Consider the following 55867-nt stretch of genomic DNA (forward strand, 5'->3'; position numbering starts at 1 on the left):
TCCCAGGCTGTTTGCAGACCTGCGGTGTCAGTTTCTGTCCTTTCTCTGTGAAACCCATACCTTCCTCACACGCTGTTGAGCAGAGACCAGCAGGGATCTTGAATTTGGGCCCATCGACTCAGTAAAGGATTTAGAAATAGAAGGAAGAGCTGAGGTACTGCAGCCCCAAAAGCCGAATGTTGTGAGTCGTGAACACAGGGTTCTGCCGAGAGCAGCGGGTGGCCAGTGACCGCACTGTCCCTCCCTGCGGCCACGCAGTGTCCATCCTGACCTCCCCGTGAGGCAGTGACTCCCATGATGTCATGACCCCTCCTCCACGCGCTCGCTTCACTTCCGAAAAAGTGGGGTCCCACCGCTTCTGCTTAGTTCTAGTGCCAGTGGACATCGGATGCTCTGTCACGTGGGAAACTAAGTGGTGAAGTTCCCACTCAACACCACTGCTGTTCCGACTGTAAAGCAAGAGGGGGTGTGTGTGCATACACGCACGCACACACACTTATACATGCATGCACATGTGTACACACAGGCACACGTACACAGATGCAGGTACATGTGTGCATGTGCACATACACATGTACACAGGTATGTGCACATGCATACACATCCATGCACATGCATACACAGGTGCGTGCGTGCATACGCGTACATGTGTGCACACATGGACATGCACGTGTACACACATGCACGTGTACATGCATATGCATACATGTGTGCACGGGGACACGTGCACATACACCTTGCACACGTGCACATGCATGTACGCACACTTATGTCCACACGTGTGCACATGTGCATACACACATGCATGCACTTGTGCACACGTGCACGTGCATGCATACGTGTGTGTGCCCACATGCATGTGCATACATGTGTACATATAGGCACACAAACATACATACACACATGCCAGTCAGGAAGGCAGTCGCTAGGGCACTGCAGTCCTGCCTCCCGGGGCTGGTGTGCGGCTGAGGCTGGTATTCTCTGCTTCCTTCCCCTCCTCCCCACCCCCAGGCCATAGTCCCCACATACCTTGACCAGTCAGGTCTTTCCCAAGAGAAAGGAGTCACATTTTGTCTCCAAAGCACCTGGAGCCTTTGTGGTCTTGCCTCCACTGGTCACAGGATCAGCTGGGAAAGAGCCGAGAGGCACCCAGAGGGTCCCCTGCCCCCCCTCTGCTGTCATTAGCATCTGTAACAGCGCCCCATCCTGCTGCCGCACTGGCAGGAGGACCCCTAACAGCTGTGACCACCTAAGCTTGCAGAGCAGTGGCTCCACCATGTCCCTAAGTAGGAGCATCCCATCCGGGGGAACTGAGCCCTGAAGACAGAAGCCTGGAGCAGCAGAGAAGTTTCAGGGCAGTGACAGGTGACCCCACTCACTGTCCCCAGGCACCCCACACACACATCCGACGTGCCACGGGCACCCCGTTAGGACCGACCCTGGCACTGAGGCGGCAGACACTGACCCTCCATCTGTCAGGCCAGTGCTTCTGGTGGGGACTTGCTCAGAGTGCCAGGCTTCCCTTGCAGTGAACCAAACCCCTTCTTGACGTAACACGAGGTGGGCGGTCAGCAGTGGTGAGCTCTGCCCTCGGTGCTGGTGGAGACTCGGAGACAGGGCAGGGTCGGGGGGGTGGGGGGTGGACAGGGACTGCATTACGACAGAACAAGCCCTTCCCCTCCAGGACGGGAGGGGCCGGGGGGGGGGGGCAGGCGGGGTCTGGCCACAGCCACGCCAGCCTTGGCTGCTCCTGGCTCGGCTCTGGTTGTGTCCCCCTAATCCTTCTGTCCCTTGTCACCCTGTACTCGCTGGGTTGGCTGGAAAGAGAGGCCACAGCCACCACCCAGGTCCCACCCCGGATGGGGTACCTGAGATGCACGCTGCAGAGCAAACACCACGAGCCCCCCGTGTAGCCACGTGTGTGTGCGACGGAGCACACACAGAGGCGGAGGCCAACCCAGAGTGGCACTAAGGGTCCCATCACGGAGATGCCACTCCCAGAGGGGAGCACAGGACAGAAAAGACACCAAACAGACGTTAGCCAGACTTCTCCCCAATCTCTTGGCTCAGATCGGGGAGCACAGGACAGAAAAGACACCGAACAGATGTTAGCCAGACTTTTCCCAAATCTATCAGCTCAGACAGCCAAGAAGCTGCATTAGCCACAAACAGAAGAAACATAACAAAAATACCATAAGGCTCATCACAAAATGTTCTGGAAGCTGGTAAAGAGAACCTTAAAGGCAGCCAGAGAAAAAGAAAATACTGCTGTGGAAAAAGGTAAGAGCGCGATGCATGTGGGAACCTGACTGCAGAAAAGTGTTATCTGAAAACTAGTGTTATCTGAAGGGAGGTTGTGAAAACTTAAAAATGTATGGTAAGCCTCCAGAGAAAACAGAATAAAAACACAGAGGTAAGACTTCCCTGGTGGTCCAGTGATTAAGAATCCGTCTGCCATTGTAGGGGACATGGGTTCAATCCCTGATCCGGGAAGATCCCACAAGCTCTGGGCAGCTTCGCCCGTGCACCAGGAATACTGAAGCCCGTGCTCTAGAGCAGGCTCGCAACGAGGGAAGCCACTGCAGTGAGAAGCCTGCACACCCGACTCGAGGGCGGATCCGCTCCCCCTGACTCGAGGGCGGACCGCTCCCCCCGACTCGAGACCAGACCGCCTGCCCCAACTCGAGGGCGGACCCGCTCGCCCGGACTCGAGACCAGACTGCTCGCCCAGATTTGAGGGCGGACCCGCTCACCCTGACTCAAGAAAAGCCCGTGTAGCAACAAGAGACCTAGCACAGCCAAAACTAAATAAACAAAAAATAAATAATTTTTTAAAAACATAGAGGTATAACTAACAAGCCTATAGTAGCAATAAAATGGAATGTTTTGGGATAATAATTTCATCCAAACTAAGCAGGACAGTGGAGAACAAAGAACAGATAATACAAATAGAAGACGAACAGCAAACGGTAAAATTAAATCCAACGATACTAGTGATTACATCAAATACGGACCCAGAACTCCTAAAGGACAGTCGCTCGGCCAAACGAAAGAACAAACAAAAGATTCTAACTATATGCTGTTTAAACACATGCTGAAAGTTAAAAAACAGGAAATATATGTAATATGCAAACAAACTCTGAGACAGTGGATACGGCAGGATTAATGCCGCACTGTGACCTTTAAGACGAGGAGGATTACATGTCAGGCAAACACTGCGGCTGACGCGGGGTTCAGCCCCCAAGGACCAGTCATCTCCCGTTAGCCCCCCGACACGCAGCTCAGAACGTGCTAAGCAAACACTGACAGAACGAACAGGGGAAACAAACAGATCAGCAAAGAGAGCTGGAGATTTTTCACACAACTCTCTCAGTAATCGATGGACCCACCAAGGGAAGAAGCGCAATCATGCAGATAATGTGAACAACCTTTTTTACCAAACTGACTTAACTGCCATTAAAAATGCACACAAAGCAGTTGACAAAACAGACTCTTTGCCCGGCTCAGGGTAACTCTCAATAAACCTCAAGACGTTTACGTCCAACGGTGTCTGTCCTCTGATGCGGAGGAAGCCTCCTGTTCCAGGGGCAGAGCCCAGCTCCACGCTCCGACTGCACGAGGGTCTGGCCGGGTCTGCCAGCCGAGGGTCGGTCTCTGTCACAGGGTCATCAAGAGCTGCTCAGGCTCTGATTAGTTCTTTTCAACTTAACAAAAGTTAATGAGTACATAGTTTCGCTTCAGGTCAAGATGGAGGCATAGTGGCTGGTTTCACCTCTGTCCTGGAAGGAAGGGGTGATCAGTGCAAACTCAGGTGGGCTTTGCCTGAACCATGAAGAAATCATGGCCCCTCGGCCAAACACAACACTGGCCCCAGTACACAGAGCTCACAAGCAAGACCTGAAAGAATGACCAAACTCTTTGCAAGGAGCTTGCCTGCAGCCCAAAGTTCCAGAATATTCAAAGGGATATAAAACTACCCAGCACCCAAAGGGTCAAGTTCACAACACTCTGCCTCCCATCAGAGGTCACGTAGGTGCAAAACTCCAGGAAAGATGACCAGTCATCAACAGAAACAGACCCAGAAGTGACTCGGGTGATGGAATTAGCAGATGAGAGCATTGACGATCACTACGCAAAATCGCTGGACTCCGTGTTCAAATGCCGGCGGGAGCAAGGCTGGCCATTAATGGTGGAGATGCAAAAGGTGTCTTTTAAAAGACACAAATCTGGACTTCCCTGGCAGCTCAGCGGTAAAGACTCCACCTGCCAACACAGAAGATATGGGTTCCTTCCCTGGTCCGGGAAGATCCCAGAGGCCACGGAGCAACTGAGCCTTTGCACAGCTATTGAGCCAGTGTGCTCTAGAACCCAGGAGCTGCAAGCACTGAAGCCCTACAGCCCACGCTCCAGAACAACAGACGCTCCACAAAGAGAAGCCTGAGCACCGCAGAGGGGAAAACCCGCGCGGCAACAGGACCAACACAGCCCAATGTGAACACAGAAACAAAATCTATAAAGACGCAAATCTGAGTCCTGCAGACAGGAGCCACAGCATCTTCAGTGCAAGACACCCCGGCTGGGATGCAGGGAGACTGACATCACAGAAGAAATGGCAAGTGAACTCGAAGGGCAGCAGCAGGAACTACCCAAAACAAAACAGAGACAAGAGACAAGTAACAGGGTGGGACTTCAAGTCACCCGCTACATCTGCCGCTGGAGTCCCCACAGGAGAAGGGCGGACTGAAAAATATTTGAAGAAATACTTTCCCAAGTTGGATACAAACTATAAACCCCTGGGTCCAAGAAGCATAAGGATTCCAAGCAGGAGTGCCACGGAGGAGTCACACCAGGAGCATCGTAATCAAATGTTTAGACCAGACGAGGAACAGAATCAGCAGAGCAAAGGGCTCAGGGCAGCAGGGTGAGCAGAGGGCAGAGCTGCACCCTGCAGGGTCCACGGAACAGAGGACGCTTCATGCAGCAAAAACATCTCTTTTGCAGTGTGTATTTTCTTTTAATTTTAATTTTTTTAACCCAAAAAAAAAAAAACCCCAAAGGGAAACAAAAGTGTTTCTAAACTCCGAAGCTGAAGGACTTCATCGCCAGCCGGCCGGCACACCTCACAGCACAGTGAGAATGCAGGTCCTTAAGCCTGAAAGGGGCTCCGCTCTGGACTCGGGCCTGCGGGGGCTCAGCCGGAACCACGTGGGGGAACAGAAACACTGCTCCTCGTTGTTTAGATCTCTGTCCAGGATGATTTTCTGAAGAAAAGCGACGACGCCTCCTGGGATTCATGACACAGAGGTGACGACGGTGGCCGGGAGGGGTGACGAGCAGCGGCCCCAGGTCGGTGCAGAGGCAGCGGGCAGCGGTGTGCGTCATGCAAAGGAGACACCAGAACAGCACAGCAAAGGGACACGGCTCAGAGTCCAGCAGAGGAGGCAGATGTGGACTCAGAAACAAAACCCCCTGGCCTGCAGGTCAGCAGAAACGTCGCTAAGGGGGTGGAAGGCACGGTGTGGTGCCTGGGGGACTGAACCCAGGCGTTTCAGCACCACACTGAACGACCTGCAGAAACCGTCAAGACAGGACCTAAAAGTGAGACCTGACCACAGGACGCCAGCAAGCACACCAAACACGGATACCAACAGGCCAAAGGGAAAGGGCAGTGCCGACTCCATCAAGAGAAGGTGGGGTGGACGTCAGCCTCAGAGCCCAGCTGGCCAGCGGGTTTAAGCGAGGTCATGCACCATGAGGATGTCGCTCCCGGGAGGACATGGTGACCCTAAGGCGTGCGGCTGACTAGAGGGCTTCCCCGTGAACAACACACGTCAGCAGGACCCCAGGGACGCAGGGGCCGCCACACGGCTGCGCCCCGAGTTCTCAGCATGTCTCTCTGCGTGACCCACAGGACAAGGGAACGAAACCGTCCTACACTTTACACCACGGGAGTGTAAAATGGGTCCCACACACAAGGTGCAACCTAAAACTTAAAACTCTTAGAGAAAAACTTTAGGAGAAAAATTTTTGCGATCTTGGGTGAAGTAAAAATTTCTCAGATACAGCACTAAAAGCAGGATTCATTTAAAAAACTGGTAAGTTGGGCTTCATCAAAAGTAATAACTTCTGTTTTTCAGAAGACTCAATTAAGAGAATGAAAAGACAATCCAAGATTGCAAAAGATATTTGCAAGTCGTCTATCTGATGAAGGACTTGTATCCAGAATATACAAAGAACTCTCAAAACTCAACAGTTGTGTAAGAATCTAACACAATAAGTGGGTTTCCCTGGTGGCTCAGATGGTAAAGATTCTGTCTGCAATGCGGGAGACCTAGGTTCAATCCCTGAGTTGGGAAGATTCCCCTGGAGAAAGGAATGGCTATCCACTCCAGTATTCCTGTCTGGAGAATCCCATGGACACAGGAGGAGCCTGGCGGGCTACAGTCCATGAGGTCACAAAGAGTCAGACATGAATGAGTGACTAACACTTTCTCATAACATAACAAACAACCCGAATGTGCAGAAGATTTAAACAGCCACTTGACAAGAAGTGATGAGGATGGCAAGCACACACAAGGACTGCAGAACACTTCAGTCACCAGAGAAATGCCATTTAATCTGTCACCAGATTCTACCACACTTACCACAATGGCTAGAATGTAAACATTGAAATCAAGTGGCCATTCTAAGTGTTGACAAGGACACAGAGCAAGAGAAATGCTCACACACACTGCCCATGGAAATGTCAAATGGCATCACCACTCTGCAAAACAGTTAGTTTTAAAAAGCAGTTAAGCACACATCAGCACAAATGCCCCAGCCATCCCACAGCTAAGCTCTTAGTCAAGAGAGGTGGAAGCGCATGTCCACACAGAGACTTGTGTGCAAGTGTTCACAGGGGTTTTATTTGTAAGATCCAAACGTCCATCAACCGGTGAAGGGGTGAATAGATGATGCTCTATCTATACGTGAAAAAATAAAGTGAAGTCGCTCAGTCATGTCCGACTCCTAGTGACCCCATTGACTGCAGCCCACCAGGCCCCTCCATCCATGGGGCTTTCCAGGCGAGGGTGCTGGAGTGGGTGCCATCGCCTTCTCCACTGATGGGAACACGAGTGCAACGGCACAGATTCAGCTCCAATATGCCGCTTACGGTGTGGTGCCATTAATGTACAACTCTAGGAAGAACGAAGGGGCCTGTGGCTGGCAGACAGGCCACAGGCCAGTGGGGCGGGATAGAGAAGGGCCTGCAGGGGCATGAGGAGGGTCTGAACACAAGGAATGTTATCCTCACGGGGCGCATGTTCTGTGACCACAGAAACCTCCTAAACAGTGCTCTTCACATCCGTGCAGTTTATGGTTCATCGATTAAATACCAATAAAGCTGTTTGTAAAGCAAGGACACAAATGGCAAGATAATGACAGAAAATAAGATCAGCTTTATGTGGGTGGCGGGGTCACAAAGTGTCCTGCAATCTTGTTTTTTCCAGCAGTGTTTGGCTATCCTGGGTCCCTATACATTTAGGATCCAACTGGTTGAGGTCTTCAAAAAAGCCAGTTAGAATTTCAGTTTGAGAAGCGCTGGCATCTTCATGACACTAAGACTTAAGATTGGCCACGGTCTCTCCACGTCCCTCAACCTTTCAGTTCTTCAGCGACGTTTTCAACATTTGTGTCTTGCACACACATGGCAGCTTGTTTTGGAGCCTATTCTAAGTGAAATCACTATGAGTTTTATCTTAAGGTAGCTTGCTGCCGGCACACAGGAGCACAGCCGATGTTTGTACACCCGGCGCCCTCTGACTTCCCTCGTTAATGCTAGCGCTTGTCTTCTACATTCACTCAGACTGTCTGCATAGGTGATTATGTCATCTGCAGGTAAAGCTCTTATCATTAATTTCTCAAGTTTCTGTGACATCTCCACGATACACTAGCCAATGGGCAAGAATCACCGAGGCCCGCACCTCTGACCCTCCCTGCTTCTCAGCTCAGGGTGCCCTGCTGGGGCGTCTGCCCCCCAGGAAGATTTCCCTCCCTTCTGAGTGTAGCTGCTTTGATGGCAGGGTCGGTACACCGTGGTATCCATATGCTTCTGCGGTCATATGGTCGTGGGACGTGCCTGTGACGCCCAGGAATGGGCTAAGGGAGTGCCACGGATGGGGGCGGGGGGCACTTGATCCTCAGCTCACAGAGAGTCTCTGTAGGAGCTGGACAGGTGGGCGAGCATTATAACCGATGGGGCTCAGCTCCTGGGGTCAGGGCTGCAGCTCGGAACATACTCACCCCAAAGGAGAACATTGGTTTTCTCAAGAATGTTCGGTTATTCTCCAAAACCCCCCAAGGTCTGCACTGAGTCCCTCAGGGCTGCCAGAGGCTCCACGCAGCACCCCTGTCTTCCAGAACCTTCCACACCCCATGGGCCCAGCCAGGTCTGTGCTTCTCGGAGTGTGGTCTGGGGACCAGCTGCAGCTCATCCCCCAGGAAGTTGTTAGGAAGGCAGGCCACCACCCAGGTCTCCCCAGCCCAGCTGACGGGTTCTCAGGGTGAGCCCCGGCTCTGCGCTCAAGGTGTGGCTGGGGTTCACACAGCCCCCCTCGGGGCGAGGGGGGTGCTGCTCTAGACCACGGTGCCCTCTGGGGGAGCTGCTGGCTCCGGGATCCCCTCAACACTCAACCTTGGGAATAACTCGGGCGTGTACCCGCCCACCCGCCTCCTGTGCGGTCTCCGCAGCTGCCCGCATGCACTTGGCCAACTCTCCACCACAGACTCCGAGCTGGGCCTCCTCGAGCCCTCAGGAAGCGTGGTCCTGGGCTCCCAGCCTCCTGCTGGGGGCGCCCGGGGTGTGGGGGGCAGGGTGCTCCCAGGGGTGGGGCCAGGGGAGTCCGGGGGTGTGGCCGGAGGGGTGCTCCCGGGGGTGTGGGGGGGTGGGGGCGCCCGGGGATGTGAGGGGGGGCCAGGTACGGGCACTGGGTGCTGTGGCTGGAGGGGGGCTCTGGGGGAGGCAGGGGCGCCCCGGGGGTGTGGGCGCCAGTCCCGAGAAACCCAGGGCAGGGGACCGGGCGGCAACTTCTCACTCTGGCAGACCCACGCAGAGCCCCCGGGCTACGGCGTGGCTCTTCCTTCTTTGCTCACATCCCTCCGTCCCCACACGAGGGGCAGGTGGGCCTGGGCGTCCGGGAGCCTCCGAGGGCGGAAGGCTGCTGAGCAGAGAACCCCGCGGCACCCTGAGGGTCGGCGCCTGAAGCCGTGGCTCTGTGGGTCCTCTTTGCACCGTGTCAGGGTGGTTGGTGAGCAGGGGGGCAGACAGAGGCCAGGACACTTCATGAAGGCCGTGCGACCCCGTGAACCTGGGGTCGGGCCTCAGGCGGGCACCCAGAGTCCTGCCAGCCCCATGGGCACCGACTCTCGGGGCAAAGGGTCAGGAGGGGCGGGGGAGCCGCGCACAGATGACCCAAGGGCTCCGGGCCACAAGGAAGGTGCAGCCACAGAGCTGCTGGCCCCTTACATCTAAAGCGAGGCTGGAGGGAAGGAGGCCTGAGCTAGGGTCCTCAGGTCCTGCCAGCGCCTTGGGAGGGGGAATCCTCTTCCGCCCTCCACAGGCAGCACCCCTGAGAGTCCTTTCTTCCCTGAGAACATCGGCTCACCAGAGGCCAGCTCTCCTGCACCGGCTGTCTGCCTCCAAGTCTGCACGTCCTGGCCTGAGCTGCAGGACCACACGTCCTGTGTGTGTGTGTGTGTGTGTGTGTGTGCGCGCGCGCGCACGCGCGCGTGCGTGCACTTAGTCGTTCAGTCAAGTCCGATCTTTGCAACCCCACAGAACGTAGGAGGCTCTGACGAGTTCTGAGCTGCTTCCCTGGAGAATGGGCTTCTTCTTTTTCTTGTTCAGTCGCTAAGTTGTGTCTGACTCTTTGCAACCCCATGGGCTGCAGCACGCCAGGGCCTGGTTAAGGTTCCTCTTTGTTGTGGGTTGAACTGTGCCTCCAAATTCAGATGTCAAAATTCTAAGCCCCAAGACTTCAGAATGTGGCCTTAATTGGAGATGAGTTCTTTACAGGGGTTGTCAAGGTAAAAGGAGGCATTAGGGGAGCTCTGATCCAACATCACACACACACATGCACACACACACGAACACACAGACATATGGACACACACACGCACACACGCACACGCACACATTATACCTTGTGAGAACACAAGCAGAGATGGGGTGATGCTTCTACAAGCCCGGGATACCAGCAAACCCTCAGAAGCTGCAGGGGTCTGGACCAGACTCCCCCTCAACCCTCGGAAGGACGCAGCCCCTCCAGGACCTTGATCTCAGACTTCTGGCTCCAGAGTCAGCCCTGGCGGCCGGAACAACCCCGTCACCTGCGTGGTGACTCCTGAGCCCTCCAGCTCTTCCTACCGAGCTTGAGGATCGCCCCGCGCTGCTGACCTGCTCTGCTCCATCCCGCCCCACTCCACCAGCCTCCCCTGCAGGCGGCCTTCTGACGCTCAGATAGAATCCTACATTCACCCACCAAGGCTCCAGCCTCTCGGGAACCTCAAAGGCACGACCCTGATGTCAGCGCGTGGCCTTCGTCCTCTTGTGGGTGGGGCAGCTGTGGGGGACACGCTCGCAGCCCCCTGAAGTCGGGGTGCTGAGACAGGGCCACACACAGCGGCAACCTCCAGTGGGGCAGAGCTGCAGTGGGGACAGCGGCCTGGCCACAGGCTCCCCCCCAACCCCGCCCCGGGCCTGCGGCAGCAGCTGGTCCACAGCAGACGGTGAGCAACTGCTCGAGGTCAGCAGGACGGGACTCAGTCACCATCACCCATGGAGGCCTCCGAACCAACAGCAGCCACTCTGAAGATAAACCCTGGGCCGAATTCCAAGCCCGTGAAGGCTGGCTGTTTAATCAGCTCTGAACCCCATAGGTCCGACCTGCACAGGTGCGGGCCGGGGGGAACCCCGCCCAGGATGATGCAGGCACACTAGCATCAGGCAGCCGGCTTTCTCGGGCTTCTGAGGCCAGGCCACGGGTCCAACTCCCTCGGTCTCTGCTCTCCGGCAACCCTGGGCCCCTCATCTTGAGGCCGGGCGGGCGGCAGCACCCCTGGACGCCCACAGCACCCTTCTCTTTGTGCAGGTTAGCGACGCCGTGATGGGCCGCTCCTGTCTGGGTCTGTCTGGCACGGAGGCAGCAGCCCCGTCGGGGTGGGCTCGGGCCATGGATGGCCCCTGCGGGGACCACCCGCCTTCCCAGGCCTTTCCATCTGGTGTGTGTGCTTGCAGACATACACATCTGAGTTGGCTGGTTCCACCCCGTGTTCCTATGACCCCGTGCATCAAGCCCCAACCTAGTATGCCTCTTCTTTCTCGAAACTCACAACGTGGAGCGTCTGTGGGCAGACAGCTTGCTGGGATGGCCACTGGTCCTCATGGGTTCAAGGTGGCACGTCACCATCTCATGAAATCCCTGTCACCTCCCTGCGTGCACATCCCCAAATCCATGCTGATGCCCTCACCCCCCCCCCCCCCGGGATGGTCCTGGAGGGTCTGGCAGGTGATGAGGCCCCGGTGGGGGGCTGAGCCCTCAGGAATAGGGCCGGTGCTCTTTTAAAGGCGGCTCCAGAGCGCTTCTGGGCTCTTCTGTCCTGTGGGCACTCGAGTTTGTATGCCACCCAGCCTGAAACATCTTTGTTACAGCAGCAGAGAGGCTGGGATATTGAGTGCTGGGTTCTTCCCTGGACCCCAGTCCTGCCTGGGACGGTGGTTCCTGCCGGACACCAGGTACCAGCCCCTGGTGGGGAGGCTGTGAGACAGGCAGGGAGGTGTGGTCTCCGGAATGAAACTGGAGCCCTGGGCACGGTGGTATTGAGGATCCAGGGTGGTCTGCAGGCCCTGGCAGAGGGACACTGCCAAGCATGTGGCTCAGAGCAGAGAGCGCGGTGTGGACACCCCCCTTCAAGGGACGCAAAGTGGGAAAATCAAAGCTTACACGGAGGGGGAGGGGAGGGCTGCCATCCGGGCTCCTCCTTGCGCAGAGCCAGGGTGCCACCTACCTGTGTGCCGTCCTGCACCTGAGGGTCCTGGGTCTGCTTGGTGGCTTGGGAACTGCATCCCTCTGCGTCCCGAATGTACAGTCTTGCGAGGGGTCATCTCGCCAAAGATCCCAGTCCGCCTGGTCAGGGAGCCGGTATTGACCGCTGTGGTTTCCGGCCATCCGGGGAAATCGTTTTCCAATGCGAGCGAGATTCAAGCCCTTTGGTTCCAATCGATTCGCGCTCCAGGTCGGCAAAGCGCAGGGACGCTTCGCTCCTTGCCCGACGCTCGGACCCTGGGTCCTGCACAGGCGTCTCTCGGGCCACAGAAGGACGCGCGTCTCCGCAGCCCGGACCCGAGCGAGGATCGGGTACCTCGCCGCCGCCCGGGCGCACAGCCGGAGGAGAGAGGACGGAGACCGGGCGGGGTCTGAAACTGCCCACCAGGGCGAGGCCGGGGTCGCGGCAGGACCCCCGCTCCCAAGTCGCCCCAGCTCCTGGTCAGGGAGATGTCCCCAGAGCCCCCAGAGAGACCTCGGGAGGGGCGGCTGCGGGGGGAGGAGGCGACGGAACCGACGAGAGAGTTCCAGACGACTGGTCTGGGGAGCGGGGTGGGTACAGCGTCAGGGTGGAGGTGGCGTGGAGGAGAGGAAGCGGAGGGAGGCAAGACCCGCCTCGATCCCCGCCCGCCGCGCACCTTCTTCCCCTCGCGACTGCCCTTCCCGGGCTTCACTGGGGCGGAGCAGTGGGTGGGCCGAGGGAACCCCAAGCTCCAAGCAGATGCCGGTGCGCGGGGCAGCTCTGGGGTGCAAGCTGGGGTGGGAAGGACACGGAAAAGAGCCCTTCCTGGAGAAGGAAACGGCCACCCACTCCAGTATTCTGGTCTGGAGAATTCCAAGGACTGTATAGTCCGTGGGGTCGCAAAGAGTCGGACACACTGAGCGACTTTCACACTTGGTCTTGCGAGGCCTGGGACCAGAGGCGTCCCGGGTCCCACGCGCCCCAGGCCCCAGGAGCGCGGGCACAACGCGCTGCGGGCGGGGGACTGGCGCCGCAGCCCCGACTCGGCGGGGGTTCCCGGGGGCGGGGTGCCGGGGCGCGGGGCGCGGCCCCGCTCACCCTCCGCCCACCCGGGGCAGCACGGAGGCGGAGCCAGGGTGGGCGGGCGCCCCCGTCGGCCGGCGGGGCGGGTCCCGGCGACAAGATAAGAGCCCTGAGCGCCGCGGGCCGAAGCTGGAGCTTTCGCAGACGCCGGGTGGCGGGTCTCCAGCGGCGCAGAGGCCGGGCGCGCAGGTGAGTCCGGGCCACCCCCGTGGCCCGCGCCGCGCACCGGCGTCCCCTGAAATCTGAGGCCGAGGGCGCGGGGCCTGGGCAGGAACTGTCGGGGCGGGGTGCGGGGGAGGCCACAGGTAACAGTAGCCGACAGTTGGGATGCACAGCGCTCTGCAACAGGGCAACTGCCCATCTGAAGGTGAGGTGGCCGAGAGGTGTGAGCCTGAGACGGGGCGCGGGGCTTGTGTGTGCGTCCCCGTGTCCCCTGCCCCTGCCCTGCCCCAGGCTAGGAGAGGGCGCTGGGCAGGGGGCTGCTGGCCCTGGCTTCCCTGCCCAGCTTGCCCCGTGAGGCCGGGGGCTGCTTGCTCCCTGTTGAACTAGATCTGTGCCTGGTGGGGACCACTTGGGCAAGCGGCCCCCAGATCCAACCCGGGTCATTTTCTCAGTGTGGCTTCTTCTCACAGGGCTTAGTCTTTGCTGTCTAAGATGGGGCAGGGATGCCCGGGAAGGCGGGGGTGTGTGCAGGCTCTGGGCATCCAGGCTGGCTGTAGGGGCAGACTGTTTCTGTTTCTGTCCTGGGCTCAGAACCACGCTGCCCAAGCAGCACGTTTTGCTTTCTGTACCCAAAGCTGGCCTGTGAGGCCGTGGCTTCAGGCATGAGGTGGGCTCTCCCCACGTCCTGAGCCGGGAGCCCCCGCAGGTGGTCTCCGGCCCGCCCGCACGGCTGCTGTCAGAGCAGTCCACTGGGCCTGCGAGAGCCCTGACGGTGCCCCTGGACGCTGCCGCAGGCCAGTTCCTCTGCTCCCCACGCCCCTGGACGCTGCCGCAGGCCAGTTCCTCTGCTCCTCCCCCAAGTCCCTTCTGTGCCTTTCCTTCGTCTCAGGAACGTGCTGTGATGAGTCGTGTTGTGAGTTTCTGTTCAAACTCGGATGCAGAGGAAAGTCACCCCGTTTCCACTGCCTCCTGGTGCCTTCTGCTTCAGAGTGTGTGTGTGTGTGTGTGTGCGCGCGCGCGCGTATGCACACCTGCAAGCGTATGCAGTTGAAACATCCAGATGCCAGAAGTCATGTTTGAAGCTGCCCACGGCCTTGAGGGCCTACCTCGCTCTCCGGCATGACTGTGTGGTTTCTTCCGTCCTCCCTGATTGCACTACCCAGAGTGTCGTGAAGGTGACTAGGAGGTGATTTCCCAGATGAAGCGCTCCATGCGGAAACTAGTCCTGTGAGCTCCCATCCCTGCCTGGGCCGTCCAGGGCCCGCAATGGATATGGACATGCAGCCGTTCCTTGAAGGAGGCTTTTGTAATCACTACTTTGAAACTTTGAATTCCTGTGGGTGACCCTGGTTTTAAAATTTTGCCTCTGACTTTGGTTGCTGAGTGTAAAGAACGCGTGTGCACTGTTGTGGGAAGCCATTTGAAGATCGTCACATTATGACGGCAGTGGGGGGAGCGTGGAGGTAACCTCTTGCGTTATGACTGAAACCACATTAGAGGCGACTCCACCCTGCACGTTACGGAAGACTGGGGGAGGGGGAGCGGGACAGGGGCCTGAGGTCCCCATGGCCTGTCTCCTAGCCCCACGAGGAGTGCAGGTCATCTGCTCATCCCAGCTCTGTCTCCTTAGGTGCTGGGACAGCTTGTGTTCTGCCCCCACAGAAACGTCTGGAAAGCCACCCCTCCCTGCCCATGCTGCCCAGTGCACCATACTTCTGGCTGCTAAACCTGTGCATCCCTGTGTGTGTTTATCTTTCATGCTGGCTGAAGACCCAGAGGGCGGAAGTACAGGATTCCTGAGTCCAGGAGGCCATGAGCGAGGGCAGGTGCTCTGTGGCCCTGATGTCTTCCGTGGTGGCTCCGGCCAAGGAGGCCAATGCCACGGGCCCGAAGGCGGTGGAACTCGTCCTGGTCAAGGAGCAAAACGGGGTGCAGCTCACGAACTCCACCCTCCTCAACCCCCCGCAGAGCCCCACAGAGGCCCAGGATCGGGAGACCTGGAGCAAGAAGGCTGACTTCCTCCTCTCCGTGATCGGCTTCGCCGTGGACCTGGCCAACGTCTGGCGGTTCCCATACCTGTGCTACAAAAACGGCGGGGGTGAGTCTGTCCACCTGCCTTCTGCCCTCCTGCCTGGGGCCCCGAGGGCGCTGGAGGCCGGGCTCCGGGGGGACGCACCAGAGCGGAGCGCATGGACGTCCCGGAACCTTGCGTGGTAGCACTCAGAACGGTCTCCTCCCCTGCCGGTTCTGTCTGGGAGGACGCCGAGGCCAGGAAAGCAGGGGCGTGGCTGGAGGCACCGTGACTCTGCCTTCTGCTTCCCAAAGTGGCCTTCACTTTGGAAAAGAAAATTCTCCAAGGCCTGGAGAACGGCTTCTTTGACCGACCCGCCCAGTGCTCACAAAGTGTGCGGCAGCCCCTGTGCTTGGAGCCCCAGAATGTCCAGGGAATGTGTCTCCGCCCCTCCCCGGCCCCGCCTCCCCTGCACAGCCAGCCCTAGAACTGCTCCATCTGCATTCAAGGCAGAAAACTAAGAAATGGGCCCAGGTCACCACCCCCCCCCCCAAGAGTCCAAATTGAGAAGCCAGTTAGATTGGTGCTCGTTTCCTGTGAGTCTCCTAGACGCTGCCACCCCATCGGGGTCACTCCATGCCCCGCACTCGGGGCTTCGGGAAACTTCCTTGGGGAGGGCCTGCCCGTGAGCAGCTGGGCATTTCTGAGCAGGTACAGAAGTCAACCCAAGACAGGCAGCCCTGTGGCGTCTCCCTGCCTCCCCCGCCCCTCACCGGAAGAGCCATGGCAGAACCAACCTCCCATGAGGCAGAGCGAATCGGCTGAAGACGGCTGAGCCGGTGGGGCCCCGATCTCTGTGCTCAGGGCAGTAGCCCGGAGAGACCCCAGACGGGGGCGGCACCTGCCAGCAGAGAGCTCTGCTGCAGCCCCGACGGAGGCAGGCTGGCGTCCTGGGGGCCAGGCTGCATTGGACCCCAAGGATGCACAGCTCACGAGGACAGACATCCCCATGGAGGAGAGAGAGGGGACCCAGGGCTGGGCGGGCGGAGAGCAGACAGCAGTGAGGAGCAGAGCCGCCCCCGGGCCGGGCTGGTCCGCTCTGCTCTCGGGGCCTGCGCGTACCTGCGGGCAGGGGGTGACCGCGGTCCCCAGAGGGGTGTGTCAGGGTGCGGTGACAGCGGGAGCCAGGCACAGACGCAGGAGGCCCAGCCCCCAGCCTGCGGGGAGCTTCGAAGAAGGGTGACAGCGGTCGTGTCCGGGACACGCGTGGACGCCGGCGCGCTTGCTGGGATGAAGCCGGGCTGGCGCGTCCTCGGGTCCAGGCTGAGTGTGCTGTCGCTCCCCCAGGTGCCTTCCTGGTCCCCTACCTGTTCTTCATGGTCGTCGCCGGCGTGCCGCTGTTCTACATGGAGCTGGCCCTCGGGCAGTTCAACAGAGAGGGGGCTGCAGGCGTCTGGAAGATCTGCCCCATCCTGAGAGGTAACGGGCGGGGACGCCCCACGTGCCTGGCAGAGTGTGGGCCAGGGTCCGGGGTTGGCTGGCATGGGGAGGGGTGGGGCGTGGGCCAGGGGCGGAGGGCAGGGGCGTGGGCTAGGGCGGGGCGGGGTGTGGGCCAGGGTGTGGACCGGGGCGGGGCGGGGCGGGACGTGGGGCGGGGTGGGACGTGGACCAGGGCGGGGCGTGGGCCGAGGGGGAGGGGGCGGGGGCGGGACATGGGGGTAGGGGCGTGACGGGGGCTGGACCTGGGGTAGGGGCGTGGACTAGGGCAGAGCGTGGACCAGGGCGGGGCGTGGGCTGGGGGCGGGGCGGGGGCGGGGAAAGGCTGGGGTGATTGCACAGCAGGTCAACCCCAGCCGTGTGTATCCTGTGCTGCTTTGCTGGGTGTCTAGGCCCTTGAACATATCCTTTTAATGCCGGTCCTGCTCTAAAGACCTGTCATGACGGAGGGTTTGCGAGTGTGTGTCCTTGCTCCCAGCCTGCAGTTCCTGGGTGGTGGTGTTTCGTCAAAGTGCTAACATGGTAGAAAAGATAACACAGCCTCCTGTCCGTAGTTCTGTGATCTACTGTCTGTCATCTGTGTTAGTTTGCTGGGGCTGCCATACAGAGCGCCACAAACCAAGTGGCTTAAATAACAGACATCTGTTGTGTCGAAGTTCCAAGGTCTGAACTCAAGGGTGCTGGTTGGTTCCTTCTGAGGCCGGGGGGAGGGGCGGGCCTGCTCCCAGCCCGCTCCTGGGGTCGTGGGGGGCCGTCTTCTCCCTGCGTCTTCATGGGTGTTTCTTCATCCAGGTCTCCCTTTCTATGGGGACGTCAGTCGCAGTGCACTAGAGCCCACCCTGACTTGATTTTCCTCTGTAAAGACCCTGCCTTCAGTAAGATCACATTCTGAAATACTGGGGATTGCTAAAACTTCGACAAATGGGTTTTGGAGGCCACAGTCTAACCCATAGCGCTCTGTCTCCCACCTGTGTGCCCATCCATCACTCTATCCACGGGTCTGCCTCTCATCTGTCTGTCACCCGTCTGGCTGTCACGTATCAGCCGTCTATCATCCACCTGCCTACCTGACTTACTGCGTCCGTCTGTCGATCTGTCTTCTGTTTCCCTATCTGCCGCCCTTCTGCCTCCAGGCAGCTGTGCTGCTGCTGGGGGCAAAGCCCACGTCCCCTGGGAGTCGCGTCCGCCCCAGGTGCCCTCGTCACTCTGCTGTGACCGTGAGCAACCTGGCCCACCCGGGGGCTGGCTGTGCACGCCGCACTGGGGTCAGAAGGACCAGAGGCTCGGGCCGCTCTCCCTGGGACACGGGGCTGGATCTGCTCTGGCGTTCGGTCACAGGCGGCTCTGAGTCCCCACAGGCGGAGGCTCGGTGTACAGAGCTGTCAGCTTCCGGAGATTGCCAGCAGCCACCCACGCCAGCTCATGGCCGGGAAGCTTCTGAGAGGCGCTCGGAAGCCGCGTGGCTGCCCGACTCTGCGGCTGCCGGGCGAGTCCACCGTGAGCCAGCTTCTCCCGGGGAGCGCAGGGGACAGAAGTGCAGTGAGGAATTATTCCCCAAGGACGGGGTCCACCCCAGAGGAGACCTTCCTGCTGCTGAGCATGTCTTCTAAGAGGGGCCGTGTTCCAGGGCCTGTCTGTGCCGTGTGCTGGGTCACTCCAGTCGTGTCTGACTCTGTGACCCCATGGACTGTATACAGCCCGCCAGGCTCCCCTGTCCGTGGGATTTTCCAGTCAAGAACACTGGAGTGGGCTTCCATTTCCTTCTCCAGATCTTCCTGACCCAGGGACCGAACCCAAGTCTCCTGTGGCTCCTGCATTGCAGGCAGATTCTTTACCGCTGAGCCACCCGGGGAATCATTCCTGATACTAGATCTGTTTAATGTCTGCACATAAGTAAACTGGAGTCACTCTCTTTCTGCTTTCAGGGTAGGAAGAGAGTTTTAATGAAGTGTTCTGAGCAGGAAAATAGCTTCTCCTAAGGGTCAGAAAAACTATGACAAACCAAGACGGCTTATTGAAAAGCAAAGAGATCGCTTTGCCGAAAAAGTCACTATAGTCAAAGCTATGGCTTTCCCAGTAGTCATGTACGGATGTAAGAGTTGGACCATAAAGGCTGAGCGCCAAAGAATTGATGCTTGAGAGACCCTTGGACAGGAAGGAGATCAAACCAGTCCATCCTAAAGGAAATCAGTCCTGAATATTCATTGGAAGGACTAATGCTAAAGCTGAAGCTCCGGTACTTTGGCCACCTGATGTAAAGGGCCAACTCATTGGAAAAGACCCTGATGCTGGGAAAGATTGAGGACAGGAGGAGAAGGGGGAAGCAGAGATGGTTGGATGACATCACCGACTCAATGGACATGAACCTGAGCAAACTCTGGGAGATGGTGAAGGACAGAGGAGCCTGGCATGCTCAACCATGGGGTCTGAGAGAGTCAGACATGACTTAATAATTGAACAACAACAAACAAGGAGGGCTAGACCCACAAAAAACAAGCCAACGCCCTCCCTGCAAAAGTCACCGTGAAGACAAGCTCCTCCTGGCCACAGGCGGGCAGGACCAGGCAGGTGCCCATGAGCTTCCAGGGTACTGATGCCCAAGCCAGTCCCAGCAGCAAAGCCGGGAAAGGATGTGGAAATGAGGGAAGTCTGTGTGGAGCTGGGTAAACTGAACCACAGCAGCGGAACGCAGCAGTGCTTGTCCAGCACCGAACAGGACGTAGGCCTTACTGCAGACCAGCCGTCCGCCACGGTCAGGGTGACACGGCACCAAAGACTGCACGGCCCTCCGTTCTGCCCCAGCGGTCAGGAGCCCCTCAGTGGCTCTCCCAAATTCCAGGTCTTGTGACCCTGCACAGGGCACTCTGACAGGCCCAGGGGGCTCTGCGTGATCAAGCATGGTCCTGGGTGATGTTGGGTGGACCCAGATGCCTCTGTCTGCCGTGGCTGGGCTGGGGGAGGGATGGTTAGTGAGATGGCCATGAGTGGCCTTAGGTGGCTGTAGGCAGCCCAGCTGGGTGGGGCTTGTCTTGGAGTCCTGGCTCGTCCTGGATGAGCCCGGGAGGCTGGGGGCGGCCATGGAGATCCTGGCCATTCTTTCATGACTGTTAGTGGTCCTGTTTGGCTCTGGGAGACACGGAGTATTCCTGGGTGACCGTGGACAGCCTTCAGGGCCCTATTGGCAGGGTGGCCTGGGATGTCCTTGGGTGACCCTGAGTGGCTTTGGGTGGCCTTCGTTGACTTGGTGTTTTGTATCCTTGGGTCTTCCTAGATGGCCCTGGGTAGTGGTGAATTTTTCTGATGGTTTTATTTGGCTGGTGGCCCTGGCTACCCCTGGGTCAAATTGCCCTGGTGACCCAGGGTGGTCCTAGGTGACTTTTTGTGAGCCTGGGCGACCCTGACTGGCTGTGAGTGGTGGTGGGCAGCCAAGGTGGCCCTTGGTTCCTCCACATGTCTGCAGGCGACCTGGTTGTACTGGGGTGTCCCTGACTGGCCGTGCAGGTCTGGTAGGCCTTGGAGGGTGCTGGGAGGGGGTGGCCCCTCCTCAGTGATGACGGCGGGACCCACCCTCTCCCTCGTCTCCCGACGTGCTTAGAGGCGCTGCCTGGTTTCAGGAAGCCCCAAGGCAGCTGCGTCCCTGGGGGTCGGGGCAGGGCGACCTGACGGGCCGCGCTCTCCCCCAGGTGTGGGCTACACGGCCGTCCTCATCTCGCTGTACATCGGCTTCTTCTATAACGTCATCATCGCCTGGGCGCTGCACTACCTGTTCTCCTCCTTCACCGCCGAGCTGCCCTGGACGCACTGCAACCACTCCTGGAACAGCCCCCGCTGCTCGGACGCCCGCGCCCCCAACGCCAGCTCGGGCCCCAACGGCACCTCGGGGACCACGCCCGCCGCCGAGTATTTCGAGTGAGTGGGGTCTCCTCGGGGCCAACGTCCCTGGGAGGGGAGGGCGCCGGCCCGGGGTCACCCGCCGGCATGTGCTGCCCCTGGGCTGTGTCTCGTCCCACTCCCCGGCGCTCTCAAGGGGCCTCTTTCTGACCCCACCTCCAGCAGCTCAACTCTGCCCCTGGGAGGAGACCTCGCAGGAAGGGGAACTGGACAGCTCCCCCCAACCCCGGGTCAGCTGCCCTTCCCCACGTCCTGACAGAGGCCACTTCTCTTGAGAAACGTGTTCGCCGTGCTGGCCGCGGACTCGTGAAGTTCCCGGTGACTGCAGTCTTCCTTTGGGAAAATCCTGGTTGGGTACAGTCTGCTTGTGTTTCTAGGTGGAAATGGGTCCACCAACAATGTAGAAAAGTGAACCTCAGCCCAAAATATAATTCCGGTTTTAATCGCAGGTGGGCACAATTTCAAAACTTGCTTCGAGGTAGGAAGCCATGAGCGTAAACACGAAGGCCATCTCACTGTGAAAGTTATAAAGTCGGTCCTGGAGGAGGTGATCACACGTCCGGGGGTGTGAGCAGAGCCGCTGCCCGGCCCCGGCTGGCAGAGGGGCTTCCAGAGGACCCCTTTTATCAGCAGCTGGCGGCCCGGGGTGGTCCATGAGGGGTGGGCCCTGTCCCACAGGGTCAGCAGAGCTGGGTGAGGCCCCAGGTGTGCAGGGCGGGACCGAGCCCTCGGGAGCCGGGAGCATCTGTCGTGTGGGTGTCGCAACGAGCCCGCCCAGGGGACGAGCGAGTCCACAGAACCTGCGGGCGTCTAGGGTCTGAGGTTGTGTGTCCAGATAGTTGGGGTCTCATGCTCAGCTCTGGGGGCCCCACGTGGGGAACGTGTCTCTAGGACCAGCCGCTGCAGAAGGCCACAGCGATGGGCAGGGACACAGTGCCAAAGGTTTGGGTGGGGGGCGCTGGGGGGCTGCCAGAGGGGACCAGGGCGTTCCTCAGGAGTTTCCAGGAACAGCGTGGCTAGCACGCAGCTGGTGTGCAGTGGGACCTGTTTAGTTTTTCGTAAGAGACTCCTTTTGGTAGTTTGGGATTAGCGGGTGAAGGCGTCTGAAAGGAGGGGAGGGGTGTCTGTGATGGGGAGGTCAAAGGGCCACTGAATGCCTGCCTGCTTGGAGGAGGGGGCTCCGAAGCAGGGAGGTGAGGGCCTGGTCTCGGGAGCTCTTAGCAGCGGCCAGTGGGTTTCAGAGCAGGCCTGGAAACGTCAGTCCGCTTGGGGTCGGCCCCATCAGATCCGCCTGAGAGACGCCAGGGCGGGCATCCCCTGGGAAACGCAGACCCAGTACCCTGTCACATGAGTGTGTGGTCAGGACTCAGAGCTACAAGCAAGCAAGAGGCGGTAGATTCACCCAGGAAAGGATGGCAGAGTTTTTGTCAGTCGCTCCGCCCCCTGAGGAGCTTGCCCTCCGCTGGCTCATTGCCGTGGGTCCCAAACGTAGGAGCTTCTCATCCACAGGGCAAGGCCTGGGCTCCACGCGTGCTCCCCTGTGGTCCCACTGAGCCCTGACCTGGTCCAGCCTTGACTTCAGTGTTAGCCTGTGATGGGAGAGAAGGGACCAGAAGGAGAGAGGGAGGGGGCCCGGCACCAGAAGGGGGAGAGCAGACGTGGCTACAGGCAAGTCCCTGGGGCACCCCCAGCTCCCCACCCTGTCCCACCACTCACAGATGTCTAGAGACAGCTCTCACTAGATCTGGGTTTGTCATTTCACCAACAAAACCACGGCTAAGTTTCCAAGCTGGGTTGTTTTCTACAGTTCTAAGATGGATTTTGGTGCCATTTAGAACGTTCAGAAAGCTGTCAGAGATGTGGAATGTGCCAGGTGAGGCCATCTGGGGACATGTAGGAGAAGGGCATGGCTACCCACTCTAGTATTCTTGCTGGAGGACTCCATGGACAGAGGAGCCCAGCAGGCTGTGTCCATGGTGTTGCAAAGAGTCAGACACGACTGAGTGACTAACACTTTCTTCACTTTCATGTTTTGTTTGGGAGGTCTGGAAAAACTTCATTTATCTAAGTGATTTTCAGATAAGAAAAATAGAGGGGGAAAAACTGACCAGTCAGTGATTTATTATTAAGAATGCTAAAAGGAAAGAATATATGTGATAAATGGATTTTTTAAAAAAGCGCTGACCAGGGCAGTCTGCTTGGAACTCCCATCTGGAAGAGAAGGCTTGAGATGGAAAGCTGCCCGCCGCTCCCTGGGAAGGGCTGTCAGGAGGAGCAGAGGTCCAACCATATCTGGAGGCGACCCCGGGACAGAGGCGCGGCCTTTGAAGGTTTACAATGCAAAGGTCGTTAACGACACAATCAGTTATTAAACTGCGCCAAGAACACCCCCAGGTGGTTCCACTAGCGCTGAAGACTGAGTTTCCCCGAGACAAGCTCCAGTGACCGTCAGGTCTGAAAAGGTTCTCTGGAATGTAAACTCACTGTATAAAGCCGGATGGGCTCCCAGAAAGGCCAAGGTAGCTCTGAATACAGTCACGAGGTTGTAAAGCTGTAAGTCCTACAAAGTGCAAGCAGACTTCAGAAACCCCAAAATGAGCCCATATAACTCCAACTCCGTAACGCTTAAATTTAAAACCACCTTCACCTACTTTCTAATATACATTGGTTGCTGTTCAGTAGCTCAGTCGTGTCCAGCACTTTGCAGCCCCATGGACTGCAGTGCGCCAGGCCTCCCTGTCCTCCACCATCTCCCAGAGCATGCTCAAACTCACGTCAGTTGGGTCGGTGATGCCATCCAACCAGCTCATCCTCTGTCGTCCGCTTCGCCTCCCGCCTTCAGTCTTTCCCAGCATCAGGGTCTTTTCCAGCGAGTCAGCTCTTCACATCAGGTGGCCAAATTATTGGAGCTTCAGCTTCAGCATCAGTCCTTCCAGTGAATATTCAGGACTGATATAGAAAGCTATATATTTAAAGCTACAAACTAGCCTCTAAGAGACCACTTTAACTGCCTCCCTCATGTTTAATACATTGTTTTCATTTTCACTAGTTTAAAGTATCCCCTTGTCTGCCTTGTGATTTCTTCTTTGACTCACAGGAGATGCTTAGAAGTTTGTTCTTTGGTTTTGAAATATTGGGAGATTTTCTAGATATATTTCTGTTATTGACATGTAACTTAATTCTGACTTGCTGAACTAATATTTTTTAAAACTTCATTATTTCTAAATATACTGATGTTTGTCTTATTGCCCAATATATGGTTTATCCCTGTGTGTTCCACGTACACTTAAAAAGAATGTGTATCCTGCCATTGATGGGTTGGAAAAAGAAATGGCAACCCACTCCAGTATTTTTGCCTAGAGAATCCCATGGACAGAGGAGCCTAGTGGGCTGCTGTCCATGGGGTCACACAGAGTTGGACACGACTGAAGCGACTTAGCATGCATGCATGCATGCCGTTGATGGGTGGACGTGTCAGCTAGGTTGTGTCTGCTCCTGCATCCTTACCCTCACCTTGTTCTGTCCGCCACTATGAAAGGCGTGTTGAATTCTAAACTGTAGCTGTGGATTTCCCTGTTTCTCTTCACAGAGAGGGTAGGCCTGTGTCTCCACTAGGGCTGGGGGCCTGGCCTTTCTGGAGCGGGGGACAGGGGTCCCCAGGCCATCAGGCCAGGTCCTTGCTGCCGAGCCTAGCAGGGGAGGGCAGGTCTCTGGGCCGGCCAGCCCCCGGGTGGAGAGGCAGCCCCCAGGACCCCACCCCCTTCCTCTGCAGGCGCGGCGTGCTGCACCTCCATGAGAGCCAGGGCATCGATGACCTGGGCCCTCCCCGCTGGCAGCTCACCTCCTGCCTGGTGCTGGTCATCGTCCTGCTCTACTTCAGCCTGTGGAAGGGGGTGAAGACGTCCGGGAAGGTGAGGGGCAGGGCTCGCCATCTGGGGAGTGGACAGGGGGCCGTGGTGGGTTGGGGCAGGTGGCTGTGGTTGAGGAATGGTGTCGGGAGAGTGGTTTCAGCACAAGGGGAATCACAACAAAATATTTGTGCCAATGAAGATGTTTCGGTCATTGTCTGGGTGGCCAAAGTAACGATGGCCCAGACGCACCCACCGCTTGGGCCGGCTCTCGTGGTCACGTCCCAGTGCCCGGAAGCCTGCCAGCGCTGCGACCCTCGCCCATGGCCCGGGGTCCGCCTTTCACACCTGGGCCAGGTGCCCGCTTGCACAGTCAGTGAGATGCAGGTCGCTCGACTCTCACGCATCGGAGGTCCCGCCACTGCCGCCTGCAGCCGTGGCCCAAATGCGGACAGAGGGCCCCTGCCCTGCCAGACTGTCCTGCTTCAATCCCTGGGGAGACGTACAGGAAAGAGGGTACTGGGCGGGCCCACTCCAGGGGGCATTTGCCGAGCTGACATCCTGGGACTGTTCGGGACGCTGGGCTTACCAATCCGAGGCCCTCTGTCTGAGCACAAGCCATCAGGGTGGCCCTGAGCCCAGCCCTGCCCACAGTGGCTGGTGCGGTCGGGCAACGCGTGCTCTCCCCAGGTCGTGTGGATCACGGCTACCATGCCGTACGTGGTCCTCTTTGCGCTGCTCCTGCGAGGCATCACTCTCCCGGGGGCCGTGGACGGCATCAGAGCGTACCTGAGCGTGGACTTCCATCGGCTCTGCGAGGCCTCGGTGAGTGCGCCCTCCGCTCTCGGCCCATCCTCCGGGACTGGCAGGTCGGGCTGTTGTTCTCTCTGCATCTTGGGCAGGAAATGCTTCACGTGGGGTCACCTGCCCTGCCCAGCAGGGTTCACTGTCCAGGTGAGAAGGGACCATGTGGGCATAGCATGGGGCTGAAGGGACCAGGGTAAGAGGATTAGGAGAAGGAGTCACCCTGGCCTCTGCAGGGAGAAGCCAGGGCAGCTGCCCCTTGACCGCCTCACCTGGGCCATCCACTCCCTGGAGGAGTCCTCCTGGGTCCTCAGACAAGCACTGAGGGTGGGGGTGGGGGCGCCAGAGTGTGCCCAAGGGTGTTGGCGCCCAGCTGGATGGAAGCCCGAGCTCTGGCCACAGCGTATCCTCAGAGCTGGGCTGAGGTGCTGGCTTGCATGAACCAGGCCTACCTCAGGGAGCCAGACTTTGTGGTCAGACACCCCGGTGCCCACACAAGGTGGTGATGCGACCGTCTCGTGGGCAAACTAAGTCCACTGTCCAGCTGCAGGTTTCCTCAGCAAAGGAAGACACCACGTGGGTTGGAATAGCAGGGCTTGGCAGGGCAATGGAAGAGGGGTGGGCGGGGAGGAAGAGAGAGGAAAAGGAGGCAGAGCAGGGCTGAGGGTGCTCACTGGAGGGAGCAGGGGCCATTGGAAATCCAGGTGGACCACTCTGGAGCAGCCTAGACATGGGGCCCCAACAGCTGCCCAGGGAGGCTGGGTCACTGGGCAGAGCAGTCCCGGCCGGGGTGTGGGGGCCCCAACGCTGCCAGCCTGTGAGTCGGGGGCAGCCCTCATGGGGAAGGAGGAGGTTCCACAGTGGGGAGAGGGGTGGGCAATGGGAGCAAAGTGGAAGAAGGGGAGGTTGGCAAGGCTGTGAGCCCCCAGGAGCCCCGGGGGAGGGGGAGTTGCAGAGCAGAGGCCGAACACTGAGCAGCAGAGAGAGGAAGGTGCCATGGCCACGGGCCCACAAGCACACAGGGGAGGGCAGCTGTAGAGCCCGCCAGGCAGCTCATGGAGTACCCGTGAGACCATGAGAGCCACACACGTGTCTCCACGGAGCCAAGGGAGATGGACACGGATGGCTAGGGGAGCTGAGGTCAGTGGGGATCCCAGGGCCCCACTGCAGAGCTGGGCCCAGGGCGCCAGTGGGTCAGCGGAGTGTTGTCCTCAGGAAAGTCCGTGGCGGGCGAGGTGTGCTGGTGGGAGGAGGTGGCATCAAAGGCCAGGTGGGGCATGACCCGGAAATCAGAGAAGAGCCAGGTGTCGGGGGAAGAACGTGCGGAACAGCTATCAGCCCTGTGAACAGGTGCGTCTGTGAAGCAGAAGGAAGTGGAGACCAGAGGTTGGAACAGGTGAGGTTTCTAGGCAGACAGATGAGACAGCAGAGTTCAGGTGGATGGATGACAGGTAGCAGACAGGCAGACAGTGGACGGTGGATGACAAGCGTCGGTGGCAGGCAGTGAGGAGTGGGACTGCCCTGAGTGTCCCCTCCTCTAATGTCCTGTCAGCTTGGGCAGGAAGGGACCAAGTCAGGAACCGCTGGGTTTCTGGGAGCCTTTGGGCCCAGAGGCTGGGCCCCTGCGCCCCCAGCTCAGAGGGCAGAGCCGTTCCTGTCCCTCCCATCAACGGCAGGATACTCCATCCTGAGGGCCATTTGGGCCATTTGTAGGTCTTCGTGGGGATGAAGGGACCCTCTTTGAGGTCAGCATCCCTGCCCTCGGTGGTGTCCAGTCTCTTGGCCATTCATCTGCAGCTCTTGAGCCACCTTGCCGGGCAGGTGGGGTCTGGGCTCTGACAGATACCGTGCTGTCCTGGGGTGGGGGGGCCTCCATCCCAGGAGGGGGAATGAGGCCAGGAAGTAAAGGAAGGGCCGGTCTGGGTTGGCCCCAAGAGGCTGCCCAGTGGGTCCCAGGGTGGGCTGTGAGCAGGACCCGGGCTGGGGCCTGGGGCAGCGGTGAGCAGAGGCCTGGACAGATGGCGGGGAGGCGCCTCTGGGTGGGTGACCCACACATGCAAAGGCTCTGGGGTGACCACTGGCCACTGAGAGGACCTGGGACTGCAAGGAGGCAGGAGCACCCTTCCCCCACGCCACCAGCCCCTGCCTGCAGAAGCCTGCTGGCCAACAACCAGCACCTTGACCCCCTGCCCACCCAGCCACTCCAGGCCTCGAGCTAATGCCTGGTCGTCCTGTCCTCAGTGCTGGGGTGACCCAGAGGCTCTGGAAGTCCTGCCCAAAGGACTGAGCCCCACTGGTCCTGGTGTAAGGGCTCCGTGTCCAGCCCCTCACTGGGCCGTGCTCAGGTCGGCTGCCCTGTGCCCCCAGCTGGGGACTCTGGAGTCACGGCTGGGGAACCTGGCCCACAGCCCTCATCTCAGGCTGAGGGACTTTGGGAACAGCCCCCAGGACCCTCCCGTCCCCACTTTTCACACGGCGGGCCTGGCCACTCCCCCAGGGCGGGTGTCCGCTGTCCTCATCGCCGCCCTAGGCTGTGCAGGGCCCAGGGGCGCCCACGTCATCATCACCGGGTCGTAGGATGGTCTCTGCACCCCCTGAGCCGAGCAGGTCGTGTCCGAAGTCTGAACTAGCGCCTTGGTCCAGTGTCGACCGCACGGCCTCATTCGCCACGTGTGTCAGCCGCCCGGGATGTGGCCTGTGCCGCCTCCAGCGAGTGCAGAGCTTCGGAGCCCCCGCTGGCTCCACGGGCCTTTCCGCGTGTGCCGCGGTGGGCTCCCGTGCGCTCTCCGCACGCTGCCGCCGGAGGGGTGGGAGGCGGGAGCGGGACGGAGGCGCCAGTGTCCACAGCACCGTCGTGAACCCCTGCTCTTCCCGGGGCGTGGGCCCACTGAAGTGACCTCGGGTCCCGCACCAGGACGCAGCCCCCTCTCCTCGGGCCCCTCAGGTTTACTCCCTGAGGTGACATTCGCTCACTGAGGGTGATGCCAAGTTCAAGTGTGACTCTGTCCCTCGGAGCCTGTGGCACTGAGGACCCACTCCACGACCCAGGCTGGCCCTCCCCAGGCTGGCCCTCCCCAGGCTGGCCATGCCCCGCAGGGGCCTTTCCCCACGGGGCCGCGCACCCCCTCCCCAGGCTGCCCCTCCCCAGGCTGGCCATGCCCCACAGGGGCCTCTCCCCTCGGGGGCCGCTCATCCCCTGTCTCCCCTCGGGGGCCGCTCACCCCCTCTGTCTCCCCTCAGGGGCCACGCACCCCCTGTCTCCGCTCGGGGGCCGCTCATCCCCTGTCTCCCCACGGGAACCACTCACCCCGTCTCCCCTCGGGGGCCGCTCACCCCCTCTGTCTCTCCTCAGAGACCGCTCATCCAGCTCTGTGTCCCCTCAGGGACCGCTCACCCCCTGTCTCCCCTCGAGGGCTGCTCACCCCCTCTGTCTCCCCTCGGGGACCTCTCCTTGTGGGGAGTGCTCACTCTGTCTCTGCTCCTGCAGGTCTGGATAGATGCGGCCATCCAGATATGCTTCTCGCTGGGCGTGGGCCTTGGGGTGCTCATCGCCTTCTCCAGTTACAATAAGTTCACCAACAACTGCTACCGGTGAGTCCCGGCCCGAGAGAAGCCTGTGGCATCAGGCGGGCGGGTGTGCCCCTGGGTGAGGGGAGGGGACAGGAGCCATGCTTACAGCCCCTTAACCGCACGTGAAAATGAGACGGGGAAGCGACAGGCCAACGCTCATTCCTGCTTAAGGGAGGCTTTGAGGCAGGAAGACGCTGCCCCCTCCCTGGGAGGAGGCCCCTCCTCTGCCCGGCTTGGCCGCCCCGTCCTCCCAGCATCCGGGGTCAGGCTCCTCACCCCTGTTTCCCACGAGGAAGGACCTGTGCGTGTCCCCACCTGGCCTTCACTGGGGGAGCGGGGGCCCCAGGCGCGCCCTGGCCCCGCGGAGCCCCCCGCAGACTCAGCGCCAGGACAGGCAGGAGCACGGCCATGCCACGTGCCCAGAGCCCCAGCAGCCTGCCAGCTGGCACTGCCCGGCCCAGGAGGACCTGAGCGACCTGCAGCCCCCTGCCGGCCCGAAATATCGCTCTAAAGACAGAAAGGGTTTCCTCCGGGACTGCTTCCTTGACCTTTGAGCCAGTGTTTGTTTCCTTTCATATCATGAGGATAAAAATGCGGTTAGAAACACAAAGGCGGTGCACAGCAGGGCGGCCTGACCGACCCAGAGGTCCACACGGAGCTGGCGTCTGGATGGCAGGCCAGACAGCCGCTCCCGAGCCCACCTGTGCCCACCTGAGACTGTGAGGGTCCTTGCACTCAGGCACCCGGGAGGGCTGGCCCCACAGCCCCTCCTCCCTACTCTGAATTCTCGGCCCTCAGAGTGGGGTCCCTGGGCCCCCAGGCACGTAGGGGAAACACAGCTTCTGGGCCCCACCAGACCCACCCCGTCAGCACCTGCTTCTTAACAAGTTTCCCGGGAGGCATCTCCAAGCCCTGCCTGGCAGCCCTGTGGGTCAGGGTGGGGACCCCGTGGTCACCTGGGCTGCCCACCCGAGCCCAGCTTTGCCTGTGGGATGCCTCGCCATCAGGGCTGAGTCGAGAGTCCCAGGAGAGAGTCCCTTGGTCCCCAGGCAAGCGCAGATGGCTGGTCACTGGAGGCCTGACCTGGCCAGGGCGTGGCCAGTGCCCAGAGCTGCTCGGCGGGGGGTGCAGGTGGGACGCTCACCACTGTCAGCGGTTGCCAGCCTCCCTCCCGCAGGGCAGCCCGGGACAGGCTCTGGGGTCACAGGAGGGGCCAGCCCGCCTGTCTGGGGAGCGCCCCCAGCCGCCGGTACCAGACACAGCCAATTAAGAATAATGACGGGAAATTGCAGCGGCGCCCAGCAGGGCTGGGACAGAGTGTCTTGTTCCTGCAGAGACGCGATCATCACCACCTCCGTCAACTCGCTGACGAGCTTCTCCTCTGGCTTCGTGGTCTTCTCCTTCCTGGGGTACATGGCCCAGAAGCACAGTGTCCCCATCGGGGACGTGGCCAAGGATGGTGAGTGGTAAGGTCCCCACGCGCCCGCTCCCGGGCCGCCCAGTTCTAGAAGTGCTTCCCTGCAAGCTGAGAGGGAAGTGCACGGGCACCCAGGGCCCTTCCCTGGGGCAGCTGACACGGCAGAGAGCAGGGCACCTGGGCACAATGCACCCACCGCCTCCATGCACTCCCAGCTCCTGCCCCCTCGGGCCCTCCTGCTGGACGCCAAGGCCAGGTTGAGGTTGGCCCTCGGCCCAGGGCTCCTCACGGAAGCCACTCGGGCTGCAGGACAGGGGTCCGGTTCCCCTCACCTGGTGGGGGACATGCAGCTGAGGGCTCAGAGTCGTTCCAAGTGGCACAGATGGCCGGACCTCAGTGTGGTCAGCCAGAAAGAGGCTGGGCTGGCTTGGACGCCAGCAGTTACTCTGTTCCGAAGCTTTCCCCCAGCCCTTCAAGGGCCGTGGCGCATACACGTGGGAGTGGGGTAATAGCGGATAAACCCCCGGAGTCTCTGGCACACGGTAGCAACAGAGACCCATGCTCCCAACCTGCTCACCAAGCCGATGCAGACAGGCGTGTCTGCAGATGAGGACTCAGAGGAGGGGAGCAGGCAGCAGAAGAGTGGGCGCTGGTGATGTAGGGGAGCAACCTGGGCCACAGGGAGAGGACTGGGGACCCTGGCCCAGAACACGGTGCTGGGGAGCCCTGATTGCTGCACCCCTGGGCATTCCATGCAGGGGGAGGGTCTGTTGGTGCTAGATCCTGGGTGGAAGGCATGGCTGAGGCAGTCTGGAGCTGGGTCAGTCCAGGACCTGGGACCCAAATCGCTGCTGGCCCCACCGGCCTGAGGGTTGTCCTGCGCCTCCGCCTGGAGGAGCCCCTTCCTCTGAGACCATCCCGCTCAGGGGCGGCCCCTCCTTCCCCCCAACCCAAGCTCCTCTCCTCCTGGGTCTTCTTACTCTCGAGCGGGAGGGTGACGTTAGCAGAGCAACCGAGGAGAGCAGAGGGCTGACCCCACTGGCGCCCTGAGCTCTCAGCGGGTCAGCCCATCAGTCCACCTGTCGAGGGTTGGGAGCCCTGCTTGGAAAGCAGGGAGCCGAGTTTGGAGCCGGGAGGACAAGCCCCTCCAAGTCTGGCAGGAAAGCTGGGGACCCAGATGAATCTCCACGTGCTTCCAGATCCACTCTTTCCTCCAAGAAAAAAAAATCCAATAAAGGCAGGAAAGGGAACCTAATGCAAATAAGGACGGAGCAGTGGAATTTACTCACCGTTGCATTTATGCATTTTCACTGGGTTTTGCCCTTTATTATGATAAATAGCAATAGTTTGCAAGAATCCCCATTAACCCCAGAAAGTTAGCTGACTGTCTTCACTGCATTTCCCAGAAAAGCAAAGTAAATGTCATTTATGGCTCTAATTCTCAAGAACGCGGGGGGGGGGGGGGGGGGGACTATTAACCCAGGAGCAAAAATGAAATGTGAGGATACTGGCTTTAGTTCAGCCAAACTGATGGGCATCTTCCAGGTCCTGGCGCTTAGATTTCAGGGCTTTTCAAACCATCTGCCCCTCCTGCCCGCATCAGAAACCGTGCTCCTTGGAGTGTTGGGAGTCCCAGAGCCCAGGTCAACACTAGGGCCCCTGACAGATCCTGGAGGTGGAGCCTGGCTCCAGCCTTTGATTCTCTAGAAGCATCAGTAACTGCCCCATTCCTGTTCCTAACGGCTGGTGCCTGACCCAGGCCCTGCTGAGGATGGGGAACCAGGAAAGTGGTAAGTTGTACATCCATGAGCAAGCTCTCAGAGGCCATGCCAGCGAGCTGCCTGGCACTTCTTGTAAAACTAACCCTGAACGTGATCAACTAGCAGCTTCCTGTGGGGATATTCTTTACTTTGGGGTCATTTGCAGTCAAAGTGCCTGACCACTCCCACACCTCCCCACCTCCACCCAGATCCCACCTGCTGGGGTGAGGGAGCTGGCATGGTCCCCTGTGTCCCCACTCCCAGGAGTGTGTCTGGGAGACAGTCAGAGGGGACAGAAGCACGCACGTTGCAGGGAGCACGTGGAGAGCGCACGCTAAGTTGTGGCATCTCTGTAACAGCACGTGGCTTTTATTATTTTTTTTAATTTTATTTTATTTTTAAACTTTACATAATTGTATTAGTTTTGCCGCATATCAAAATGAATCCGCCACAGGTATACCTGTGTTCCCCATCCTGAACCCTCCTCCCTCCTCCCTCCCCATTCCATCCCTCTGGGTCATCCCAGTGCACCAGCCCCAAGCATCCAGTATCGTGCATCGAACCTGGACTGGCAACTCGTTTCATACATGATATTTTACATGTTTCAATGCCATTCTCCCAAATCTTCCCACCCTCTCCCTCTCCCACAGAGTCCATAAGACTGTTCTATACATCAGTGTCTCTTTTGCTGTCTCGTACACAGGGTTATTGTTACCATCTTTCTAAATTCCATATATATGCGTTAGTATACTGTATTGGTGTTTTTCTTTCTGGCTTACTTCACTCTGTATAATAGGCTCCAGTTTCATCCACCTCATTAGAACTGATTCAAATGTATTCTTTTTAATGGCTAAGTAATACTCCATTGTGTATATGTACCACAGCTTTCTTATCCATTCATCTGCTGATGGACATCTAGGTTGCTTCCATGTCCTGGCTATTATAAACAGTGCTGCGATGAACATTGGGGTACATGTGTCTCTTTCCCTTCTGGTTTCCTCAGTGTGTATGCCCAGCAGTGGGATTGCTGGATCATAAGGCAGTTCTATTTCCAGTTTTTTAAGGAATCTCCACACTATTCTCCATAGTGGCTGTACTAGTTTGCATTCCCACCAACAGTGTAAGAGGGTTCCCTTTTCTCCACACCCTCTCCAGCATTTATTACTTGTAGACTTTTGGATCGCAGCCATTCTGACTGGCGTGAAATGGTACCTCATAGTGGTTTTGATTTGCATTTCTCTGATAATGAGTGATGTTGAGCATCTTTTCATGTGTTTGTTAGCCATCTGGATGTCTTCTTTGGAGAAATGTCTATTTAGTTCTTTGGCCCATTTTTTGATTGGGTCATTTATTTTTCTGGAGTTGAGCTGTTGGAGTTGCTTGTATATTCTCGAGATTAGTTGTTTGTCAGTTGCTTTATTTGCTATTATCTTCTCCCATTCTGAAGGCTGTCTTTTCACCTTGCTAATAGTTTCCTTTGATGTGCAGAAGCTTTTAAGGTTAATTAGGTCCCATTTGTTTATTTTTGCTTTTATTTCCAATATTCTGGGAGGTGGGTCATAGAGGATCCTGCTGTGATGTATGTCAGAGAGTGTTTTGCCTATGTTCTCCTCTAGGAGTTTTATAGTTTCTGGTCTTATGTTTAGATCTTTAATCCATTTTGAGTTTATTTTTGTGTATGGTGTTAGAAAGTGTTCTAGTTTCATTCTTTTACAAGTGGTTGACCAGATTTCCCAGCACCACTTGTTAAAGAGATTGTCTTTAATCCACTGTATATTCTTGCCTCGTTTGTCAAAGATAAGGTGTCCATATGTGCGTGGATTTATCTCTGGGCTTTCTATTTTGTTCCATTGATCTATATTCCTGTCTTTGTGCCAGTACCATACTGTCTTAATAACTGTGGCTTTGTAGTAGAGCCTGAAGTCAGGTAGGTTGATTCCTCCAGTTCCATTCTTCTTTCTCAAGATCGCTTTGGCTCTTCGAGGTTTTTTGTATTTCCATACAAATTGTGAAATTATTTGTTCTAGCTCTGTGAAGAATGCTGTTGGTAGCTTGATAGGGATTGCATTGAATCTATAGATTGCTTTGGGTAGTATACTCATTTTCACTATATTGATTCTTCCAATCCATGAACATGGTATATTTCTCCATCTGTTAGTGTCCTCTTTGATTTCTTTCACCATTGTTTTATAGTTTTCTATATATAGGTCTTTAGTTTCTTTAGGTAGATATATTCCTAAGTATTTTATTCTTTCCGTTGCAATGGTGAATGGAATTGTTTCCTTAATTTCTCTTTCTGTTTTCTCATTATTAGTGTATAGGAATGCAAGGGATTTCTGTGTGTTGGTTTTATATCCTGCAACTTTACTATAGTCATTGATTAGTTCTAGTAATTTTCTGGTGGAGTCTTTAGGGTTTTCTATGCAGATGATCATGTCATCTGCAAACAGTGAGAGCTTTACTTCTTCTTTTCCAATTTGGAGTCCTTTTATTTCTTTTCTGCTCTGATTGCTGTGGCCAAAACTTCCAAAACTATGTTGAATAGTAATAGTGAAAGTGGGCACCCTTGTCTTGTTCCTGACTTTAGAGGAAATGCTTTCAATTTTTCACCATTGAGGATAATGTTTGCTGTGGGTTTGTCATATATAGCTTTTATTATGTTGAGGTATATTCCTTCTATTCCTGCTTTCTGGAGAGTTTTGATCATAAATGGATGTTGAATTTTGTCAAAGGCTTTCTCTGCATCTATTGAGATAATCATATGGTTTTTATTTTTCAATTTGTTAATGTGGTGTATTACATTGATTGATTTGCGGATATTGAAGAATCCTTGCATCCCTGGGATAAAGCCCACTTGGTCACGGTGTATGATCTTTTTAATGTGTTGTTGGATTCTGATTGCTAGAATTTTGTTAAGGATTTTTGCATCTATGTTCATCAGTGATAGTGGCCTGTAGTTTTCTTTTTTTGTGGGATCTTTGTCAGGTTTTGGTATTAGGGTGATGGTGGCCTCATAGAATGAGTTTGGAAGTTTACCATCCTCTGCAATTTTCTGGAAGAGTTTGAGCAGGATAGGTGTTAGCTCCTCTCTAAATTTTTGGTAGAATTCAGCTGTGAAACCGTCTGGACCTGGGCTTTTGTTTGCTGGAAGATTTTTGATTACAGTTTCAATTTCCGTGCTTGTGATGGGTCTGTTAAGATTTTCTATTTCTTCCTGATCGAGTTTTGGAAAGTTGTACTTTTCTAAGAATTTGTCCATTTCTTCCACATTGTCCATTTTATTGGCATATAATTGTTGATAGTACTCTCTTATGATCCTTTGTATTTCTGTGTTGTCTGTTGTGATCTCTCCATTTTCATTTCTAATTTTATTGATTTGATTTTTCTCCCTTTGTTTCTTGATGAGTCTGGCTAATAGTTTGTCAATTTTATTTATCCTTTCAAAAAACCAGCTTTTGGTTTTGTTGATTTTTGCTATGATCTCTTTTGTTTCTTTTGCATTTATTTCTGCTCTAAGTTTTAAGATTTCTTTCCTTCTACTAACCCTGGGGTTCTTCATTTCTTCCTTTTCTAGTTGCTTTAGGTGTAGAGTTAGGTTATTTATTTGACTTTTTTCTTGTTTCTTGAGGTGTGCCTGTATTGCTATGAACTTTCACCTTAGGACTGCTTTTACCATGTCCCACGGGTTTTGGGTTGTTGTGTTTTCATTTTCATTCATTTCTATGCAAATTTTGGTTTCTTTTTTGATTTCTTCTGTGATTTGTTGGTTATTCAGCAGCATGTTGTTCAGCCTCCATATGTTGGAATTTTTAATAGTTTTTGTCTTGTAATTGAGATCTAATCTTACTGCATTGTGGTCAGAAAAGATGCTTGGAATGATTTCTATTTTTTTGAATTTACCAAGGCTAGCTTTATGGCCCAGGATGTGATCTATCCTGGAGAAGGTTCCATGTGCGCTTGAGAAAAAGGTGAAATTCATTGTTTTGGGATGAAATGTCCTATAGATATCAATTAGGTCTAACTGGTCTATTGTATCGTTTAAAGTTTGTGTTTCCTTGTTAATTTTCTGTTTAGTTGATCTATCCATAGGTGTGAGTGGGGTATTAAAGTCTCCCACTATTATTGTGTTATTGTTAATTTCTCCTTTCATACTTGTTAGCATTTGTCTTACATACTGCGGTACTCCCGTGTTGGGTGCATATATATTTATAATTGTTATATCTTCTTCTTGGATTGATCCTTTGATCATTATGTAGTGACCATCTTTGTCTCTTTTCACAGTCTTTGTTTTAAAGTCTATTTTATCTGATATGAGTATTGCTACTCCTGCTTTCTTTTGGTCCCTATTTGCATGGAAAATCTTTTTCCAGCCCTTCACTTTCAGTCTGTATGTGTCCCCTGTTTTGAGGTGGGTCTCTTGTAGACAACATATGTAGGGGTCTTGTTTTTGTATCCATTCTGCCAGTCTTTGTCTTTTGGTTGGGGCATTCAACCCATTTACGTTTAAGGTAATTACTGATAAGTATGATCCCGTTGCCATTTACTTTATTGTTTTGGGTTCGAATTTATACACTGTTTTTGTGTTTCCTGTCTAGAGAATATCCTTTAGTATTTGTTGGAGAGCTGGTTTGGTGGTGCAGAATTCTCTCAGCTTTTGCTTGTCTGAAAAGCTTTTGATTTCTCCTTCATACTTGAATGAGATCCTTGCTGGGTATAATAATCTGGGCTGTAGGTTATTTTCTTTCATCATTTTAAGTATGTCTTGCCATTCCCTCCTGGCTTGAAGAGTTTCTATTGAAAGATCAGCTGTTATCCTTATGGGTATTCCCTTGTGTGTTATTTGTTGTTTTTCCCTTGCTGCTTTTAATATTTGTTCTTTGTGTTTGATCTTTGTTAATTTGATTAATATGTGTCTTGGGGTGTTTCGCCTTGGGTTTATCCTGTTTGGGACTCTCTGGGTTTCTTGGACTTGAGTGATTATTTCCTTCCCCATTTTAGGGAAGTTTTCAACTATTATCTCCTCAAGTACTTTCTCATGGTCTTTCTTTTTGTCTTCTTCTTCTGGGACCCCTATGATTCGAATGTTGTAGCGTTTAATATTGTCCTGGAGGTCTCTGAGATTGTCCTCATTTCTTTTAATTCGTTTTTCTTTTATCTTCTCTGATTCATTTATTTCTACCATTCTATCTTCTAATTCACTAATCCTATCTTCTGCCTCTGTTATTCTACTATTTGTTGCCTCCAGAGTGTTTTTAATTTCACTTATTGCATTATTCATTATATATTGACTCTTTTTTATTTCTTCTAAGTCCTTGTTAAACCTTTCTTGCATCTTCTCCATCCTTGCCTCCAGGCTATTTATCTGTGATTCCATTTTAATTTCAAGATTTTGGATCAATTTCACTATCATTATTCGGAATTCTTTATCAGGTAGATTCCCTATCTCTTCCTCTTTTGTTTGGTTTGGTGGGCATTTATCCTGTTCCTTTATCTGCTGGCTATTCCTCTGTCTCTTCATCTTGTTTAAATTGCTGAGTTTGGGATGTCCTTTCTGTATTCTGGCAGTTTGTGGAGTTCTCTTTATTGTGGCGTTTCCTCACTGTGTGTGGGTTTGTACAGGTGGCTTGTCAAGGTTTCCTGGTTAGGGAAGCTTGTGTTGATGTTCTGGTGGATGGAGCTGTATTTCTTCTCTCTGGAGTGTAATGAAATGTCCAGTAATGAGTTATGAGATGTCTATGGTTTTGGGGTGACTTTGGGCAGCCTGTATCTTGAAGCTCAGGGCTGTGTTCCTTTGTTGCTGGAGAATTTGCTTGGTATGTCTTGCCCTGGAACTTGTTGGCCCTTGTGTGGTGCTTGGTTTCAGTGTCGGTATGGAGGCGTTTGATGAGCTCCTGTCAATTAATGTTCCTTGGAGTCAGGAGTTCCCTGGAGTCAGGGTTTGGACTTAAGCCTCCTACTTCCAGTTATCAGTCTTATTTTTACAGTAGTTTCAAAACTTCTCCTTCTATACAGCACCATTGATAAAACATCTGCGTTAAAGATGAAAAGTTTCTCTACTGTGAGGGTCACTCAGAGAGGTTCACAGCGTTACATGGAGAAGAGAATTGGGAGGAGGGAGTTAGAGGTGACCCAAATGAGATGAGGTGGAATCAATAGTGGAGAGAGTGGGCTAGCCAGTAGTCACTTCCTTATGTGCACTCCACAACTGGACTGCTCAGAGATGTTCACGGAGTTTTACAGAGAAGAGAAGAAGGAGGCAGGAGACAGAGGTGGCCAGAAGGATAAAAGGGGGGAATGAAAAGGAGGGAGACAGATCCAGCCAGTAATCAGTTCCCTAAGTGTTCTCCACCGTCTGGAACACACAGAAATTCACAGAGTTGGGTAGAGTAGAGAGGGGTTAGGGAGGAGATACAGGCGACCTGGTGGAGAAAACGGAGAGTCCAAAGGGATAGAGAGCAGTCAAGCCAGTAATCTCGTTCCCTAGTGAAAAATGGGTCCTGAAGATTGGGTTTTTAAAGGTACAAAATTGGTAACAAATACATAAAAGCAAAAATTAAAAATCTAGAGTAGAGTTTGGAATTTCAAAAATGCGATGTTAATGAAAAGAAGAAGGAAAAGAAAGAGAGAAAAAACGAACAAAGAAAAACAAACAAGGTTGCGAAAATTATAAAGAAACTACAGGTACAAAATTGATAACTAATACCAAAAAGCAAAAATTAAAAATCTAGAGTAGAGTTTGGAATTTCAAAAATACAATGTTAAAAAAAAAGAAGAAGAAAAATAAAGAGAGAAAACAAACAAACCAACAAAAACAATGTCGCAAAAATTATAAAGAAAATACAGGTACAAAATTGATATCAAATACCAAAAAGCATAAATTAAAAATCTTGAGTAGAGTTTGGAATTGCAGATGTATGATGTTATATAAAAGAAGAAGAGAAAGAAAAAGAGGGAAAAAAAAGAAAGAAAAAAAAGTCACAGAAATTATAAAAAAAAACTATATGTACAAAATTGATAACATATACCAAAAGGCTAAAATTAAAAATCTAGAGTAGAGTTTGGAATTTCAAAAATACGATGTTAAAGAAAAGAAGAAGGAAAAGAAAGAGAGAAAAAACGAACAAAGAAAAACAAACAAGGTCGCGAAAATTATAAAGAAACTACAGGTACAAAATTGATAACTAATACCAAAAAGCACAAGTTAAAAATCTAGAGTAGAGTTTGGAATTTCAAAAATACAATGTTAAAAAAAAGAAGAAGAAAAATAAAGAGAGAAAACAAACAAACCAACAAAAACAATGTCGCAAAAATTATAAAGAAAATACAGGTACAGAATTGATATCAAATACCAAAAATCATAAATTAAAAATCTTGAGTAGAGTTTGGAATTGCAGATATATGATGTTATACAAAAGAAGAAGAGAAAGAAACAGAGAAAAAAAAAGTCACAGAAATTATGAAAAAAACTATATGTACAAAATTGATAACATATACCAAAAGGCTAAAATTAAAAATCTAGAGTAGAGTTTGGAATTTCAAAAATACAATGTTAAAGAAAAGAAGAAAAAGAAAAGAAAAGAAAACAAAACAAAACATGGTCAAAAAATTATAAAATATATATATGAAGTTTGCTGAAGAAGAAAAAAAAATAGGGTCTTTTTTTTTTTTTTTTTGCAAAGTAATAGTTATAAAAGTGAAAATTAAAGGACAATAGAGGACTTAAATTTTTTTTTTTAATTAAAAAAGAAAGAAAGATTGATCGTAAAAATAGTAAAAATATATCTAGGTCTTTCTCTGGTTTTGTTGTGAGTATTGTGGGTTCAGTTCATTTTTGGCTAGTTCCTTGGTCTGACTTATATTTCTTAAGATCCTATGTCGTCCGTAGTAACCACAGGGTTTTAATCTATGGCCTGTAGCTTCCAAGGTGTTTCCCTCTGTTATAGCTTCTTCTGTTTGCTGGTCTCTTCAATGTCTGGTTCCCGCCCTGACACAAAGGGGACGGTGGAGGACACTTTTTTTTTTTTCTTTATTTAGGCTCACTTGTTCAGTCGCGCTGTGGGGAGGGAGGGAGGGATGCTGCAAACAAATAACACTGGCATGCGCTCGCAGTGCCTCAGCCACACTGGGTCTGCCCCCGCTCACGGCGCGTGTAACCTCCCTGCCCACACTGCTCGGGCTCTAGGTTGTTCCACCGGGAACAATCAGAGGCCGGCCCTGGGCTGAGCTCCCAGGTCCAAGCCGCTCAGGTTCAGGCACTCGGGTAGTCCTCAGAGGCGCAGACTCGGTTGGGCCTGCGTTTTGTGTTCTTCCCAGGTCGAGCAGCTCAGGCGATGAGGTGCTTGGCGGGCGCCAATGCTGCGACTTATCGCCTCCCCGCCACTCGGTTATCTGGGTGTAAAACCGGCGCACCTTCTCAGGCAGATGTTGACCGTCCAGACCCCCAAGAAGTTTTAGTTAGCAAAGAAGCCTGCTTACAGTTTTATAGATAGTGTCTCTCTGGGGCTGCGATTGCCCCCTTCCGGCTCTGGCTGCCTGTCACCGGAGGGGGAAGGTCTGCAGCCGGCTATCTCTGTTCAGTCCTTTGTTCTGTGCGCGGGCCTGGCAGTGTCTTAGGTTAGGGCTGGCTTTTCGCGTGGTAGATATCCCACAGTCTGGTTTGCTAGCCCGAATTATTTCGCTCAGATAGCGCTCAGGACATTCGGGCCGATTCTTACTCTAAGGGACACAGCCCGCGCCGCACTTCCCTGCCCAGCCCCCGCTTGCTAATGCCGTGTGCAGGCGTCTGCGCTGCCTCTCCGCTGGGGGAGTTACCGTAGGGCTCACAATCCGCGATTTTTAATTGTTTATTTTTTCCCCCCTCCCTTTTATGTTGCCCTCTGTGCTTCCAAAGCTCGGCACAGATTCGGCAGTGAGAAGGTTTCCTGGTGTTTGGAAACTTCTCTCTTTTTAAGACTCCCTTCCCGGGACGGAACTCCGTCCCTCCCTCTTTTGTCTCTTTTTTTGTCTTTTATATTTTTTCCTACCTCCTTTCGAAGAGTTGGGTTGCTTTTCTGGGTGCCTGATGTCCTCTGCCGGCATTCAGAAGTTGTTTTGTGGAATTTACTCGACGTTTAAATGCTCTTTTGATGAATTTGTGGGGGAGAAAGTGTTCTCCCCGTCCTACTCCTCCGCCATCTTGGCTCCTCCCCCAGCATGTGGCTTTTAAAGATCACACTTAAAAGAGTCGTACGCTGGCACAGAAAAGCATCTACCATGCTGCCTAACCACAGCAGCGTCCATGAGTGTGTGAGTGTGTGAGCGACAGGCACAGGAAACAACCAGGAGGCCCCCAGGGTCTGGAGGCAGGAAGCACAGGGTGTCCCCCAGGAAGCCCATCCTGCTCTCTCCCTGCTGGTGTGCCCCTCCTCTGGGGGCATGGGGTGTGGGAACGGCCGAGGGCTGGGGGACAGAGCAGAGCCCTCACTCCAGGACCTGGCTTCCCTTCTCCCAAGTCCTGGGCCCCGAACTCAAGGAGGGAGGGCTTTGCAAGGAGAGCAGTTTTTGCACGGCCTTAGGGCCGGGTCGGGGGTGTGGGGGGTACCTGGAAGGTCTGCCCGGGGTAACCAGTGGGTCTGCTCTCAGGGCCAGGGCTGATCTTCATCATCTACCCCGAGGCGCTGGCCACGCTCCCACTGTCGTCCGTCTGGGCTGTGGTCTTCTTCGTCATGCTGCTGACCCTGGGCATCGACAGTGCCGTGAGTGATCTCTGCATGCTCTGGGCCCCCGCCAGGGACAGCCAGCTCACCCACCGCCCTCAGAGGCTGGCTAGCCTGGAGACCCCCGGGGCCCGCACGTACATGTGCCTGCGCAGAGCCCCCGAGTGGGAGGGCGGCGGGGCCCCACAGTTCCTGGGGCGGGCTCTTCAGACCAGCTCTGCCCTGCTGCCCCTGAGGGGCCTGGAGAGTCCCGGGCGAGGGAGGCGGGAGTAGGGTGCTGCAGGAAATGGGGTCCACACAGCACCCAGCGAGGCCGGGCCTGACTCCAGCTTTCCCTGCCCCACAGCCGCCGGCGGGAGTGGGTGCCCTTTCGAGGTGGCTGGGGGCAAAGCCTCCCGCCTGGCCCACTAGACATCCATTCTGTGGTGGCCCTGTGGGCCCCTGGGAGGCAGACTTCCTCACGATCCTCCTCCACGCAGCCTGCTGGAGACCAGCACCTGAGATCTCAGGTCCTGTGTCTGCGCCCCCCGAGCCTCCTGGAAGAAGAAGGAGCCCCCAGTCCCTCCCCTGTGAAAGCTGGCCACTCCACCTGCTTCTCCCAGTCAGCCTTCCCACCCACCCCCTGGGTGGACTGCACCCGTGGTGGATGAGTCCCGCCAGCAGCACTTCCCAGAGGAGGTGGTCCCAACCGAGCAGGGCAGAGGCTCCTTGGAGGCCGGGCTTCCTGGAGACACCCTCTCTGGACAGTGCTGAGAGCCAGGAAGGCCGCGTCAGTGGGGACACAGCCAGTGGCCAAGCCAGGCCTCCTGGGAACAGAGCTCAGCTGTGCGGTGGGGCAGACACCTGCTTAGAGAAGCCGGGCGGATCTGAGCCTTTGTGGTGACGCAGGAGACAGCGTGACTCTGGCCATGCAGCTCCCCACCAGAAGGCAGGACGCCCACCCAGGTCCTCCGTCTCCAGTGGCCATGCCGGGGGAGCAGCACTTGCTGGGGTTGTCCTCTGCCCCCCAGGACCCTGTGCGGCTCCCGACTGAGCACGTGGGTGGAGACGCCACACGCGGGCCCCCAGGGGGGCAGAGGGCCGCCCCACAGCACCCCTTCTGTCCCGGCTGCAGATGGGTGGCATGGAGTCCGTGATCACCGGGCTCGCGGATGAGTTCCAGCTGCTGCATCGGCACCGGGAGCTCTTCACGCTGCTCGTCGTCCTGGCCACCTTCCTCCTGTCCCTCTTCTGCGTCACCAACGTGAGTGCCCACGTTGCCCCGGACACTGTCTCGTTAGCACCCGCTGCCGTCAGGGCAGACGGAGCAGGGGCGCCCCCCACCCCCACAAACAACCCGTGACCTGTAATGATACACAGGTGGTCACACACATGGTGGGTGGCCTTGAATCAGGCAGGATGGCACCAACAGTCACTCAGAGTCCCCGCGGTCACACGCAGTACCTGGGCATGTGAGGGCTTGGTCTCCAGTGTTTCAGCACCTGGATAGCTCCCTGCGAGGAGCCCTTGGGTTTGTGGGGCAAGAGGGTTGGGGGGCTTCCCTGGTGGCTCAGCTGGTAAAGAATCTGCCTGCAATGCAGGAGACCCTGGTTTGATTCCTGAGTTGGGAAGATCCGCTGGAGAAGGGATAGGCTACCCACTCCAGTATTCTTGGGCTTCCCGGGGGGCTCAGCTGGTAAAGAATCCGTCTGCAATGCAGGAAACCCCGGTTCGATTCCTAAGTCAGGAAGATCCCCTGGAGGAGGGCAAGGCTACCCACTCCAGTATTCTTGGGCTTCCCCAGGGGCTCAGACAGTAAAAAATCCACCTCCAATGTGGGAGACCTGGGTTTGATCCCTGGTTGGGAAGATCCCCTGGAGAAGGGAACAGCTACCTATTCCAGTATTCTGGCCTGGAGAATCCATGGACTGTATAGTCCATGGGGTCGCAAAGAGTCAGACACAACTGAGTGACTTTCACTTTCACTCAGGTTTGGGGGAGGTCTGTCCGGGGTGGGGGTGAGGGGGTACAGGGCTCAGGGCCCCCTCCTCACAGAGGTTCTGCCATGGTTGGCATTTCCTGGCTTTCATCCCTAACTGTATCAGAAGCCCTGGAAAGGCGGGGAGAGGTTGGTTTTTTTGTAATAGCCGGGTTCCCAAGTGGCTGCTCGTGGACTGAACTTTAGTTTCTTTCCTGAGTGATGCTCCATAGAGAGTAAAATAGAAGGTGTCTGTAAGCTGGTGCCTCAGGCCAGGCTGATGTTTTGGGAAGAGCAGTTCTGTGGGCAGGCGTGAGAGCCGGGCACCCCGAGCTCAGCGGGTGTGCCCCTCCTTCCCCCCCAGGGCGGCATCTACGTCTTCACGCTGCTGGACCACTTCGCGGCCGGCACGTCCATCCTCTTTGGGGTGCTCATGGAGGTCATCGGGGTGGCCTGGTTCTATGGTAAGAACGAGTCCTCCTTGGGATGGCGCGCTCCCACCGGCAGGACAGAGCTGCTGTGCTGGCATCGTGACCGGTCCGGCCAGCATCCTCGGGGTCGGTCACTGTGGCACCCGGTGGCCCTGCGTTGTGAGCACCGTGGCACCACAGAGCGGGGCTTGGCCACCCCTGCTCTGTTGGATCTGTGAAGGCAGTTAGCCTGGACGGCACCCTGAAGTCACCCCTGTGGTCAGGGCACTCAGTGTGGCCACGTGATTCTGGGCTGGCCCTGGAGGAGGAGGGTGTGCTTGGCTCTGGGTGCGGCCCGCTGGTGGAGGCGGTCTCTGCGTCCCACTGAGCAGAGTCCCGGCACCAGGGAGGCAGGGGAACTGGCCGAGGGGGGCGTGTCTCTAGGGCCCTCAGCTGATGGGAGGGAAGAGACAGGAACGTTCGGTGAGTGCACCACCGCTCAGTCTCAGGCCAGAGCTCCCGACTCCGCACCGGACTCCGGACCCCCCTCACCCATGTCCAGCACTCAGGCGCTAGGACTGGGAGCCCCTCAGGGTGGGGGGCCAGCTGGTTAGCAGGTGGTCCCCAGAAGAGGCTGGGCCCAGCCTGCAGCTGTGCGCCCCTGCCCCTCCTGCGTGTCCACCATGTTTCCCGGCATGTCCTGATTCAGGTCTGACAGCAACAGAAAGCCGCCCTGCAGAATTCTGCTGTCCTTCCCGCCGCCGTACCCCCCGTGGTAGCTCTCCGTTTCTCTCCTGGGGCTTGGGTCCTGGTGCCGCTTGGCTCACCTGACCAGGCGTCTTTGACAACGTTCGCCGTGAGGGCCCGAGATAACAGGCACACTTCTTGCACGTGTGTGTGCTCCGGCCAAAGCCAGAGGTCTGTGCTGTTCGAGAGCCGCAATCTCGAGACGGCCCTGGTGCCACGTGAGGGGTCACAGCCTCTGCTTCAGCCCTGAAGTTATAACCTGAAAAGCACTCTAGCTTTGAGAGGCTTAACCGACAAATAACTCGTATTCCAAAAACGTTTTTCCAGTTACATTTCCTTTTCTACAGAATAGGGAAGTATCAGCCTCTCTGTACTTTCATTGGCATCTGGAATCAATACCTAGTCTACAGTTTTAGATTGTAATCTCCCCAAATCAACCCTGAATATTCATTGGAAGGACTGATGCCGAAGCTGAAGCTCCAATACTTTGGCCGTCTGAAGCAAGGAGCTGACTCACTGGAAAAGACCCTGATGCTGGGAAAGATTGAGGGCAGGAGGAGAAGGGGGCAACAGAGGATGAGATGGTTGGATGGTATCACTGACTCAATGGACCTGAGTTTGAGCAAGCTCCGGGAGATGGTGAAGGACAGGGAGACCTGGCATACTACAGTCCATGGGGTCACAAAGAGCCGGACATGACTGAACGACTGAACAACAACAACGTCCGAAAATAAAACCTCAGAGAAAGAGAGAAAGTGCCTCAAATGTATCCAGCAGCCATGAACATCGCAGAGCTGGTGGAGGCCCAGGGGAGCTGGCCTTGCGGCAACCACGCGCTCCCCAAAGCCTCTGAATGCAGAGACCACGCTTCCTGCAGACAGCAGTTCACACCAGAGCACGCTCGGCCTCTCAGTGCCCTGAGGTCCCTGGTCTCTGGATGGGCCAGCGTGGGAGGGGCTGCCTGCCCCGGAGCTGCCCAAGGGGCCCCAGGGACACCCCGTCTCTGCGGGCCTTTAGGTTCAGCCTCCACCCCGCTTCCTCAGTCCCCCTCCAATCTGAGGTCTGGTGATGGGGCTGAGTGTGAAGAGGGAATCCTGCATGGAGTTGTCTCTCTGATGTCTCCACATGTGACATGAGACTCAGGCGGACAGCCATCACCCAGCCTCAGGGCGGGAGAAATGAGCGTGAGACCTGGAGAAACTGGCTCATCCAGCTTCTAGCAGGAGCTTTCCCTACAATATAATGACTGTATGCATGTGGGCACAGTTTAGCCCTAAAAAGTAGGACACTCGGACCCTGCTCCTGCCTGGACGAGCGCGGAGGACGCTGTGCTTGGGGACATGAGCCAGGCACAGACAGGGAGTCCCTCAGGCCCCTGGACAGCCAGGGTCACAGAGGCTGGAAGCAGGATGGGGAGGGCCGGGCCTCCGCTGGGGAAGGCGAGGAAGGCCTGGGGAGGGTGGCGGGCATGGCTGCACAGCAGTGCGACCGTGCTGCAAGCCTCCGGGCTGTGTGCTCACAGTGGTCAGAACGGAAAGCTTCACGTGATGTATGTTTCACCATGATTTTTGTAAAGAATAATGTTCATTACAGAGAGGAGGCAGGGGTGGCCGTGGGCCTCGCCGAGGAGGGTGGGAGCCCCACAGGCCCTCCCTTGCAGTCATCAGTGATGCCAGGGTCACCCTGGGGACGTGGCACGGGGCCCCGGTTGGCATGACCCCCCGCTGCGGCCTGGGCAGCACCGTGCACCCTGGGCTCCAGGGGCAGCCGGGGGGCGGGGGGCGGGGGGTGGGGTGGGGGCCGCATCTCCAGGCGGCCGCGCTGACACCCTGCCTGGCCCCCTGCTGCAGGTGTGTGGCAGTTCAGCGACGACATCAAGCAGATGACCGGGCGGCGGCCCAGCCTCTACTGGCGGTTGTGCTGGAAGTTCGTCAGCCCCTGCTTCCTCCTGGTGAAGCCCCCGCCCCCCGCCCCCTCCGCGCCCCGCCCACCATGCCGCCCCGCCCACCATGCCGCCCCGCCCTCTGCCCCGCCCCGCCCACCATCCCGCCCCCTCCGCCCACCATCCCGCCCCCTCCGCCCACCATCCCGCCCCCTCCGCCCCCTCCGCCCCGTCCACCATCCCGCCCCGCCCTCTGCCCCGCCCCGCCCCTGCAGTTACCTGACCGGGTCCCCCAGGGGCGGGAGTTAGCAGGTCACGGGCTCGGCCGGGAGGGCAGGCTGGCCCCCCAAATCCTCGGGTCTCCTGGAAGCATGGCTCCCACTCTGGGCCCACCGAGACACCCACGTGGGCGGCAGGGTGGTCCTCACCCGACAGTGCCTCTGCCCGGAGGTCGTCAGCCGCCCTCTGCCTGGAGGCCGCGGAGGGAAGTCAGCCTCAGGGTCAGCGGGTGCTCCGCCGCGAGGCGGGACGGAAGTAGACAGGGTTCACCCACAGCACGGGACCGGGGCTCCCCGGCACGTCCAGTGGCTGCTCGTGGTCTGGGCTGGGCAAGCTCAGGCCGGTGGGCAAGTCCACCTGCGGCCTGCTGTGTTGGAACCCGGCCGTAACTCCACTCCACGGCTGCAGGGCTGGGTGGCCGTGGCCGAGTCCCAGTGGCTCAGGACCCCTCACTGTCCCCCCTATCCGAAGGCCCCGGCTGGCTGTTTGGGGCCCTCAGCACCCGCCTCCACCCAGCCAGCCCAGCCCCCCGGGTGCGAGTGGGCACGGGCAGCCCCGACCCCCAAGGGCCAGCAGGAGAGGAAGTGGAGCGGGGGTGAGGCTTCTTGTCCAGTCCCGCTCAGGGGCTTCCCGTCACCCCTCCTGCCTCCAGTCAGTGAGGCGTCCTGCTTCTCCCCACGTGGTAACCCGGGGGTTTGGAGGACAGCAAGAGAGCCCCTCCCATCAGCCCTGAGACTCGGGGGCATGTGCCCCCACCACGGGGCCCGCAGCTTCAGGCCATCGTGTGGGGGGTCTTCCCCCAGAGTCGCCGCTCGGGAGCCCCTGGCCCCAGCTGCCCCTGACCCTGCCACTCGGTTTCAGTTTGTGGTCGTGGTCAGCATCGCGACCTTCAGGCCCCCGCACTACGGAGCCTACGTCTTCCCCGAGTGGGCCAACGCGCTGGGCTGGGCCATCGCTGCGTCCTCCATGTCTGTGGTCCCCATCTACGCCACCTACAAGCTCTGCAGCCTGCCTGGCTCCTCGCGGGAGGTGCGTATCTGCACGGGGCCCCCTCTCCTGCCCTTCTGCCCAATGCGAGGCCGCCGGCGAGGTCAGGTGGGAGTCCCAGGCCTGCTCCCACCGGCTCATCTTGGACCAGCAGGAAAGTCTGGAGTGGGCGGTGACTGTGCCAGGCATGAGGGCTGGGTGAGGGCGGCGCTGTGCCTGGGTGTGTGTCTACACGTGTGTGTCTGGGTGTGTTGTGTGTGTGAGCCTGTGTTTCTCACGTGGGCATGCACGTGTGTGTTTGCCAGCGGGTATCTCTGGGTGTGAGCACGCCCGCTGTGCATCGTGTGGACAGCCGTGGTCTGAGGGTGGTGGCGGACTCAGGGGACCAAGCCCACCCGGGGCTGAGCCAGGGCAGCGGGGCCGCCAGGCAGGACCCCTGTGAGGGCGGAGGTGGCTCCGGGCCTCCGAGTCAGGCCCACTGCTGAGTCCCTGTGAAGCGGGCAGTGGGGGGTGACCTGTGACCTGAGCACAGGGGTTCAACCCCCCTCCCATTGCGGTGCTGGGATTCCTGGAAGAAGAGATGGAGGAGACCTGGCCGTCAGCCCCCACCTGTGTGGTAGTCACCCTGGGCCCACCCGCCACGCTGGGCCGGTGCCCACGGCGGCCCCTTCTCTTCTAGAAACTGGCCTATGCCATCGCGCCCGAGACGGAGCACGGCCGGGTGGACAGCGGGGAGGTGCGCCAGTTCACGGTGAGTGCCGCGGGGCCCCTCCCGCCCCGGACGCTGCCGTGGCCGCGGGCCGCTGCCTGGCGAGCCCCCAGCAAGTGCGCACCGACTCAGACACCTCGTAAGGGGCGTGGCTGGGCGGGGCTGACGGACAGAGAACTTCCGCTACGGAGACTGAAGGGCCACTGACTTGGTGCAGGACACGCCGTTCGAGCTTTGCCTTCTGTCTCCTTCCTTCCAGCTCTGATGTCTTTATTTCTTCTACTTTCATTGGTCTACTCTGTCACACCTTAACTAACGTCTTAATTTAGACCCTGGATTGTTAATTTTCAACCTTTCTTCTTTTCTCACATGAGCATTCAAGGCTAAGAATTGCCCACAGAATACCCTGGTGGCTGCATTCCATAGCTTTTAACATAGCGTTTTGCTTATTATTTAGTTTTAAACGTGTTTTAATTTTCGTTGTGACTTCTTCCACCCACGAGTTGCTTGTAACTCTGAAATCCCTAAATACATGGGGCTGTTCTATTTTCTGTTGTTCATTTCTAAATTAATGCTTTGTGTTCAGACGCCTTTTCACCCATTCTTTGAAGTCGGTTGATGCTCCTTAGTGGCCAGGTACCTACCCAGCTTCTATAAGAGTCGCTTCTATCCCTAGATGAGATGTCTTCCCTAATTGTTGGCACACAGTTCTCCTTCTGTCCGTTAGATCAGGCTGGTAACTACGCTGTTCAAATCTTCCACAACTTTGCCCGTGTCCGCTCTGTTCAGCCATCAGTAATCAGGAGACGTGTATGGGGTAGCCTACCGTGAAAGCATATTTGTCCATTTTCCCTGTAGCTCTACTGGATTCCGCTTTATCTGCCCTGCGCGTTTTCTGGGACTCATACGAGCTCAGGATGGTCAGTCTTCCTCGTAACCCAGCCTGTCCTCTTGCCTTGAGATGCCTTTGCTCTTAAAGTCCTTTTCGTCTAGAGGGCTACAGCTGCACGAGGTCTCTTCAGAGTTTACCTGAAACGTCTTTTGTCATCTTTTAACTTCCCACTTTGCAGCCATCCTAAAGTTTAGGTGCCTTTTGCAATCCTCGAATACACTCAAGTGTTTTAGTCTGGCAATCAGGCAGACTAATCTGCTTTACCTTTGTTGGGATTACTGACACAGCTGGGCTTGATTCTGCGATCTTCTTAACTCTGTTCCACTTTTCGATGTTTATTTTTCCCCCTCTGTTGTCTTTCATGATTGATTTTGGAGGATTTGTTTTCTTATTCTACTCTTTCTGTTTGTTTGGAACTTATGTGCTTTATTGGTTTTATTCTTGTTTTTAAAATTGTACTGTGTGTATTTCTTTTAAGGTTTTTTTGATGCTGACCATTTTTTAAGTATTTTTAAGTTTTTAAAATATGTATTTGGCTGTGTGTGGTCTTTAGTTGCTGACACAGCTCTGTCCTTGGGATCTTTGATTGCAGAGCACGGACTCTCTGGTTGTGGCAGGTGGGCTCCAGAGTGCACAGGCTCAGTCGTTGTGGCCCCCAGGTCAGTTGCTCCACAGCCTGTGGGATCTCAGTTCCCTGACCAGGGATTGAACCATGTCCCTTGCATTACAAGGCAGGTTTTTAACCACTGGGTCGCCAGGGAAGTCCCTGTACCAAGCATATGGGGACTTCAAGTATAAAGTTAACTTCAAGTATGAAGTTAAGCTTTATGTGAACCCCATCCTGAATATCACAAGGACTTAATTTTCCTGCTATTGATTAATGATGCTAATAATTAATAATTTTGTTGTTTAGTCGCTAAGTGGTGTCTGACTCTTTGTGACCCCATGGACTGCAGCTCGCCAGGCTTCCCTGTCCTTCACCATCCCCTGGAGCTTGCTCAAACTCATGTCCATTGAGTCGGTGATGCCATCCAACCATCTCATCCTCTGCTGCCCTCTCCTCCTTTTGCCTTCAACCTTGCCCAGCATCAGGGGCTTTTCCGGTGAGTCAGCTCTTGAACAGTGGTGAGCTATTATTAGCCAGTGCTGCTTAGCCCACGAGGTAGGCGCCGTCACCACGGTTGTTACCGCTGTTTTCTCCAGAAGCCCCCTGGGCGAGCACACGGCCAGCGTTCACTGGGTCGCTGCACTTTTTGGCATCTGCATCTTTCCCGGAAAGATCACTTTCTTGCCTCTCAAAAAGTATCCTTCGGACATTGCTCTAAGGGAGTGTTTCTTAATCTGTTTATTTTTAATTGAAGCATAATCGCTTTACAGTATGGTGCTGGTCTCTACCAACTTTGTGTACAGTCTGTGAGTGTCTTTGCCCTCATTTATGACAGAGTTTCTGCAGGCACGCGGCTCTCTATTGCCACCGTCTCTCGGCATTTTGACGACAGGGCTTCTCCACCTGCCGCCCCACAGTCCTGCTGGGACGGGAGGTCCTGTGGGGCAGGGTCTCCTGTGAGCAGGGTCTCCATGTCCTGTGGGGCGGGGTCTCTATGTTCCCGGGACCCGTCCAGCTTCCTTTACCTTTGGGGCTGGCTGCAGTCTCCGTGTGTCTGAGCACAGACTTCTGTTATTTGTATTATTAGAAAACTGTTATAAGTAGTTTTATTTACTTATCCCTCCCAGAATATTTTGTGTGTCCGGGCTCTGTAAATTCTTGTTTTTAGTGAGTTCTGGGAGTTGTGCAGCTGAGAGTTAAACCTCGCCCCTCGCCTCTGTGGCCGTCCTGGGCTCTGTGTGTGCTCGTCGCCCTGGCTCCTCCGGGTCTCATCCTCTGTCAGGGGTCTTTTCAGGCTCTGTGTCCGGGTTCTCCGTTGTGCATTGGCCCACGCGTGGCTGTTTCTCATTTATTTAACCACATGACAAAGTACACCCTTGTGAACGACTGTACAAGCTCCGCCTTGACAGCAGTCACATCCGCCTCCCCGTCCACCTTCCTCCTGTCCCCAGTCAGCACCGTCTCGATATAGCATCTATGCAGCCTTCTCTGCTGCGCGGTTTTGTGGCATCTATGCTGCTGCTGCTGCTAAGTCACGTCAATCGTATCCGACTCTTCGTGACCCTATGGGCTGTAGCTGCCAGGTCCCCCGTCCCTGGGATCCTCCAGGCAAGAACACTGGAGTGGGTTGCCATTTCCTTCTCCAATGCAGGAAAGTGAAAAGTGAAAGGGAAGTCGCTCAGTCGTGTCCAACTCCCAGCGACCCCATGGACAGCAGCCCACCAGGCTCCTCCGTCCATGCGGTTTTCCAGGCAAGAGTACTGGAGTGGGGTGCCATTGCCTTCTCCTGTGGCATCTGTAGGTACCGCTAAATTCCTGAGAAGTGGACTGTTTGGTTTCCGTCGTTTTGAACTTTATCGAAAGGGCTTCACACTGAGTCCTTGAGCTCCTCTCCACTGTGTGTGGTTATGCACCAGGATTCATGCTTCTTATACCCACAGTCCCCCGAGCCTCTTTACAGTTCTCAGTGTATTTGGAAATATTTGCTGTCGTTCCTTCCATTTTTCCTGCCTCATCACCTTCAGGAGTTCCGGTCACACAGTTTAGGCTCTTTAATGCTCTTTCTTCTGTGTGTTTTATTCTGCGCGCTTTCTGCTGCTTTGTTTAGTTCATTAATTTTTCACCTCAGCAAAGCCTAATCTGCAGATAAGCCACCCAGCGGATCTGTCACTGCACACGCTGCAGCTTTCACCCCTAGAAGTCCACGCGGGACGTTCTGTCAGTCACGCCTCAGCTTACCTGTCTGCATGTGCAGGGCAGTAATGATCCCTGTGCAAGGCCCTCATCTGCCAGTGTCGACATCTCTCTCTGTTCTGGGTCAGCGTCAGTCGACTTTTCTCATAAGATGTTGACTTTTGCTGATGCCTGAGTGTCTAGTCATTTTTAACTGAATTCTAGACATTGTGAGTTTTACCATGTTAAAGCCTAGATATATTTGTGTTAGCTTAAATATTCTGGGGGCTTACCTTGTGACTCAGTGGGTAAAGAATCTGCCCACAATGCAGGAGACTTGGGTTCAGTCCCCAGGTCGGGAAGATCCCCTGGAGAAAGAAATGGCAACTCACTCCATTATTCTTGCCTGGAGAATCCCATGGACAGAGGAGCCTGGAGGGCTACAGTCCCTGGGGTTGCAAGAGTCGGACACGACTTAGTGCCTAAACCACCAGCAGACATTCTGGAGCTCTCTTCCGGGTCATCACTGAATTACTTGGAGACAGTTTGATTTCTGGGGGACTTGCTTGTGAAGACTTGTTAAGTTGGGACCACAGCAGCATTGGGTGTGGGGCTCACCGCGCTCCTGGTGCTGGAGCAAGACCTTGGGGAACACTCTAGTCAGCTCCCCGAGACCCAAGAGATGCTCCTGCCTGGCTGTGGGGCAGCCTCAGCTCCCAGTCTCTAGGTTTGGGAAATGTTCCTTGAATCCTGCTGGGAGGGTCTCTCTGTGCCTCACCGCTCAGCTGGACCCTGGGTCCTTACGTACATACTCAGAGCTCTGGGTGCTGCGCCCACCCCTCTGGAGCTCCGTCCTGTGAATTGCCGCGCCATGGGGCTCTCCCACGCTCACCCCATCTCGCCAGCCCCAGGCTTCACCACTTGACCTGGGCTCCGCCCCCCACGCTGCTGCTGGAAAGTCCCTGGAGGCTGCGAGTGGGGCAGCTGGATGCCTTGTCCTCCTGGTCTCTCTCGGGGTCTCTGTCCTTTGTCATCCAATCTCCTGCTGTCTGAAAATGCATTATTATATACTTATTGTTCATTTTAAGTGGTTTTGAATGGTAGAGTCTATTAGGTCCCCATTACTCCCTCTGGACCAGAAATATCATTGTTTTTCCTTGTTTTCGGCTGCACTGTGCAGCTTATGGGATCTTACTTCCCCAACCAGGGACTGAACCCAGGCTCTCAGCAGTGAAAGCCCCGAGTCCTAACCGCTGGACCGCCGGGGAGTCCCTGGCCCAGAAATCTCTTTGTCTGTCTCTCTGGCACTGCCCTGCCCATCCCCCCGTAGCCCCTCATTATGAAAGCTCTATCACCCACCCCCTTCCTGTGCCCCCTTCCTGTGCCCCCTTCACTGACAGGGACCTTGTTTGCCTCTTCTCAGGAAGCAGCCTTTGACCTTTGAACTGTGCATCTCTGTGGCCCGTGTCCCCTTCTAAGCCATTTCTTACACAGCTGCTCAGTAACCTGAAGGTCTCCACCTCTTTGGTCCAGGGGCCTGGACTGGAGTTTCAGGTTCCTGCTGACCACTGCTGTTTCTGGTCTCCTGGTCATCAGCTCATGTCTTGAGCTTCCCTTGTGGGACCTCTGAGAGAGGCCTCCTCTTTCTCCCAAGAAGGTTGCCTTGGGCTCGTCCATGGCTGGGACAGAGGGCCGCTTCACGCCTGAGCTGGATCCCAGCTGGGGTCCCTGGTATGCCCCTCGCCCCAGCCTCAGCACTGGCCTGAAGTTACCACGCAGCCACCACCCCGGGCCCCGGCCCCTGCTGCTCCGTCCCTGCCAGGCCCTGCCCTCCGGCTGCCCTTGGGGGCCGTGGAGTGTGTCCTAGGCAGGTCCTCGGGGGGCAGGGCGAGGGAGAGCCCTGCAGGGGAGCCGCCCCACCTCCCCCCCACCCCCCCAGAACAGCCGCCTCCCCCCCACCCCCCTGGGGGGGCTGCCTTCCCCCCCACCCCGCCAGGAGGGCCACCTCCCCCCCATCCCCCCAACCCCGGATGGCCGCCAGCCGCCTCTCCCCCACCCCCCGGGACGGCTGTATCAAAAACAAGCCCTGCACATCTTGCTTTGGAAATGTTTACAAACACTCGGTTCTTGCCATTTAGTGCGATCGAATGGCTTGTGCTCAGAAACAGGCTGAGCTAACAGCTGGGTAATCACAGGCGATGACATCTGTGGACAGCTAAATAGGGGCCTGTCCACCTCGCCCGTCCCCCAAGCCGGGAACGAGGCCACATCCGCACCTGCGGGGTCGCACAAAGCAGCTGGCGCCGCGGGGCGCGGGGCTGCCCCAGGACAGGATCAGAGGCCCCGGGAGTGAGGCCACCAGGGGCTGGGGGCACTGCGGGTTGCGGGCAGGCTGGCTACGTGCGCTCTGGGACCCTCCCAGGCCTGCGGCATCCAGTGTCTGCCCAGAGCGGAGGCCACAGCACCCGGGTCCGCGGGGGCCACTGGGCTGCATTCTGGCCCCTCAAGGCCACCGTGCTCTGACTTTGTGAAGTGATGACTTGCCTCCAGGAAGCGACTGGGGCATCAGCTCTGTGGTGCCCAGGAGCCGCACTGGTCCCCACACCCGCCTGCCCCCGGCTACAGCAGGGCCCCCAGCCCGGGAGCCGCCTGTATCCAAGGGGCACCTCACTTCGTGTCTCAGCAAAGCCTGCTTCCTTTTCAGCTCCGCCACTGGCTGGTGGTGTAGGCGGATGGAGGAGGAGGAGGAGCTGCCGGGCCGTCACGAGGCCCAGGGCGAGGAGGGCCCCCACCCCGGCCCCGCGCCTCCCGGACACACGCGCGTCTCTCCCTGGACGGGAGCGCCCCCTGCGCCCCGGGAGCTGACCCCGCCATCCACGTGTCGCTGTGTACCTCCCCTAGTCTGTGCTCGTCCCGCAGGTAGAATCAACTGAGCTGTGTTCCGTGTATTAGAGCCGCTGCCTGCCCTCCACCCGCGCCGGCCCACCAGGGCCCCTGGAGCTCGGGCCGCGCCGCCGGCCCGCGTGTGGAGGAGAGATAACAGTAATTATAGGTCACAGGTTCTCTGCCGAGAGCCCTGGCGCTCGCAACAGCTTCCTACACCCTTTGTTTTGCTCCTATTAAAAAGCCAAGTGTCGTGTTTGGCCTTCTTGTACAGCCGTGAAATGGAGGAGGCCACACCAAAGGTGAAAAAGCATCCCCATGTCAAATGGGTCCAGTCCGAGCCCCCAAGGGCGGGGGGCCTGGGTGGGAGACAGAGTGCTGCTTATTTCCTTGTAGCTGAGGGAAAACTGGGTAAAATCTGTGTGGACTGCCACTGGTCCCGCCCGACGTGGGTCCCTGTCAGCTCACGGTCCCCTCACCGCGGACCCCCAGCCACAGAGAAGGCGAGCTTGCCAGGAGCAGGGGTGCCCTGCGGCTTAGCCTGGACCCCCCAACCTTA

General features: G+C 56.1%; 1 protein-coding gene across 1 annotated transcript; it reads left to right on the top strand.

Moving 5' to 3' along the window:
* Positions 1–15023: 15023 nt before the first annotated feature.
* Positions 15024–55153, top strand: SLC6A3 (solute carrier family 6 member 3). The gene is made up of 14 exons (XM_055554895.1): positions 15024–15388; positions 16649–16780; positions 20482–20707; positions 24462–24600; positions 25228–25362; positions 28829–28932; positions 30246–30370; positions 41710–41822; positions 42898–43026; positions 44105–44204; positions 46748–46848; positions 47920–48087; positions 48725–48796; positions 55130–55153. The coding sequence occupies exons 1-14, from the start codon at positions 15103–15105 to the stop codon at positions 55151–55153; spliced, it is 1854 nt and encodes a 617-aa protein (XP_055410870.1). The 5' UTR covers positions 15024–15102.
* The last annotated feature ends 714 nt before the right edge of the window (positions 55154–55867 follow it).

Source organism: Bubalus kerabau, chromosome 18 (assembly GCF_029407905.1).
Source record: "Bubalus kerabau isolate K-KA32 ecotype Philippines breed swamp buffalo chromosome 18, PCC_UOA_SB_1v2, whole genome shotgun sequence".
Taxonomy (NCBI): Eukaryota; Metazoa; Chordata; class Mammalia; order Artiodactyla; family Bovidae; genus Bubalus; species Bubalus kerabau.

Coding starts and splice junctions, on each gene's coding strand:
- SLC6A3 (XM_055554895.1), top strand. CDS start 15,103: ATGAGCGAGGGCAGGTGCTCTGTGGCCCTGATGTCTTCCGTGGTGGCT. Junction 24,601..25,227: donor GGGTGAAGACGTCCGGGAAG/GTGAGGGGCAGG, acceptor TGCTCTCCCCAG/GTCGTGTGGATCACGGCTAC. Junction 44,205..46,747: donor CGGGGTGGCCTGGTTCTATG/GTAAGAACGAGT, acceptor CCCCTGCTGCAG/GTGTGTGGCAGTTCAGCGAC.